The sequence below is a fragment of the Anolis sagrei genome, chromosome 9 (genome assembly GCF_037176765.1).
Source record: "Anolis sagrei isolate rAnoSag1 chromosome 9, rAnoSag1.mat, whole genome shotgun sequence".
NCBI lineage: Eukaryota > Metazoa > Chordata > Lepidosauria > Squamata > Dactyloidae > Anolis > Anolis sagrei.
The window spans coordinates 30,290,568-30,362,656 of NC_090029.1; the positions used below are offsets into that span (position 1 = coordinate 30,290,568).

General features: G+C 43.5%; 1 protein-coding gene and 1 pseudogene across 1 annotated transcript; one reads left to right on the forward strand and one right to left on the reverse strand.

Annotated features, from left to right (window-relative positions):
- Window positions 1-2,070: 2,070 nt before the first annotated feature.
- TBC1D21 (TBC1 domain family member 21) lies at window positions 2,071-26,931 on the reverse strand. Its single transcript, XM_067471407.1, has 11 exons — window positions 26,839-26,931; window positions 22,806-22,913; window positions 15,958-16,065; window positions 14,113-14,203; window positions 9,549-9,659; window positions 7,983-8,083; window positions 7,440-7,536; window positions 5,860-5,957; window positions 2,620-2,736; window positions 2,410-2,499; window positions 2,071-2,132 (listed from the first exon to the last, which is right to left on the reverse strand). Exons 1-11 carry the CDS (start codon window positions 26,929-26,931, stop codon window positions 2,088-2,090), a joined length of 1,059 nt encoding a protein of 352 aa, XP_067327508.1. The 3' UTR covers window positions 2,071-2,087.
- LOC132762669 (large ribosomal subunit protein uL10 pseudogene) lies at window positions 8,224-9,189 on the forward strand (annotated as a pseudogene).
- Window positions 26,932-72,089: the final 45,158 nt, after the last annotated feature.

Below are 72,089 nucleotides of genomic sequence, written 5' to 3' on the forward strand. Positions count from 1 at the left end.
GAAAAGCTGAAACAATATGAGGATTTAAAGATCGAACTCCAAAGACTCTGGCACAAGCCAGTAAAGGTGGTCCCAGTGATGATCGACACACTGGGTGCAGTGCCTAAAGACCTTGGCTTGCACTTAAACACAATTGGCGCTGACAAAATTACCATCTGCCATCTGCAAAAGGCCACCTTACATCACACAGTCCTAGACATTTGGGAAGGGTCCAAAGTGTGATCCAATACAACAATCAGCTTACTTACTTACTTAGGTGATCCCTCGTTGTCCGATAATCCTCCAGGGTGGGTCCATAGGTGACTAAAAAGGTAAAGGTAAAGGTAGTCCCCTGACATTAGGTCCAGTCATGTCTGGCTCTGGGGTGTGGTGCTCATCTCCATTTCAAAGCCGAAGAGGCAGCGTTGTCCATAGACACCTCCAAGGTCATGTGGCCGGCATGACTGCATGGAACACTATTACCTTCCCGCCGGAGCGGTACCTATTGATCTACTCACATTTGCATTTTTTCAAACTGCTAGGTTGGCAGAAGCTAGAGCTGACAGCGGCAGCTCACGCCGCTCACCGGAATCGAACCTGCGACCGTTCGATCAACAAGCTCCACAGCTCAGTGCTTTAACCCACTGCGCCACCGGGTTAGGTGACTATGGAGCCCTATTCTTGATCTGCATCTTCTCCCGCAGTGAGGGCATTGGTTTCCAGGTGGAAGGTGGTCCCGGTCGGGGTTGGCTTGATGCGCCTTCCTCCTGGCACGTTTCTCTCTTTCACCCTCCATTTGTGCCTCTTCAAATTCTACAGTACTGCTGATCACAACAACCAGCATAGTGATCTTGTTTGCTGTGTACTGAACCTATAACCTCCTTCCTTGTGCTGAACTGTGATGAACTGTGACTATGAGTATGACTATGACTATGGCTGGATTGACGACTTGGCTTAGGTAATTGTGATGATGATGTTTTTATTGTATTTTAGTGTACTATTTTAATATGTAATGACTTTGCACTTTGTTGTACTTATATATACTGTACTTTCTTATATGCTGTAAACCGACCTGAGTTCATCGTTGAGGTGAGAAGGCCGGTATAGAAAACTTCTAAATAAATAAATAATAAATACTAATCTTGTTGTGTTTCTAACAACCCTAACAATATTCAGATTTGGGCATATTGGGTATTTGTGCCAAATATAGTCCAGCGATGAAAATACATCCTGCATAACGGGTATTTACATAGCAATTCATAGCAAAATGACAGTTATGAAGTAGCAACAGGGGCGGCTCAACCCATTACGCGAAGTAAGCATTTCCAGTATAGTTGACTTTGCCCAGGGGTGCTCTTGAGGCACTCTTGGGGGAAAATAGACCTTGACATATGCGAGTTGTAGTTACTGGGATGTATAGTTCACCTACAATCAAAGAGCATTCTGAACTCCACCAATGATGGCATTGAATCAAATATGGCACACAGAACTCCCACGACGAACAGAAAATATATATCAATGATTGGTTGGTGATAGTGGGGGGCGCCAAAAATAGTGTTTGCTTACTGTTGAAAATTACCTAGGGCCACCTCTGAGTAGCAACTAACATAATGTGATGATTGGGGGCAGGCATGTAGTGGGGGGGGGGGGGGTCGGGGGACTTCAGCCCCCCCTTCCCGAAATTCTCATGGTGGTTCGCGAAAAGGCCTTACTGGTGCATTATTTAAACTGTTATGTTTATTCATATCATGATCCGATCACCATACTCAATATATCCCATATGCATGGGAGTATTGGGGTAATGATACAAAAAGTTTGCTAGGCTAGACCCTCTTTCACTCAGACTCAGCCCCCCCGAAACTCAGCCCCCCCAACCCCCCCCTCCTGAAAAAAATTCAGCCCCCTGAAACAAAATCCTGGCTACGGGCCTGGTTGGGGGTCACCACAACATGAGGAACTGTATTAAGAGATCGCTGCATTAGGAAGGTTGAGAAACACTGCTTTAAATTGACCGACGGATATGGAACCAAGGAACAGTTTTTTCTCTCTCATGCCTCTGTCACTATTAACACTCTGGACCACACAAATATATTTATTCTGTAACATCTTTATTCTTTCGGTTCGCCAAAGAATTCCTGGATCTCCTTTGGAACCTGAGGACAAATAAAAGAAATCTGGCATGTATCAGTTCGTCTTTGGTCCCTTTCACATTGCACAACTGAAATGTTAGGATTCTACTTTAAATGCCAGGGAAACATCCTACAGAATCATGGGAGAAGAAAGGAGTTCTGTCAGCCCTCCACATCAATGGATTCTACATCCACAGAATCAACCATCAATGTAAATATTCTTAAATTAGTTCAGAAGTTTTGCCCAAGGCCACCCAATGGTTTCTCTCTGGCTATCCTGGAAGAGGAATGAGTTCTTTACCTTATCGTTGTTTTTCAGGAAAAGTTCATAGATGGCACAGGCTTTGGCGATCAAGTCGTCCGCATCCAGATCGATGATGTTGTTGCACAGCTGCCCAGAGAACAAAAATGGCAACATCACTGTCCCCATCTAGGAAGCCACACAATTCCCACCTCTGAATTAGACCAATGTGACACTTAGGTGCTGAGGTTTCCTGCTAGCTGTGCTCACCATCAAGATTTCATCTCCACTCAGGTCTTCTGTCACAACCTGATCTCTCACTATCTGCAGTATGGTGAAGGCAACAATCACTTGGAAGTTCCTGCAGGGCAGTCCGGTCAGAAAGACCTTGGAGAAGACCAAGAGAAGCTGGGATCAGAGGACAGCTTAATAATAATAATACATGAGGCCGAGCCAGAGTACAACAATACAAGCAATAACAACAACAGTACAAGCAGTTAAAATAAAACATAGACAATAAAATATACAACATTATCAATAAGACAACACGCAATTAAAAGCAGTGGGAAGGCCAAATGTAAAGTTAGAATTGGAAATAATGCTGGGACATGGACGAAAAGGTGATAGTGGCATTTGTGGAAGGGCACACAAGCAGACCTAAAAAATGTAAAGTGCTTTGGAGGACAAAGTGCTGTGGGATCATTATTATGGGAAAGCACACTGGAACAACCACGTCTTCAAGCTCCTCCTAAAGACTGCCAGAGTTGGGGCCTGCCTGATGTCCTTAGGGAGTGAGTTCCAGAGTCAAGGGGCCACCACCGAAAAGGCCCTCCCTCTTGTCCCCACCAATCGCGCCTGTGATGCTGGTGGGATCGAGAGCAGGGCCTCTCCAGATGAATGAAGAGATCGCGTGGGTTCGTATACAGAGATGCGGTCACACAGGTAGGCGGGTCCCAAACCGTTCAGGGCTTTGTAGGTAAGAACCTGCACCTTGAATTGGGTCTGGTAGATGAATGGCAGCCAGTGGACCTCCTTGAACAGGAGCCCCAGTTAACCCTGTAAGGAGCCCCAGTTAACAACCTGGCTGCCGCCCGTTGGATCATCTGAAATTTCCGGGCCGTTTTCAAGGGCAGCCCCACGTAGAGTGCATTGCAGTAATCCAGTCTAGAGGTGACTAAGGCGTGGACCACCTTGGTTTCATGCCTTGTCATATCTAGTTTATTCATGACAGGTTGTCTACGTCATGGAGCAGTACTATTCCATGTAAGAGGGAAAGTAGGAAGATTGAACCTGGTGGGCTTACAAAAAGGTTTTGGGGTTATAACTATCTACAGCAGGCATGGGCAAATGTTGACCCTCCAGGTGTTTCAGACTTCAGCTCCCACAATTCCGAACAGCCTACCGGCTGTAACCCACTTCCTGATGACTTGGATGAATGGGACATCTTTTTTGGAAGGCCGTTCTCAAGGGAAAGGCTTACCAACCCCAATTGAGTTTTGTTCTCCAAACAAAACTGGAAAGAATCTACTCGGCAGGAAAAGTAAATATGGAGACACTCAATCTCTGCAAATATCAAGTGAAATCGGAAAGGCTGCCGGGGAAGAGGATGGAGATCAAGGCTGCTAAACAAATGGCTGCGGTTGGGTGGGTCAGCATCTCGCTTTTTCCAGCGATTTTGGCCTCTGTCCAGGGCTCGGCTCAAAAGGCAAAAGGCTGGAAAGGAAATGGAAGGGAGCGGCTAATGTGGAGCAGCTGCGGAGTTGGCACAGGGCACTGGTGCCCCAAGGAGGGCCTGGCACAGCGATGCGCCCAGGCTGCCTTTCCTCTGCTCAGGCTGCCAGGACCTTCTCAACTTTGCCCAGAGAGTTAGCAAAACTGCCAGCTGAACCGAAACAGATTTCAGTTGTTAAAATCCATTTCCAAATCTGTCATATGAATGAGATTGTAGTTTGCTCCCTTGCATGCTTCTAAATCTGGATTGCAAACACAATTTCAAGGAAAAATCCACATCCGTTCATCTATTTGTCCCTCTTTGCCCTGGTTGTGGTGCAGCTGGCTGCATTGAAATCACTACTGACCAAGAGGTCATGAGTTCGAAGCCAGCCCGGGATGGCGTGAGCATCCAGCCATTTGTCTAGCTTGCTGTCAACTTTTGCAGCCCAAAAGACAGTTGCATCAGTCAAGTAGGAAATGTAGGTACCACTTATGCAAGGAAACATTTAGGTACCACTGGGAGCCCACGGTGGTGCAGTGGGTTAAACCCCTGTGCCGGCATGACTGAAGATCAACAGGTTGCAGGTTCGAATTTGGGGAGAGTGCAGATGAGCCTTCTCTATCAGCTGCAGCTGTTCATGCAGGGGCATGAGAGAAGCCTTCCACAAGGATGGTAAAACATCAAAAAAAATCTGGGTGTCCCCTGGGCAACGTTCTTGCAGACGGACAATTCTCTCACACCAGAAGCGACTTGCAGGTTTCTCAAGTCACTCATGACATGACAAAAAAAATGTGGGGATGTAATTTAACTAATTTACAATGCCATAAAAATTATCCAGCAGTATGCAAAAGAATGAGGAAGTACTCCATCAGTGTCACAAGTAGGTTGTGTAGCGACAGCTTCCCCGGTGGCTGGAATTCAAAAAGCATACCCTCATGAAAGCTGGAAGGTTAAATAGCCTCTGTGTCTCTGTGTCTCTATATATGTTGTGTGTCTATGGCATTGAATATTTGCCATGTAAATGTGCATTGTGATCCGCCCTGAGACCCCTGCAGGGTGAGAAAGGTAGAATATAAATACTGTAAATAAATAAATGGATTCAAATTTATTCACCCTCATCCAGACCATCACAGCGGCCAAGCACCAGTTCAGGACCTGGACAACCTCATTAGCATCTGGTGGAAAGGAGTAGTAGAGTTGGACATCATCTGCATACAGATGGCATCAAACTCAAAAACTCCGAATAATCTCACTCACTGGCTTCATGTCGATAGAATCGTAGAGTCATAAAGTTGGAAGAGACCTCATGGGCCATCCAGTCCAACCCCCTGCCAAGAAGCAGGAATATTGCATTCAAGATGATGAACAACATGGGGGACAATGCTGAACCCTGCAGGACACCAGAGGACAATGGCTGCGAGGCCAAGCAGGTGTCCCCCAACAACACCTTCTGGGTACGATCCTCAAGGAAGGACTGGAGCCACAGCAGAAAAGTATCTCCAAGACCCATCCTCACAAGTCAACCCACAAGGATACTGTGATCTATAGTATCGAAGGCCGCTGAGAGGTCCAGGAAAACCAACAGGGACACACTCCCCGTGTCAGGCTCTCTGAAGATCATCCACCAAGGCAACCAAGCCTGTCTCCGTTCCATGATCCGGCCTGAAACCAGACTGCAATGAGTCCAGATAAATGTCATATCCTTCCTGATTTGAATATTAGAATAAAGCGTTCCCACCTTTGCAGAGACCTTCTCAGATGCAGAGATAGCTGAAACTCTCATAGGAAACACTCACCTCCCACAGCCTCCAGACATCATCAAAAGACCTGAAGACTCTTTGAAAGCACAGGCAAAACCATGGGAATAAGGCTGGGATGACTTGCCCTTTTGCTTCTAGAAGACATAAGGAAAGCCCAGTTTAGGTTGCATGAATCTTGGCTGTCTCTCGGCACAGAAGGCATCTGATCTCCAGAAATGTCTTCCTACTCTTTCTATTCAGTGGAATGGTAGGTGAGTTTTTCTTCTGTTGCTTTCCAAGCTGAAGAAAACAAGGTACATCTCTACAATGCAAGTCTATGCTAGAGATGCCAAGGGAAGTTGATCTTTGAACCTTCATAGAATCGTAGAGTTGGAAGAGACCTCATGAGCCATCCAGTCCAACCCCATTCTGCCAAGAAGCAGGAAAATCACATTCAAAGCACCCCCAACAGATGGTCATCCAGCCTCTCTTCAAAAGCCTCCAAAGAAGAAGCCCCACTGCTGAACAGCTCTCACAGTCAGGAAGTTCTTCCTCATGTTCATGTGAAATATCCTTTTCTGTAGTGTGAAGCCATTGTTCTATTGCGTCCTAGTCTCCAGGGCAGCAGAAAACAAGCTTGCCCCCTCCTCCCTAGGACTTCCCTTCACCTCTTTATACATGGTCCTCATCATGTCTGCTCGAGCCACACGTCCCCCATTCCATATCTTTGCATTTCATGTTTCCCTGCCCAAGTGGAGTACCTTGCATTTGTCCCTGTTGAACTTCATTTTCTTAGTTCTGGCCATTTTTCTCTCTATTTATTGTATTAGTAGCGAACCGTGGGTACACTTGTAATGTATTTAAAAAGCACAAAGCTTGAAAACTTGGCATTATGCTAAATGTCCTTTGACCAGTAGCTGACCACTTGGAGTGCCTCTGGTGTTGCTTTAAGAAGGTCCTCCATTGTGCATAATATGGAATGTTGGATAAGCGAAGGTTGGTTATAATAATAATAATAATAATAATAATAATAATAATAATTCTCTAAACACTTGGGAAGTGTCCGATGTGTGATCCAATACAACAGCCAGAAGAGTGTCCGCCGTGGACTCATCTTGTTGTGTTTCAAATAATAATAATAATAATAATAATAATAATAATAATAATAATAATAACTTTATTTATACCCCGCCACCATCTCCCAAAGGGACTCGGGGTGACTTACATGAGGCCAAGCCCAACAACACAGTGATACAATTATACGCATAGGAATGCAACAATAAAATATAACGAAAAAATAAATAAAATACAAGAAAAAATATAAAGAAGCACAACAAACAATATAAAATCGCAATAATTGAACACCAAAAAAAGATTAAACGAGACTCTACTGTATTTCAAAATTTGAAATCCAAAACCCTTTTGGTCTTAAGCATTTTAAACAAGAGATACTCAACTTGCATGATGTAGCCCTCCATACTAGTCTTTGCACCCTAGTCCTGCACAACTTCTAACCCATCAAAGGACGGATGTCCACCATTAGCTCAACGTTGTGGGTGAGAACATCCCCTGTGACTGTATTATCAGGCAACGCTGTGAAGGCCTTTGCTTGACCCTGGCCAAGCAGTGAAGCTCACCCAAATGCTCTGCAAACACCGGATCCAGAAATGCAATCAGAGCTCTGAGCATGAGCAGGTTCTTTTCCACCCCAATGTTTAGAATGCAGCTGTTCTCCTGGAAAACAAAAGAAACCCAGAATGCAAAAGCGTTCAAGGGGGCATGAAGAGGCCAGATGGCTCAGCCTGCCGATCGCCGGCTTTTGCACAGTTCAGTCCACGCAATGGAAATGAATCCTACCCAAGGCACCCAGGGCATCAACAGAGGGGGAAAACACACACATACAGTTTTGTTTTATGGACAGCTTTCTCATTTGCCAAGGCTTGAGCCATTCTCATGAAGAGTTGGCAAAGTGCAGATGTAGGACCTTCTGTTCCCTAGCACAGAAGGCCACATAGGTGCCAGAAGAAAGTTATGCTTGGAAAATCGACCCTTTTCAAGCTGGGCCCTATTCACTAACATAACTTCAGGACCACGGATAGCTTCTTTCAAATCCAGATCCAAATCCAGAATGAATCCAGTGATGTTGAAGCCATTGCATTGGGAGACATGAACACACTTACAGTTTTTTGGAGGAAGAATTGGAACAGCCAATAGATCTCGTGCTCCTTTTCAGCAAGCAAACGGAAGAGCAGAAGCATCTCGTGGAAACCTTGCTGGTATTCTGAAAGGAAGGAGAAGGGAGACGAAACTAACTCCCCAAGAAGTATTTACTACCCACCTCACTTTTGTTCCACAGAGACCTCGTATGGAGACACCACAGTCTTTAAACCACCACTGTTGTGTGATCCTTGGGCGACCACGATGCCCAGGGAAGACCGAGACACATGGAAATCCAACTATTTCCTCAAGATTATCCAACTATTGGATGATTATCCAAAATGCTTCATTGTGGGAGCAGACAATGTGGGATCCAAGCAGATGCAGCAGCTCCGCATGTCCCTGCATAGGAAGGGCGTGGTCCTAATGGGGAAGAACACCATGATGTGCATGGCCATCCAGGGGCATCTGGAGAACAATCTTGCTCTGGAGAAGCTTTGTGGGCTTTGTGTTCATCAAGGAGGATCTGACCGAAATTAGAGACTGGCTGTTGGCTAACAAAGCTTCAACTGCTGCATGTGCCGGTGCCATTGCCCCCTGTGATGTGACCTGGGCCCTGAGAAGACCTCTTTTTCCCAGGCTTTGGGCATTACCACAAAGATCTCCAGAGGCACCATTGAAATCCTGAGCAATGTGCAGTTGATCGAGATTGGAGACAAAGTAGGTGCCAGTGAAGCCACCATGCTGAACATGCTGAATATTTCCCCCTTGGGCTCATCATCCAGCAGGTGTTTGATAACGGTAGCATTTATAATCCTGAAGTTTTGGACATCACCAAGGAGACCCTGCAAAGGGTGTTTCCTGGAGGGTGTCCGCAATGTTGCCAGTGTCTGCTTTCAAATTGGCTACCTAACTGTTGCCTGTGTGCCCCACTACATCATTAATGGGTACAAACAGGTCCCGGCTGTGGCTGTGGAAACTGACTACTCTTTCCCATTGGCTGAAAAGGTGAAGGCCTTCTTGGCTGACCCATCAGCTTTTGTGGCTGCTGCCCCGGTTGCAGTAGAAACAGTTTCCCCAGCCGCAGCAGCCCCAGCCAAGGTGGAAGCCAAGGAAGAATTGGAAGAGTCGGATGAAAATATGGAATTTGGTCTCTTTGACTAAGGGCTGGTGGTTGTTGTTTTTTGTCATCTTCCAGTTTGAATAAGAAAGGAAAGAAACAAAATAAAGTACTACCCACTTCATCCCATTGAAGCAGGGAAGTGTTTGGTAGAGTATGTTTATAGTACAACTGGTCCAGTTTCTCGCGTCTCTCTTACAAACTCAGTTAGCTGTCGCTCTCCATTTGGTAACCTTGGGCTGCTCATTCTCTTTGACAATTACCTGATCTCTGATATTTACTTCTGAGATCTACTTCACAGAGGTGTGATGAGGAACAAGTGAACCTTGACTTCATTGAGGAAAAGGTGGAGCAGAAACATAAAACTAGGAGAGGGTGGACCAAAGAATGACATTTTCAGAGGGCTGATGAACCCAGAGATCCGAGTTTCCCCATTTCCCAGCAACAGACATTTTGCTGCCCTCCTTACCAGCTTCTGTGTTGCACATATAGTTCAAGAGAAGGATCTTTTCCAGCTGGCTCTTATCCACAAGCGCATTGCCTTGTGCATCTTTGACATAAAGCCTTTGAACATCAGATTCTGTGGGAGAAGAAAGGGATACGCAGTCCTCTCCTCACAAAGTAAACCAATTTATTTATTTAGTTATTTACCATATATATTTGAGCATAAGCCGACCCAAAAATAAGCTGAGGCACCTAATTTTACCACAAAAAACTGGGAAAACGCATTGAGAATAATCCGAGGGTGGGAAATGCAGCAGTTACTGATCATTTTCAAAATATAAATAGATACCAATAAAATGACATTCATTGAGACATCAGTAGGTTAAAAGTTTTTGAATATTTACATAAAACTGTAATTTAGGATAAGGCTGTACAGCTCTGATTAAACCATTATTCTGATCTTCTTCAATGTAAATGTGCTTACATATCCTTCCAATAATAATAAAGAGAGTAAAATAGAGTACTTTTGCCAACATTAACTAGCTGCGATGATCCACATTTCAAACTTCAACTTTTCTTTGAACCAGAGTAAGCTTGCACTGGAATGCACTGGATACCTCTTCATCACTAACAACAAGTGGACATGTGCTAAGGTACACCAGCACATGTTGTCAACAGAGTTGCAGGCAAAACCAGAAAAATGTTCACTTTTTGCCATGATCTATATTGATAATAATAATAATAAATGTAGTATAATAATAATGCTGCAAGAAGATCGCACAGACGAACTACAAGCAGAGGCACAACATCGTTGCTTAGATAATCCAGTGAAACTTGTGCCACAAATACCACTGCCTGCGACAAATAACTGGTGGGATCACAAGCCTGAAAAAGTTACACAAAATGAACACGACAAACTACTCTGGGACTTCTGAATTCAGACTTACAGAGTTTTGGTGCACAAAATTCCTGACCTCACAATCATGGGAAAAAACCAATTGTGGATTGTCGATGTTGCAATCCCAGCAGGATTGAAGAGAAACAACTGGAAAAGCTGACACAATATGAGGATTTAAAGATCAAACTGCAAAGACTGTGGAACAAGCCAGTCAAGGTGGTCCCAGTGGTCATCGGCACACTGGGTGCAGTGCCTAAAGACCTTGGCCTGCACTTAAAAACAATTGGCACTGACAAAATTACCACCTGTCAGCTGCAGAAGGCCACCCTACTCAGATCTGCATGAATTATTTGCTGATTTACACAGTCCTAGACCCTTGGAAAGTGTCCGGCGTGTGATCCAATACAACAGCCAGCAGAGTGATCTTGTCTGCTTTGGACTCATCTTGTTGTGTTTCAAATAATAATAATGGAGTAAAATAATAGAAATGTAATAATAACAGTAATAATAGAGTAAAAAATGGAAAGGTAATAATAATAAAGCAACTACAACTCCTAAATGACAAAATCAATCCCCCCCAATCCCACCTATATTCAAATTGGGGGGGGATTGATTTGTGCCAAGTTTGGTCCAGTGAATGAAAATACACCCTGCCTATCAGATATTTACATTACAATTCATAACAGTAGCAACATTACAGTTGTGAATGAGAATAATGTGATGGTTGGGGGTCAGCACAACATGAGGAACTGTATGAAGGGGTCACGGCATCAGGAAGGTTGAGAAACACTGCCCTGAAGAGTCAAAACTGCACATATTGAGGGATGACTGTACTTCAAAATTTGCATAGGAAGATGAGACGTATCATACCCCAGTGCCCTTGAAAAGTGATAAAATACGCTATCTTTTTCTATGAAAGCGGGAAATGGCCTCCGTTTATACTGATCCTTGGGACAAAGAAGGGCCATAAAAGGGGACATTTCCCTCCACGTGTGACCTGTTTAAGCGACTCTTGATCAAAAATTGAATATCTATTCCTTCCGAAGAGCCAGGCTGGGTCCCACCTAAGCCGTTAATCTTTATTTTCCCTGGCCTTACAGGGTTGATTGATGCTCGTTACATTGATTTGTAACGTTAATTTGGCTGCGCCGCTTAATATCCTTTCTGTTCTACAACGGGGAGGAAAGCTTGAATGCAAATCTCAACATAATCAAAATAACTGCTTACGAGCTTTGGCGAGAAAAGAGACTCATCAATGTTTTCCATGTTGGCACTTTCAATATTCCATCCCCCAAGTACCACTCTCTTTCCACACACCCACATTTTTTCCCACTTAGCTCTGTAGGCTATTTTTCATCTTGTAATGCTTTCTCTGGGAACACCTGACCTTGTACTTGAATAAGGTTGGCTCCAGGCAAGGTGTAGGAACTTTTCAGCTCTTGACATTAAATGTGGTATATGGGAGATGATGGGAATTTATGACGTTACCCACTGATGTGACCCCCAGGTCAAGCTTGGTTTCATCCAGTACTGTAATGAATGCTGTCACCCCATGACAGTGTTGGTGATACCCAGTGTGGTAACTCATGGTGTCACCCCCATGACAATGTGGTAACTCGTGATGCCACCCTATGATGGTTTTGGTGTTGCCCAGTGTGGTAACTCATGGTGTCACCCCCATGACAGTGTTGGTGTCACCCAGTGTGGTAACTTGAGATGTCACCCCATGACAATGTTAGTATCACCCAATGTGGTAACTCGTGATGCCACCCCCTGATGGTTTTGGTGTTGCCCAGTGTGGTAACTCATGGTGTCACCCCCATGACAGTGTTGGTGTCACCCAGTGTGGTAACTCCAAATGTCACCCCATGACAGTATTAGTATCACCCAATGTGGTAACTCGTGATGCCACTCTAAGATGGTTTTGGTGTTGCCTAGTGTGGTAATTCATGGTGTCACCTCATTACAGTGTTGGTGTCACCCAGTGTGGTAAGTTGTGGTGTCACCTTTATGACAGTATTGGTGTCACCCAATGTGTTAACTCATGATGTCACCCCACAACAGTGTTGGTGTCACCTAATGTGGTAACTTGTGATGTCACCCCATGAGTGTTGGTGTCACCCAATGACAGTGTTGGTGTCACCCAGTGTGGTAAATCCTGATGTCATCCCATGACAGTGTTGGTGTCATCCAGTGTGGTAACTCATGTTGTTACCACTATGATAGTGTTGGTGTCACCCAAGTGTGGTAAGTCATGGTGTCACCTTCATGATAGTATTGGTGTCACCCAATGTGTTAACTCATGATGTCACCCCACAACAGTGTTGGTGTCACCTAATGTGGTAACTTGTGATGTCATTCCCATGACAGTATTGGTGTCATCTAATGTGGTAACTCCTGATGTCACCCCCATGACAGTGTTGATGTCACCCAGTGTGGTAACTCTTGATGTCACCCCATGACAGTGTTGGCGTCACCCTGTCTGGTAAGTCATGATGTTGCCCCATGACAGTGTTGGTGTCACCCAATGTGGTAACTCCAGGTGTTACCCTCATGATAGTGTTGGTGTCATCTAGTGTGGTAACTCATGGTGTCACCCCCATGACAGTGTTGGCGTCACCCTGTCTGGTAAGTCATGATGTTGCCCCATGACATTGTTGGTGTCACCCAATGTGGTAACTCCAGGTGTCACCCCCATGATAGTGTTGGTGTCATCTAGTGTGGTAACTCTTGATGTCACCCCATGACAGTGTTGGCGTCACCCTGTCTGGTAAGTCATGCTGTTGCCCCATGACAGTGTTGGTGTCACCCAATGTGGTAACTCCAGGTGTCACCCTCATGATAGTGTTGGTGTCATCTAGTGTGGTAACTCATGGTGTCACCCCCATGACAGTGTTGGTGTCACCCTGTCTGGTAAGTCATGATGTCGCCCCATGATATTGTTGGTGTCACCCAATGTGGTAACTCCAGGTGTCACCCCCATGACAGTGTTGGTGTCATCCCCATGACAAGTTGACATCACCCAGTGTGGGAACTTAAGATGTCACCTGTGCATGCTGGGTGTCACCTTCAGCACAGGATTAGTGTCACCCAGTGCAGTAACTCATGGAATCACCCTATGAAACTCCTCCCATCCCAGACAATACTGTAGCTAAATACCAGAAAAAACAGACCAGCAGCAACCAAAACAACTTGTGGTTATAGTACATGAAGACAAAATCATTGCAACTGGGCAATAATGAAATGTCTGATCAGAGCACGTGCACACTAGAAGATTCCAAAAAGAAACCAGTACAGAGTTTTAACACAAAGGTTAATGGATGTTCTTTGTGACTATCAGCCAATGAGGTTAATATTAATACTAATAGTATTACATCTGTATATAATGTGGTGCAAAAATCAATGAATAAAAGTACACTTCCAATCCAATAAAAAGCCCTTGTTTCTAATCTAATAAAAGAAGGCAATTCATAGTCTATGTTAATTTTGGAAATGGAATCATAGAATGACAGCTCAGCCCTTAGCAAAATGCAGGAACTTCTGCAAGACCTTGGGCAAGTTGCACTCTTTTAGTCTCAGAGGAAGGCAAAGGCAACTTCCCACTGAACAAAACTTGTCAAGAAAACCCTGTGGGTCAATGTATGTTGGAAAAACCTCGAAGGCAAACAACAACCACCTCCTGGCTACGTACTGATGAGCGTTTGGACCTCCGCAAAGCCTTGGTGCTCTGTCTCTAGCAATGGCTGGATCTTCTCACACATGACACACAAAGACTCATAGCTCTGCCTACAAAGAGGGAGAGAAATGGCATTGGTTTTTTTAGTGCAATGGGACAGGATTAAACCAAAACACCTCACGCAAGAGATATAGTCCCTCCTCCAGCCAGAGTCTATGGCAAGATTGAGGAGGCTCTCTTACAAAGAACTCTTTTGTTCCTATTTCAGTTTCTCATAAAGCCCAAATCAATGCCTTCCAAGGGCCTTCACATACTCTCCGGAATTTCACAGAAGACAACTGTGAACACATGAACAATATTGAAATGTCAGTGGGATCAACTCAAGGATTCAATTTGGACTTGAAAGAAGCTATTCCCTGAATCCATCCCCAAAATTCTATGCTGACGATCATGCCATCACCACCCAAGCAGGGAGTTTTGAGATGGTTGAACAGAAGCTCTCTGAAGCTTTAGGTGCTCTTACTGCCTATTACAGGAGAAATCAGCTGATATCTAATCCATCTAAAAGCACAAAGGTGTGCTTTTCACCTTAAGAACAGACAAGCACCTCGAGCTCTGAGGATGACCTGGGAAGGAATCCCACTGGAGCATTGCAGCACATCCAAATACCTGGGGATAACTCTGGACCGTGCTCTGACCTACAAGAAGCACTGCCTGAATATCAAGCAAAAAGTAGAACCTAGAAATAACATTTATTTATTCAGAGCATTTGTATCCCATCCTTCTCAACTCCCAAAGGGGGACTCAGGGTGGCTTACCATTGGCAGTCATTAGATGTCGACAAAGAAACTGTTAGAGCACAACAATTAACATGAACAGGTCAACAGCTATAAAAATACATTAAAAAGACAAGAAAAATATATTAAAAATATTGCCACTTAAAAAAATATCATATGACAGCTTACTCGCACAACCTGAGGATCACAACCATACACAGTGAAGACATCAGCCATTGTGCTTGGCTACTCTGCTGCTGAGTATGCATGCCCGGTGTGGAACACATCTCACCATGCTAAAACAGTGGATGTGGCTCTTAATGAGACATGCTGCAGTATCACAGGATATCTGTCTATACCCAACACCACTGGAGAAATTATTCTGTTTAGTCAGTATTGCACCACCTGACATCCTCTGGGAAGTAGCAGCCAATAATGAAAGGACCAAGGCATTGACATCTCCAGCCCATCCCCTGGTCAGATATCAGCCAGAATGCCAGTGCCTTAAATCAAGAAATAGTTTTCTAAGATCTACAGAGATATTCACTGGAATACCTCAGCAAGCGAGAGTCCAAAAGTGGCAGGCTCAAATCCAGAACCTCAACCAATGGCTGATACCAAATGAGAGACTCCCCCCTGGGCACACAGAAAACTGGGCAACTTGGAAGGCGCTGAACAGATTGCGCTCTGGCACCATAAGATGCAGAGCCAACCTCAAGAAATGGGGCTACAAAGTGGAATCCACGATATGCGAGTGGGGAGAAGAGCAAACCACTGACCACCTACTGCAATGCAGCTTGAGCCCTGCCTCATGCACAATGGAGGAAATTCTTATAGCAACACCAGAGGCACTTCAAGTGGTCAGCTACTTGTCAAAGGACGTTTAATAGAATGTCAAGTTTGCAAAATTTGTGTTTTTTAAATACATTACAACTGTACCCTCGGTTCAAATAAAAAATCCCCAAACTTAAAGAGCTCCTGCAAAGTCCAGGCCAAAACCAACAATCAATTCACTGCCCTGCTTTGACCACACATTTCTCCAAAATTTAGCAAAAATCAACAGACATGTTTGGATTCCCCACACATACCGTTTTCTGCTGTTTGCCACGAGTCTTTCGTCGCAAGAACTGCACCAGGAGTAGTAGCCTGTGAGAAACTTCCATGCTTCTGGTCTCACAGTGGGATCCAATCCCTGAAAAAGACATGAAATATGGAGAAGACTGAGCCCCCGAAGGGGATGCCAGGTTGCTTCATCATTCTGACAACTAAATTCAGTTTGTCATCTTAATTAGAACAGAACCACGGAATCTATTGCTCTGAATCATAAGTCAACATTTATGTAAATCTCCCCCAGTTGGCACAAGCGACTGGCTAGAAGCCTGTATTCTCCATCACCAACTTTGCGCATAAAAGAAGAAATCGGAATAATAAAACTAAATTGAATTCATTCACATGTAAATCATTTCATTGGCGTCTACAATGTCTTGCAATTTCCTTCCCAATGAACAGGTTTTGGATAGTTTACATATTGGGTTGCTGTGAATTTTCAGGGCTGTGTGGCCATGTTCCAGAAACATTCTTTCCTGATGTTTCGCCTGCATCTATGGCAGGCATCCTCTGAAGTTGTGAGGTCTGTTGGAAACTAGGACAAAGGGGTTTATATATCTGTGGAATGTCCAGTGTGGGAGAAAGAACTCTTGTCTGCTTGACTGTTGCAATTGGCCACTTTGATAAGCATTGAATGGCCTTGCAGCTTCAAGGACTGGCTGATTCTTGCCCAGGGAATCCTTTGTTGGGAGGTGTTAGTTGGCCATGATTGTTCCCTGTCTAGAATTCCCTGTTTTTGAATGTTGTTCTTTAGTTACTGTTCTGATTTTAGAGTCGTTTTTTAATACTGGTAGCCAGATTTTGTTCATTTTCATGGTTTCTTCCTTTTTGTTGAAATTGTCCACATGCTTGTGGATTTCAACGGCTTCTCTGTGTAGTCTGACATGATGGTTGTGAGAGTGGTCCAGCGTTTCTGTGTTCTCCAATAATATGCTGTGTCCATGTTGGTTCCTCAGGTGTTCTGCTATGGCTGACTTCTCTGGTTGAATCACTCTGCCTTTCATGTTCCTTGAATCCTGCCTGGGCAATGCTGCTGCGTTTGGTGGTCCCTCTGTAGACTTGTCCACAGCTGCACAGTATATGGTAGACTCCTGCAGAGGTGAGAGGATCTCTCTTGTCCTTTGCTGAACTTGGCATTTGTTGGGTTTCCTTAGTGAGTCTGTAGATGGTTTCTATATTGTGTTTCCTCATCAGCTTCCCAATGCCGTCAGTGATTCCCTTGATGTATGGTAAGAACACTTTTCCTCTGGATGGATCTTTGTCTTGACTCACGTGGCTCATCTCTGGCCCTTCCCCATTTTCTAGCCGAGGAGCCTACATTGTCACATCCTAGTTGTGTGACTGGCAAGATTGCTTGGAGCCATTGAAATCCACAAACATGTGGACAATTTCAACAGAAAGGAAGAGACCATGAAAATGAACAAAATCTGGCTACCAGTATTAAAAATCTCTAAAATTACAACAGCAAAACAGCAGAGAGGAAACAACCAGGCACATCTTAACACCTCTCAACAAAAGATTTTCCCAGGCTCAGCCAGGCCCTCAAATGCTAATGAAGGTGGTCAGTTGAAACATTCACACCTAGCTCCAGCAGAGAAGAGCTCCTTGCCCCACCCCTGCCATTCCACAGATATATAAACCCATTTTCCTAATTCCAACAGACCTCGCTACCTCTGAGGATGCTTGCCATAGATGCAGGCAAAACGTCAGGAGAAATGCCTCTAGAACATGGCCATATAGCCCAAAAAAACCCACAAGAACCTATTGCTTGGAGCGTCTCTTCGCCTTTTCCCGCAGAAGCGGTACCTATTTATCTACTCACATTTGCATGTTTTCCAGTTGCTAGATTGGCAATGATGAAGGCATGATGGAACTACATAATACATATATTGGAAAATATTCTGGACATAACCATATTAGAAATAGGAATTCAAAGTCACAAAGGAATATGTATGCATGAACTTCACTTCACTTGGAAAATATGCCCTGCATAAAAGCTGCAAATTAGATGCCACAAAAGGCCAGGGTCTAGGAAAGGAATGTCGAAGGCTTCTGGGAAATATCAAGAGATCCTTTTGTACAACACAGGGCTTATCCTAAGATTAATGATGTAGCCTTGTCATCAAGAGGCTTCTTCATACCAGGAAAGACTTATCTCAAGATGGATGGAAGTTCTTGCTATCAGTAGCCAGTGGTATACACTCTGGCACTATGGGGTACAGGATGGTCCTCTAATAGCAACTCTTTAGATAAAGTTGCTTAATGGAAGATGAAAGGTATTGGAGTTAAAAAATATGCTTTTAGAAACAATAAAGTGGAATTTTGTGAAGCACATTGCGATGCTTGTATGATGTATGCATCTTGACCTGCATCTTTTCCCACAGTGAAGGCATTGGTTTCCGGGTGGAAGGTGGGGTTGGCTTGATGCGCCTTCCTCCTGGCACGTTTCTCTCTTTCACCATCCACTTGTGCCTCCTCGAATTCTGCAGCACTGCTGGTCACAGCTGACCTCCAGCTGGAGCGCTCAAGGGCCAGGGCTTCCCAGTTCTCAGTGTCTATGCCAGAGATTTTAAGGTTGGCTTTGAAGCCATCTTTAAATCTCTTTTCCTGTCCACCAACATTCCATTTTCCGTTCTTAAGTTCAGAATAGAGCAACTGCTTTGGGAGACGGTGGTCAGGCATCCGCACAATGTGGCTGGCCCAATGGAGTTGATGGCAGAGGACCATCGCTTGACCATGCCAAGAATAGGGCTCCACAGCCACCTATGAATCCACAAGGAAACCTATCATGGAAGACCATCTTACTTGTGCAACGAGGGATCGCCTAAGTAAGTAAGTAAGTAAGTATGCATATTATTATAAAGGGTATATAAACCAAGGCAGTTCCTTTGTTCATCACCCTGTTTCCTGGAATACCAGCAGGGGCCATATCTGGCTGGTGCCAACTGAGAATAAACCATACTTTTGCAGACCTCGGGAACTCTCTTTTGTTTCTTTTCTTCAAACCTTCTCCCTGCCATTTCAGCAAGAGCTGTAGCTGACAAGTGGAAGCTCACTCCATCTCACAGATTTGAACTGCTAACCTTTAGGTCAACAGTTCAGCCATCCTTTAGGTCAGCAGTTGAACAGCACAAGGATTTAACCCATTGCACCACCACTGCTACTTGACATGATTCCTTCCATATTAAAAAGGGAGAAAAAGTCTATGCATGCTGTTAATGTCGGCAAGGTTGGGTATCCTCAACAGGCTAATAGTGCTTTGAAACCTAGTTGCATGCTTTTACCCCAAGCTAGAATTAAAAGCACTAGTGGATAATTAAATGACAGAAAGCAATCACAGGCAATCAAAGTGTTTTTCGAGGAAGAGCAGCAACAAGTCCAGAGGTTGGGAAAGAAATGCTCTCTGAGTCCCAGGCACAGATGTTGTGAGGCTTAGGTAGCAGAAGTAACCGATGCAGATGTGGAAGAACCCGGCAATTTTCTGGGAAGTAAAATCCACACCAGGGAGAAGCAAGATCTTCTGAGGTCATGGCGCTGGCTAAATTTATCAAGGCAAAGACTAACGTTTATAACAATCTGTGGAGCTGACGGTAGGGGAGGAGGAGGAGGAGAATATTTTTCACAGTTTTCTCTAAAAGTGCCAAGTTTCTCCAGGTTCATCTGGGCCTTGGTTGCTGTTTTTCTCTCCATGGTGCAAGTAGGGAAGTCGCTTCTTACTGATGGAAGAAAATAAATCCAGAAAAAAAAAAGATTGGTTGTAGGAAAGGGACTTTCCCCTCCGAACACTGAGGCTAATTTACCAAATTTAAAAACAAACAAAGGGACAGAAATCTGTTTCACTCTCTCTCTGTGTTATTCGATTCATTGACAATGTATCATCGAAGGCTTTCATGGCTGGAATCACTGGGTTGTTCTAGGTTTTTCGGGCTGTATGGCCATGTTCTAGAAGCATTCTCTCCTGACTTTTCACCTCTCAACATCCCACTGGAGCATTATAGCGTACCCAAATACCTGGGAATCACTCTGGACCATGCTCTGACCTACAAGAAGCACTGCCTGAACATCAAGCAAAAAGTGGGTGCTAGAAACAATATCATACGAAAGCTGACTGGCACAACCTGGGGATCACAACCAGATACAGTGAAGACATCCACCCTTGCGCTATGCTACTCTGCTGCTGAGTATGCATGCCCAGTGTGGAACACATCTCACCACACTAAAACAGTGGATGTGGCTCTTAATGAGACATGCTGCATTATCACAGGGTGCCTGCGCCCTACACCACTGAAGAAATTACACTGCTTAGCCGGTATTGCACCACCTGACATCCGCCGGGACGTAGCAGCCAATAGTGAAAGGACCAAGGCAGTGACATCTCCAGCTCATCCCCTGTTTGGGTATCAGTCAGCACGTCAACAACTTAAATCTAGAAATAGTTTTCTAAGATCTACAGAGACACTCGCTGGAACACTTCAGGAAGCGAGAGTCCAAAAGTGGCAGGCTCAAACCCAGAACCTCAACCAATGGCTGATACCAAATGAGAGACTCCCCCCTGGGCACACAGAAGACTGGGCGACTTGGAAGGCGCTGAACAGACTGCGCTCTCACACCACGAGATGCAGAGCCAACCTTCAGAAATGGGGCTACAAAGTGGAATCCTGTGAGTGTGGAGAAGAGCAAACCACAGACCACGTGCTGCAATGCACCCTGAGCCCTGCCACATGCACAAGGGAGAACCTTCTTGCAGCAACACCAGAAGCACTCCAAGTGGCCAGATACTGGTCAAAGGACATCTAATCAACTACCAAACTCACAAATTTTGTATTTTGTCTGTTTGTTTGCTTTGTTCTGTTAGAAATGTACTATAATTGACTGGTTGCCCTGACACAACAAATAAATAGTTGTTCGCGGGGTTCTGTGTGAGACGTTTGGCCCAATTCTATCATTGGTGAGGTTCCATGGACCAGAAATCAACTCTATGTCCTTTGGAACACTGAACATACCTCTTGATGCATTTGGTTTTGATCAAAATGCAGGTGATCTTCTCAAAAGTATTAGGGCAGATTTTACACACAGTTTTGTTTATCCCGTCCTAGTTTGGTGTTAACAGTGCATTTGGAACAGTGCATTTGGAACAGTCGTGGAAAGGTCTTTGGTGAGCAAAATGACTTCCGCAGCACTGAAAAGAACACCCCAGGGAGTCATATTTTTCAAAAGTTGCCTGGGCTTTAGATCACCATGGAAACCTCACCTTGGCACTGGAGATGTGCTAAATGAGCTTGGGGAAGGGAAGTCACATGAATCTTTCACATGCTGTTGATGGTCGTGGACACCTTAGTCCCAGCTCAGCCATCAGGACGAGACTGGTTCACCCTTGTTGTCCCCACTGGTGTCAGTGAAGGAGATATATTTTTTTAACTACATAACAAAAATGCCAAAGTGATGACTCCTTTTCACAGCAATTCTCCCAGGTAATAACTTACTTTCTTATCTCTCTTCCATTAGTTTAGTTTCTCTCCTTCCCAGGATTTATTTGGTCTCTTTCAAAAAAATTTTAGCAGGACCATAACAAGGGAGATGTAGGTGAGTGGAGGTGGTGTTTCAGCTTTTTTGGATATTTTCCAGAGCCCTTCACTTATTAGAAAACAATGGAACTTTGCTGTGCCATTTACTACCCCTGGATCTCCTACTACAGTGTTTCTCAACATGGGGATTGGGACCCCTGGGTGGATCACTAGGGGTGTCAGAGGGTTCACCAAAGACCACCAGAAAACACATTATTTTCTGTTGGTCATGGGGTTCTGTGTGGGAAGTTTGGTCCAATTCTATCGTTGGTAAGGTTCAGAATGCTCTTTGTTTGTAGGTGAACTATGAATCCCAGCAACTACAACTCCCAAATGTCAAGGTCTATTTTCCCCAAACTCCACCAGTGTTCACATCTGGGCATGTTGAGTATTTATGCCAAGTTTGGTCCAGATCCATCATTGTTTGAGTCCGTAATGCACTCTAGATGTAGGAGAACTACAACTCCAAAACTCAAAGTCAATGCCCACCAAACCCTTCCAATATTGTCTGTTGGTCATGGGAGTTCTGTGTGGGAGGTTTGGCCCAATTCTATTGGTAGAGTTCAGAATGATCTTTGATTGTAGGGGAACTATAAATCCCAGCAACTACAACTCCCAAATGCCAAGGTCTATTTTCCCCAAACTCCACCAGTGTTCACATTTGGGCATATTGAGTATTTGTGCCAAGTTTGGTCCAGATCCATCATTGTTTGTCCATGGTGCACTCTAGATATAGGTGAACTACAACTCCAAAACTCAAAGTCAATGCCCACCAAACCCTTCCAGTATTGTCTGTTGGTCATGGAATTTCTGTGTGGGAGGTTTGGCCCAGTTGTATTGTTGTTGGAGTTCAGAATACTCTTTGATTGTAGGTTAACTATAAACCCCAGCAACTACAACTCCCAAATGACAAAATTAATCCTTGACCAACTCCAAGAGCATTCAGATTTGGGTGTATTGGGTATTTGTGCCAAATCTGATCCAGTGAACGAAAATACATCTTGCATATCAGAAACTTACATTACAATTTGTAACAGTAGCAAAATTACTATTATGAAATAGCAACAAAAATAATGCTATGGTTGGGGGTCACCACAACATGAGGAACTGTATTAAAGGGTTGTGGCATTAGGAAGGTTGAGTCCTACTCTTTATTCCCAGTGTTTGGAGACCAGCTCCTAGGAATAGCTGATGACTACTGGGAGCTGCAGTCCACAAAGGAATGTCCCCACGCTTGATTTTTTCCATGATGCTCACTCACCCTTTCCAGTATCTGGGCGGTAATGTAGTCTCGGGATTTGCACAAGTGGCCGCTCTCGTCAAAGTAACTTTCCCATTCGGTACTATCAATTGGCAGCTTCTTTACCCCCTAGGAGCAAAGTCAAAAGATTGTAGTCGTGAACTGGAAGGCAACCCACAGAGAGAGGAATTGGAGGCAGAGCTGAATCAATATTGCTTTCTCATTCCAAAGTTTGGATTTCTCTAGAGGCCAGTTTGGATTTTAATTTGGGAACTCTTGGACATTGTATATGTTGGTTTGGGCGTTGAATGAGGCTTTGGTGGTAGGGATGGGAACATTTGGCATGGAAGACATTTCAGACCTCCCACTGATCATATTGGCAAGGGCTTTCTGGCACTACAATACAAAGCTAGAGCTGAGCCAAAGACTCTCCTCTCCTCTTTTCCAACAACATTTCTCCTGCAAGAGTCACAAAACTGAAAGAGTAACCCAATGATGCCTCACCAGATTTCGACTATCATAATTAGGAATCTATATCACTGGATTTTTTTTTCTACTCACAGCAAAGAATAAATAATTAAAGGAGTAAGTGTGGCCCAATTCTATCATTGGTGGGGTTCAGAATGCTCTTTGATGGTAGTTGAACTATAAATCCCAGCAACTACAACACCCAAATGTCAAGGTCTATTTCCCCAAACTCCACCAGTGTTCACATTTGGGCATATTGAGTATCCGTGCCAAGTTTGGTCCAGATCCATCATTGTTTGAGTCCACAGTGCTCTCTGGATGTAGGTGAACTACAACTCCCAAACTCAAGGTCAATGCCCACCAAACCCTTCTAGTGTTTTCTGTTGATCATGGGAGTTCTGTGTGCCAAGTTTGATTCAATTCCATCATTGGTGGAGTTCAGAATGATCTTTGATTGTAGGTGAACTGTAAATCCCAGCAACTATGACTCCCAAATGTCAAGGTCTATTTTCCCAAACTCCACCAGTGTTCACATTTGGGCATATTGAGGATTCATACCAAGTTTAGTCCAGATCCATCATTGTTTGAGTCCACAGCGCTCTCTGGATGGAGGTGAATTACAACGCCAAAACTCAAGGTCTGTTCTCAAGGCACAAAACTCAACTCAAGGCACAAAACTCTCTTTGATTTTAGATTAATATAAATCCCAACAACTACAACTCCCAAATGTCAAGGTCTAGTTTCCCACCAGTATTCACATTTGGGCATGTTGAGTATCCGTTCCAAGTTTGGTCGAGATCCATCATTGTTTGAATCTACAGTGCTCTCTGGATGTAGGTGAACTACAACTCCAAAAATTCAAGGTCCCACCAAACCCTTCCCATATTTTCTGTTGGTCATGGGAGTTCTGTGTGCCAAGTTTGTTTCAATTCCATCATTGGCAGAGTTCAGAATGCTCTTTCATTGTAGAATCATAGAATCCTAGAGTTGGAAGAGACCTCATGGGCCATCCAGTCCAACCCCCTGCCAAGAATCAGGAAAATTGTACAACTACAACTTCCAAATGACAAAATCATTTTTTTTAGTGATGGTCATTCCTTGGGTTAGTAGGTGTCTTGGGGCCAAATTTGGTATCAATTGGTCCAGTGGTTTTTGAGTTATGATGTTGGAGGCTCCTTCTTTGGAAGCTTTTAAGCAGAGGCAGGATGGCCATTTGTCGGGTGATTTGAATGCAATATTCCTGCTTCTTGGCAGAATGGGGTTGGGTTCTATGATTCTATGAAAACAAACAGAGCATAGATAGATAGATAGATAGATAGATAGATAGATAGATAGATAGATAGATAGATAGACGGATAGATAGATTACATTTTCCTACTGGGAAAGTTGAATGCTGAGATATTTCTTTGTACCTTCGATTGAGTTACAAAGCTTTGGCAAGACGGAATGCATAATGAGTTACAAACAACCACAGGAATGGGGCTTGGGGAAATGAAATCAATGCGATCAGGTGGAAGGGCTATTTAAGCAAATCTCATTAGACTCGCAGAAGGTCTCATGGAATTGGAAAAGAAATAATGGGATTTAATTTCAAGGCACAAGAGTTTATTTGGCTGGTGGGGAGTGGGCAAGCAGGTGGGGGGAAGCATGCCAGAATCAGGGGCGGCTCGACCCATTACGCAAAGTAAGCATTTGCAGTATAGTTGATTTTGCCCAGGGACGGTCTTGAGGTGTTCTTGGGGAATATAGACCTTGACATATGCGAGTTGTAGTTACTGGGATGTATAGTTCACCTACAATCAAAGAGCATTCTGAACTCCACCAATGATGGAATTGAACCAAATATGGCACACAGAACTCCCACGACAAACAGAATATATATATATCAGTGATTGGTTGGGGGGGGGGGGGCAAAATATTGTTTACCATTGAAAATTACCTAGGGCCGCCTTTGGCCAGAATGAAAGACAGAGAATGGGCTAAAGCTGTCATTTGCAAACTCTGGTCCTCCAGGTGTTTTGGACTCAGAATCATAAAATTGGAAGAGACCTGGTGGGCCATCCAGTCCAACCCCATTCTGCCCAGACATAGGAAAATCACATTCAAAGCACCCCCGACAACTGCCCATCCAGCCTCTGTTTAAAAGCCTCCAAAGAAGGAGTCTCCACCACACTCCGGGGCAGAGAGTTCCACCGCTGAACAGGTCTCACAGTTAGGAAGTTCTTTCTCATGTTCAGGTGGAATCTCCTTTCCTATAGTTTGAAGCCATGACTCCATTGCGTCCTAGTCTTCAGGGCAGCAGAAAGCAAACGTGCTCCCTCTCCAAGGGAGCTTTCACACAATTAAAACTTGTGTGTCAGCTACACCCGTATCTTGGGAGGTCGAACTTGGCCACGGTAGTCCACACTTTGGTTATATCCTGAAGAGATTACTGCAATGCACTCTATGTAGGGTTGCCTCTGAAGAGTGTTCAGAAGCTTCAGTTAGTCCAACACTCGGCAGCCAGGTTACTCACGGGAGTGAGATACCGAGAGCGCAAAACACCCTTTGTACACCAGCTCCACTGGCTGCCTATCAGCTTCCAAGTGCTGGTGTTGGCCTATAAAGCCCTTAACGGTTCTGGCTGAGTTTACCTGTCTGAACGCATCTCCTGCTATGAACCACCAAAGACTTTAAGATTGTCCGGGGAGGCCCTGCTCACTCTCCTCCCACCATCGCAATCGCGGCTGGTGAGGACGAGAGACAGGGCCTTCTCAATGGTGGCCCCTCGGCTATGGAATTCCCTCCCAAGTGAAAATAGATTCACTCCTTCCCTTCTGACCTTCTGGAAAATGGTGAAATCCTAGCTGTTGGATCAGGCCTTTGCGGACCAGACCAACATGATGGTAGAGCTATGGTTTAATGAACTCAAATGGACTGTGTGTAAGATGATGATTTAATTCTGGTGATTGTTCTAATGTTTTACTGTTTTATGATGTTTTTATAATGTTTTGTACTGTTTTTTTAAATCTAAGATGTATATTTCTGCTATTGTTGTCAGCCACCCTGAGTCCCTCTGCGGAGGTTGAGATAGGATGGGATATAAATGTCCGAAATAAATAAATAAATCTTCCTTATGACTTCCCCTCACATATTTATCCCTGGCCCTCATCAGATCGCCTCTCAGCATTCTCTTCTTCAGGCTAAACATGCCCAGATCTTTAAGCCGCTCCTCATAGGGTTTGTTCTCCAGACCCTTGACCTTTTTAGTCTGGAGAACAAGCCCTAAGAGGTGCAGCTTAAAGAGCTGGGCATATTTAGTTTGCAGAAGAGAAGACCACTTCCAGAGTTCTCAGCTGCCTAGACCAATGACTGGGAATTATGGGAAATGAAGTCCAAATTTTGGAAGTACAATTTCTATCGTCTGACCTCATTCCTGCCCTCTGGAGCCAGAGGACAAAATACACTCCATATTTTGTGTGACCGCCGTTCAGCTATTTGGAAACGGTTATCCTGTCTCCCTTTAATTTTCTCCTCTTGACACGAAATATAGCCATCTCTTTCAAGCATCCCTTGTATTGTTTCCAACCCAGGGACACTCACATACCAATATAGTGGAGACAGATGATCTGAGTTTTGTAAAATGCTCTTCGGAAGACTCAGGGCTTTGGAATCGTTCTCGCACCATCCCTTTCCTCATTGTGTAATTGATGACAACAACCACAAAAGATATTTTGGAATCAATCCAGATGGAATAAAATCCTTTTACATTAGGGTAGTGGAAGTCTCTCTTGACCTCCTTTTTCCTCCTACTTTCTCCATCAAATGAGCAAACCCCATAGAAACAGAAAAGAATCAGAGTCTTGTTTCTTCCAGAACCAAAATTGGTTGCCATAGTATCATGAGGTCACAGAGGTATGTGGTCTCAAGAAGATGAAAGGATGTGTAGAAGAAAGGACATTCTCCCATTTGGAGGGAATGGGTGAGAATACAACTCAGGTACCAAAACATTTACCCTCCAAATGGGTATTATTATTATTATTATTATTATTATTATTATTATTTGAAACACAACAAGATGAGCCCACAGCAAACAAGGTCACTCTGCTGGCTGTTGTATTGGATCACACGTCCGTTAGTTCCCAAGTGCCTAGGACTGTGTGATATATCGGCGAATAATGCATGCAGGAAGCCAGTAAGGTGCCCTTCTGCAGCTGGCAGATGGTAATTTTGTCAGCACCAATTGTGTTTAAGTGCAGGCCAAGGTCTTTAAGCACTGCACCCAGTGTGCCGATCACCACCGGGACCACCTTGAATGGCTTGTGCCAGAATCTTTGCAGTTCGGTCTTTAAATCCTCATATCGTGTTAGGTTTTCCAGTTGTTTCTCTTCAATCCTGCTGCCACCTGGGATTGCAACATCGACAATCCATACTTTATTTTTTAACTCGATTGTGAGGTCAGGAGTCTTGTGCTCCAAAACTCTGTCTGTCTGAATTCGGAAGTCCCAGAGTAGCTTGACGTGTTCATTCTCTATAACTTTTTCCGGCTTGTGATCCCACCTGTTCTTTGTCAAAGGCCGATGGTATTTGTGACACAGGTTTCAATGGATCATCTGAGCAACAGTGTTATGCCTCTGCTTGTAGTCCGTCTGAGTGATCTTCTTGCAGCAGCTGAGGATGTGATCTGTTGTTTCATCTGCTTCCTTGCACTTGGGATCTGTTGTTGACTTTTCAATTCTGGCTTTGATGGTATTGGTTCTAATGGCTTCTTCTTGGGCTGTAGGAATCAGCCCCCCCCCCCCCCTTGTCTCCTTTTCCAGAGTTCCATTTGTGAGCCACAAATGTCAATTTGGCTCTCAATGTTTCCCAGGAATTGTCCACGGAGAGCTTTCTTTGGCCAGTTTTCTCTTTTGCTCTGCATTGTTGTGATTATTGCTTGTATTGTTGTGTTTGGGTTCGACCTCATGTAAGCCGCACTGAGTCCCTTGAGGAGATAGTAGTGGGGGGTACAAATAAAGTATTATTATTATTATTATTATTATTATTATTATTATTGTGTTATTATTGTGTTATTGCATTTTTATGCTATTTACTCTTTGTCTTTTGCACTTGAAGCAATTTTCTACTATTGACTTCCCTCAACGTTGGTTCTTGACTGCCTTTCACATAATCTGCCAGGGCGTGTTTCTCTTCTTCTTCTCCTGTTTGTTTCACTTGCAGAAGCCCTCTCTCTGCCTCCTTATGTTCTGGGCAGGTCAAGTCTGTCAACATCACTACGCGGGTGTCATGAGTAGTGGATTGTAATCAGTTTTCTTGTTTTTCTGTCCAGATCATCCAGCTCTGCTTGTGTCCAGTTCACAAGCCCAGCAGTGTATCTAATGACGGGGATGGCCCAGGTGTTGAGAGCCTTGATCGTATTTCCGCCATTTAATTTGCTCTTCAAAACCTTTCTGACTCTTTGGACATATTCTTTGCTGACCATATTATTATTATTGTTGTTGCTATTATTATTATTATTATTATTATTATTATTATTATTTATACCCCGATTTATCTCCCTTAAAGGGCATTCAAAGTGACCATCCTCTCTATATTCATGGAAATCACACAAGATGGCATGTTAATAGAATGTGAGGTTGCATCAACACCATAGAATTAATGCAGCTTGACATCACTTTAATTTCCGTGGCTAATGCTGTGGATCATATGGAGATCCCCTCTTGGGTAAAGAAACAGAAACAGATTCCAAATTAATTTTAAGGGATTGGAATGTGTGTATTAAAAGGGAGTAGAGGTGGTCAAGGGAGACTTCAGCAACCCTAAGAAGGCAAAGGGATCTTGTTCATTTGAATCCAAAATACCTTCTGTGGTTGTTATTGTTGTCGTGCAATGTGGAAGGGGATGGTGCAAGAGTGATTTGAAAGCCCTGAGCATTTTACGAGGTGGTGTGAATGTGAATGTTTGCATAAAGCAAAGCGGCAGAAGGTGCAATAGCCGAGAACCCATCCAGACTCTAGGGACGGCTAATGGAGGAGGCGACACTGGTTAATTACCTGCTATGAAAATGCATTTTTAATGGGAAAGTAATGCACTTTCCTAGCATGTCAAGAAAGGAAAACAGGAGAGGTTGAGAGACGTAAATGCACAAATATTGTGTCCACTGGGTTATGCAAACGATAACAAAAAGCACATGGGTGTAGTTGCTTGCTGATTTGGTTATGGGAGCGCCAGCTAATACAATGTCATCAATGGAGAGAAATTGATTTTGCTTTCCTCTTTTATCTCTGGGTCCTTTCTAGTGGGTTAGATTACAAATTCTAGATGGTCCTGAAGTGCAACCCCCCACCTCGGGGGTCAAGAAGGGCGGGGTACAAATATCTGAAATAAATAAATAAATACAATAAATATTAGTTCACATGAAGAGCTGTCTTCATAGACCTGTCAGCAGCATATGATACTGTAAATCACCACCTTCTCCTGAGAAAAATGTATAATATCACAAAGGACTACCACCTCATCCACTTCATAGGAAAACTGCTACAAAACAGTAGCTTTTTTGTTGAGTTCCAAGGTCAGAGAAGCAGATGTCGAAAACAGAAGAACGACCTGCCTCAGGGGAACATGATTGATCCATCAATATTTCACATTTACACAAATGACCAGCCATTGACAGAAGGGTCAGAGAGTTTCATCTATGCTGATGATCATGCCATCACCACTCAAGCAGGGAGCTTTGAAATGGTTGAACAGAAGCTATCTGAAGATTTAGATGCTTTTACTGAGTATTACAGGGAAAACTAGCTGATTCCTAATCCATCTAAAACACAGACGTGTGCTTTTCATTTTAAGAACAGAGAAGCATCTTGAGTTCTGAAGATTACCCGGGAAGGAATCCCACTGGAACATTGCAGCACACCCAAATACCTGGGTGTTATTCTGGACTGTGCTCTGACTTACAAGAAGCACTGCTTGAATAGCAAGCAATAAGTGGGTGATAGAAACAATATCATATGAAAGCTGACTGACACAACCTGGGGGTCACAACCAGATACAGTGAAGACATCCGCCCTTGCGCTTTGCTACTCTGCTGCTGAATATGCATGCCCAGTGTGGAACACATCTCACCATGCTAAAACTGTGGATGTGACTCTTAATGAGACATGCCACATTATTACAGGATGTCTACGCCCTACACCACTGGAGAAATTATACTGTTTATCTAGCATTGAATCACCTGGCATCTTCTGGGAAGTAGCAGCCAATAATAAAAGGACCAAGGCAGTGACATCTCTGGCTCATCCTCTGATTCTAACTCCAAGATCTTCCAGAGTCTGACAAAACAACTTTCATAAAATGCATGGGACCTGATGGCCCCTCTTTGTTGTTTCTCTTGTTGGGACAACCTCAATCAGTGGCTGATACCAGATGAGAGACTCCCTCCTGGGCACACAGAAGACTGGGTGACTTGGGAGGCGCTGAAGAGACTGTGCTCTGGCACCACGAGGTGCAGAGCTAATCTTAAGAAATGGGGCTACAAAGTGGGGGCAGTGACATCTCCGGCCCATCCTCTGTTCAGATATCAGCCAGCACGACAATGTCTTAAATCAAGAAATAACTTCCTGAGATCTACAGAAATACTCACAAGAACACCTCACCAAGCAAGAGTCCAAAAGTGGCAGGCCAAAACCTGGATCCTCAATCAGTGGCTGATACTGAATGAGAGACTCCCTTCTGGGCACACAGAAGACTGGGTGACTTGGAAGGTGCTGAAAGGACTGTGCTCTGGCACCATGAAATGCAGAGCCAACCTTAAGAAATGAGGCCACAAAGTGGAATCCACGACATGCAAGTGTGGAGAAGAGCAAACCACTGACCACTTACTACAATGCAGTTTGAACCCTGTCGCATGCACAGTGGAGGACCTTCTCACAGGCACTCCAAGTGGCCAGCTTCTGGTCAAAGGAAATCTAGTGTAATGCCAAGTTTTAAAACTTTGTGTTCATTTAAAAATACATTATAATTGTACCTTCAATTTGCTTCTGACATGAAAAATAAATAAATAGCTCACATGAAATTGCTTGAAATGAGCAGCAATGGAGTGAAGAATAGGGTGAAGAGAGAAAAAGGGATAAAAAGTCTGGGGTGGGAATATCTGTATTCTAGATGAGTATTTTATATAAAGACTTTAAGAGAGCTCTCCAAGGTCCTGAAGCTAGTTAAGGTTAGGATTCAGAACCTTGGATAGGTCCTTTGAAGTCTGATGTAAAACTATTGAAGTGGAACAACAACCGTATTTTCATGCAGTTAGCATATTTCAGAATATCTCCGCTCCTTAAATATATGCAAATGCATAACAATAACTGCAATATAAAAGCAATACATAAAAGATTCTCGACCCAACCCTCACAATTTCCAATGTTGTCTGTATAAACTTTTATTTTTGTTAGCAAACTTAATAAAAGGATACCACACAGAAACTAACCCATTTGCATTTTCCATTCTTCTGATGTGGCAAGTTCGTTTCTCGACCACTATATATTTTCCAAACCCAATGCTTCCCAGCATTTGTCCATTTCAACCTAGCCAGCAACCCAATGCATTGATGGTAACGTCCTAGAGTAATCACTTCAATGCATTCCTGACAAATTGACAAGAGACATAAAGATCCATGTTTCTTTATGAGCTGAAGTAATAGGAAATCAAAGCTCAGATAGCAATCTTTTCTATCTGCAGACATAACTCTCTTGGTAATGAGATTAGGTCTTCCATCACACCTGAAGCTGTCCATAGATTTAGGAAAATGCACAGCATGTTATATTAGATGCACAGCTCTTCCTAGGAGGCTTAAGAAGAGCCACACTGTGGGGAAGTGGTCACCAATGGGATCTGCTCCTGTTAGCAATTAACCACTTCTTCCTATTGACCAGTCCTGGTCTTCAGGAGTGTCTGGTATCAAAGATGGTTGTTGTCTTGTGCATTAAGGATGCTGTGAATTTCTGGATTAAAGAAAGAATAGATTTAGGACCTCTGGAAATTCCTTTAGATCAGTGGTTCCCAACCTTTTTTTTAATGAGGGACCACTTGGCCATGGACCACTTTGACTGGGGACCACTTCACCAGGGACCACTTTGACCAGCGATCACCTTGACCAGGGACCACTTTGACCAGGGACCACACTCCAACATTAGTACCAAAAGGGTTACAAATCAATTTTTGGTCAACTTTAGATTCAATTTGGTTATTTGGTGTGCTGATTCAGAAAATTGCATTGGATAGACCACATCAGCTCTAGTTTCTGATACAGGACACATACCATCCATTAGCTGCCATCTGCTTGCCCACAGAAACCATATTTAATAAGCCTCGGCACTATAAGAGGCTTTCATGAGACCTGTTGCTCTTCTTACAATGGTGCAGTAATGGTGAAGCAACAGACCATATTTTAGTTCTTGTGGACCACTGGTGATCCATGGACCACAGGTTGGGAACCACTGCTTTAGATGAAGAACTAAAAGGTGCTGAAACCAGTTTGAGACTAGAGTTCTGTACTTTGGACAACTTCTCTATAGCCCAGATATGGGCAAATTTAAGCTCTCCAGGTGTTTTGGACTTTTACTCCCACAGTTCCGAACAGCCGGTAGGAGAGCCCAAGCTTGTTTTCTGCTGCCCTGGAGACTAGAACGCAATGGAGCCATGGCTTCAAACTACAAGAAAGGAGATTCCATCTGAACATGAGGAAGAACTTTCTGACTGTGAGAGCTGTTCGGCAGTGGAACTCTCTGCCCCGGAGTGTGGCGGAGGCTCCTTCTTTGGAGGCTTTTAAACAGAGGCTGGGTGGCCATCTGTCGGGGGTGCTTTGGATGCGATTTTCCTGCTTCTTGGTAGAAAGGGGTTGGATTGGATGGCCCAGGAGATCTCTTCCAACTCTAGGATTCTATGATTCTATATTGGCACTCCAAGTGGCCAGCTACTGGTCAAAGGACATTTAATAGAATACCAATTCTGCAAATTTTGAATTTTGTTTTGTTTGTTTGTCTGTTTTTTAATGCAAAACAACTGTTTTGGTTTACTCCTGACACAATAAATAAATGATTCTATATATTCATCACAGCATGAGCCATTGTGGAGATGGAGTTATTTTGCATGTTTTGTATAGAGTTTTGGGTGTTATTTTGTTAAGCCTTTGTCAGACTGATGAGGTGTATCTGAAGCTTCAAACATAAGTTTTCTGGGGTCACATGAGGCCTGCAGTGCATAGCTTCCTCACCCCTGGTCTACATCTAAATTCAATGAAAAGTTTGCAACCCTAATATAGCACCATAATGAGTCTTATTTTTGGTGATGCCTAGGGGGACAAAGGAGAAGGCATCGCTGCATCCATCCTGCCCTGCCTCTGTGTTGAAAAGTAGGTTGCCGACGTCCAAAAGTAGCAAAGGTGCTCTTTTCAAGCTTCCTCTCAAAGCCCTTGCTAGGACCCTTCACATCTTCCGACACATGGCTGATGCTGACACAGCAAAGTTGAGAAGTTCCATGGTTTTGAATCAAAGGCCCCTTTTAAGCAGGCAAATCATTTCCCTTCTTCTAGTGCGCCTTTTCTATCCTGGGCTTTCTTAAGTGTTTAGTCATAAGAAGAAGAAAAAAGAGAAAGAGAACTCTATCAAAGTTAGACTGAGATCAATTCCCCTTTGGAACGTTTATAGATAGGTCAATATGGTGACAGGAACCTGCATGATGTAGTAGTTTTAGCATCAGATGGGTGACCTTGGGCAGGTTACAGTTTCCAACATGGGATTGGATTGGATGCCCCGTGTGGTCTCTTCCAACTCTATGATTCTCTCATTCTCAGCCTCTTCAAGGCCAGCGGTTCTCAACCTTAGAATCATAGAATCAAAGAGTTGGAAGAGACCTCATGGGCCATCCAGTCCAACCCCTTTCTGCCAAGAAGCAGGAATATCGCATTCAAATCACCCCTGACAGATGGCCATCCAGCCTCTGTTTAAAAGCTTCCAAAGCTTTAGATAGAATCTCCTTTCTTGTATTTTTGAAGCCATTGTTCGGCGTCCTAGTCTCCAGGGAAGCAGAAAACAAGCTTGCTCCCTCCTCCCTGTGGCTTCATCTCACATATTTATACATTAGGCCTGGGTAACAACGGAAAAATTTGTTTCTAAAATCGATTTGTATTTGGGGGTTTTTTTTGTTTCGATATTTAAAATAATTACAAAATTTTCCTTTTAAAAAGTTCGATATTTACGAAATTTCGTAAATGGTAAAAAATTAACAAATTGATTTCCGAAACAATAACGAATCGATTCGTTAATGGCGGACGCGACCGCGTAATACGCTAAAAAACCTCCAAAACCTTCTGAAGCTTCCCTCTCCCTCTGTTGTTGATTGTTGGTGTGATATTATAATTTTTTTCACTAATTAAACCATAAAACTGGCCCAGACATGCGGAAATAATAACGAAACGACCTCAAAACAATAACGAAACGAATACAATATCGAAATACGAAGCATTTACAAAACGTTTTTGAAAATTCGTTTTTTTTAATAATTGCTCCAGAATGGTTCGTTATCGTTTTGTAATTGAAAAAATTAACGAATTATTAACGAATTACGAATTAATGAAACGAAACCGCCCAGCCCTATTATACATGGCTAAAGGAGGGCTTTTGGTGGGAGGATTCAGTGTCTGTTTCCAAAAAGGAAGAGGACAGGTGGAGAGATTTTCAGCCTTCTCTGCCAAAGGGGTCCCTTAGACCATCAGAAATAAATGTTTTCTGATGGCCTTTGGCGACCCCTCCGAAACACCCTCGCCCCCCCCCCCAGGGGTCCCAACTCCCAGGTTGAGAAACACTGCTCTAAAACAATCCAGGGTTGGCTAAGAAATAGACTCCCTGATATTCTCCTCCGTGCCTTTGTCCCATCTTTCATTTCAAGACGTTTCTCCACAATGTCTGAACAGGTTGGTGACAAGCTTGAGAAGAGAGTGTGAAAGATTAATGGGGCTTTGTCTCCAAAGACTGGAAATTATCCTGTTCCAGAATTTTAACTTTTCCACCTTCTCCTTTGCTGATTTGGCACATTAAAACCTTTGAGCAACTTGCTTCACTGTGCAGTTTTGATCGGAGGTGGGGGAAGTTTCGCTTCGCTTCTGTTTATAGGGTTTGCGTGAACTTAACCAACGCAGAGAGAATCTCAATTTCATTCCTCCCTTTGCCTGGAGTCAAAGTCTATGGTCACAGATATCATACTTTCAATTTGTCCAAGCTTGATGCCACACCATCTAATGGGAACCTCCTTCCTTCCTTCCTTCCTTCCTTCCTTCCTTCCTTCCTTCCTTCCTTCCTTCCTTCCTTCCTTCCTTCCTTCCTTCCTTTCCTTCCTTTCCTTTATTCTTTTTTCCCCAATATAATTTTAATTGATTTTTTTCATGTTGGAAGCAACTTGAGAAACTGCAAGTCGCTTATGGTCTGAGAGAATTGGCTGTCTGCAAGGACATTGCCCAAGGGACACCCGGATGTTTTGATGTTTTACCATTCTTGGGGAGGCTTCTCTCATGTCCCTGCATAGGGAGCTGGAGCTGACAGATGGAGCTCAACCCACTCTCCCCAGGTTCGAACTGCTGACTGTCAGTCACCAATCCGGCCAGCAGAAAGATTTAACCCATTGCGCTGCTGGGGGATCCATTTTTATTGATAAAATATAGGAAATAGGGAGGGGTACAAGAATCAATATAGAATAGGGACTTTTTTAAACATCTCAGATTATCACCTTAGGGTTAAACATTTGTGCCAAAAGGACCTTTGACTGACAGGTCAGCAGTTCGAATCCAGGGAGAGAAGTTTGAGCTCCCTCTGTCAGCTCCAGCTCCCTATGCGGGGAATGAGAGAAGCAGTGCCACAAGGGTGGTAAAAAACATCAAACATCCGGGCAATGTCCCCTGGGCAACGTCCTTGCAGACGGCCAATTCTCTCACACCAGAAGCAACTTGCAGTTTCTCAAGTTGCTCGTGGCACACACACACACAAAATCTTTATCCTCCATCATCTCATACAAAAAAGGGAAGGAAAAAAGGATTTTTTTAATCTAAACTGAAAAAAAGAAAAGCGAGTATAGAATATATAAAAACATAGAAGATAGGAAAGTTAAGATTTAGCAAACAGAAAGCTTTATCTAATACTTCCTGCTCTAACAGTGCTGCCTTCTTCACAGCCAAAAAATCTATCTCTTTTGTCTTGTGTCATTTTACTCCATGCACTGCCAGTAAGTTTCCGCAAGATGTCATTGCGTTCATCTACCTTGTGCTAGGTGTTCACACAGTGCTTCCTAAATGTTAGTGTTCGATCTAAGGTGACACCAAGTTATTTAGGACTAGCCGTCCCCTGCCACGCATTGCTGTGGCCCACATGGGGGTTCTGTGTGAGAGGTTTGGCCCAATTCTATCATTGGTAGGGTTCAGAATGCTCTGTGATTGTAGGTGAACTATAAATCCCAGCAACTACAATTCCCAAATGTCAAGATTCTATTTTCCCCAAACTCCACCAGTGTTCACATTTGGGCATATTGAGTTTTCCTGTAGAGTCCAGATCCATCATTGTTTGAATCTACAGTGATCTCTGGATGTAGGTGAACTACAACTCCAAAACCAAAGGACACTGCCCACCAAACCCTTCCAGTATTTTCTGTTGTTCGTGGGAGTTCTGTTTGCCAAGTTTGGTTCAGTTACATCATTGGTGGGGTTCAGAATGCTCTTTGATTGTAAGTGAACTATAAATCCCAGCAACTACAACTCCCAAATGACAAAATCAATTTTTTTGAGTGAAGGACATACATTGGGTTGTTAGGTGTCTTGTGTCCAAATTTGGTGTCAATTTGTCTAGTGTTTTTTGAGTTCTGTTAATCCCACAAATGACATTTTTATTTATATAGATGGACACAGTGTTTGAACTCTTAGCCTTCCCAGGTAACTTTCAGTTTCCTGTTGTCTTCACAGTTACGTAGGTGGAAAGCACACACTTGTGTCTTGCCAGGGTTAGGCTTCTGGTGGTTATCTTTGTAGTAGCTGGAGTGATCTTCCAGGGTATTAGGAAGTTGGTTCTCCACTGTTTCAAACCTTTCCTTGTGTTGTTAGACCAAAGTCATCAGTGTATATATGATTGGTGGTTGTGGCTGATTGTTAGTAAAGATGTTAAGCAATGTTAATGCAAGAACGCTGGCTTGGGGTAAATCATTCTTTTTCCTCCTCCACCCACTTTTCAAGCCTTGAAACTCCACATAGAAGCTGTGGTTTTCTTGGAAGGTCTGGACAGCTTTTGTAAAATAATAGTCCCAGGTAATTTGGTAGACTTTATGCAGCATTTTTCCATGTTGCACCGTGTCGTAGGCTCCCGTAAGCCTCACAAAAACTGTTTCTGTAATGCAACTTTTATCACATCCTTCCTCGATATACTCAGTCATAATGAATATCATCATCATCATCATCATCTTTAATTACTTATTAATCGCCCTCCATCCGAGATGCTCTAGGTGATTTACAAGCTAAATTGTAAAAGATAAAAATACATACATACAAAAAAATTAACATAGTGGCTGGCCAACTGTGCAATTAATTAGTGGAGACTTCTTGTGTGTGTCAGGAATGACTTGAGAAACTGCAAGTCGCTTCTGGTGTGAGAGAATTGGCCATCTGCAAGGATGTTGCCTAGGGAATGCCTGGATGTTTGATGTTTGCTCATCCTTGTGGGAGGCTTCTCTCATGTCCCCACATGGGGAGCTGGAGCTGACAAAGGGAGCTCATCCATCTCTCCCCAGATTTGAACCTGCGACCTGTTGGTCTTCAGTCCTGCCAGCATAAGGGCTTACCACATTGCATCACTGGGGTCTGCTAGTGGAGACTGAAGGTTGGCAGAAGTGACATAGATGCAAGAGCCCTGCCATCTTAGGCATTCTGGGACTTATAATCCACAAAAGTAGTTTTCCCAAGATGTGTAGGTTCTATATTTACACCCGGTACATCCCTTAATTCCTTGCAGTCTGTCAGTCTTTCTACTTTAGTAGCCACAGAAGACCAAACAAGGTCAAACAATTCTTGTGTTGCTGGCTACCAGCAACATGAGAAAACAGTAGCTTAAAATTAATTACCTCCCAACAAGAGTTTGCTCCAGGCAGTCAGCACATTGTATGCTAATCAAGGTGGTCAACTGAAACATTCACACCTAGCTCCAGCAGACAAGAGTCCTTTGTCTCACCCTGGTCATTCCACAGATATATAAACCCTTTTTCCTAGTTCCAACAGACCTCACTACCTCTGAGGATGCTTGCCATAAACGCAGGTGAAACGTCAGGAGAGAATGCCTCTAGACCATGGCCATATAGCCCAAAAAAACCTACAGCAACCCAGTGATTCCGGCCATGAAAGCCTTCGACAATACATAGTAGCTGAAAATGTTTCCCCGGAGTAATTATATTGTTTTTTTATGGTGTTTCTTTGATACCGGAAAGATTTCTTGTATTTCCAGTTGAAAAAAGGAAATAAAGTTTCAAGAATTAACATCCATTTGACTTTTACAGCCTGGATATTTTTTTTAAAACAAGTCTCGTTTTACCTCCGCTTCTTTTATAGACAGAATCAAACCAACGGAGCTGCTGATTGAGAAATCACTAAATAAAAAGGCTTTTAAAACAATTTATGGGGCTGTAAAAATGACTACGATGAAAGGAGCGGAGACAGATCAAACGGAGCCAGCCAGCAAAATCCAAAGCCAAGGGCACAGCGGAAGCTCTGGGGCGAATGGCACTCCCCTTTTCCAGTTTTGCATACAATGAGTTTTGAAAGCATAGTGGAAACTGTAACTTCCAGGATCTCCTAGCATTGATTCATGGCAGTTAAAGTGGTATCAAATTGCTTTACTTCTAGAACAGTGGTTCTCGATCATCCTAATGCCGTGATCCCTTAATATAGTTCCTCATGTTGTGGTGACCCCCAAGCATAACATTTTCATTGCTACTTCATAACTGTCATAGAATCATAGAATCAAAGAGTTGGAAGAGACCTCATGGGCCATCCAGTCCAACCTTCTGCCAAGAAGTAGGAATATTGCATTCAAATCACCCCTGACAGATGGCCATCCAGCCTCTGTTTAAAAGCTTCCAAAGATGGAGCCTCCATCGCTGTCATTTTGTTATGTAAATATCTGACATACAGGGTCTATTTTGATTGGCTGGACCAAATTTGGCACAAATACCCAATACACCCAAATTTGAATACTGCTGGGGTTTGGGGAGGATTTATTTTATAATTTGGGAGTTGTAGTTGCTGGGATTTATAGTTCACTTACAATTTAAGAGCATTCCGAACTCCATCAATGATGGAATTGAGCCAAACTTGGCACACAGAACTCCTATGACCAACAGAAAATACTGGAAGGGTTTGGTGGGTATTGACCTTGAGCTTTGGAGTTGTAGTTCACCTACATCCAGAGAGCGCTGTGGACTCAAACAATGATGGATCTGGACCAAAATTGGCGTGCATACTCAATATGCCCAAATGTGAACATTGGTGGAGTTTATGGAAACTAAATCTTGACATTTGGGAGATGTAGTTGCTGGGATGTATTGTTCACCTACAATCAAAGAGCATTCTGAATTCCACCAGTGATGGAAGTGAACCAAACTTGGCAAACAGAACTCCTTTGAACAACAACAAATACTGGAAGGGTTTGGTGGGCATTGATCTTGAGTTTGGGGATTGTAGTTCACCTACATCCAGAGAGCACTGTGGGCAAAAAAAATGATGGATCAGGACCAAACTTGGCACGAATACTCAATATGCTCACATTTGAATACTGGCAGAGTTTGGGGAAAATAGACTTATTTATTTCTTTATTTCTTTATTTCTTTATTTTCAGCATTTCTACCCCACTTTTCTCACCCCCGCAGGGAGACACAGAGCGGCTAACAATGGCAAATATTTGATTCTGCAATAATTACAATTATAAAAGCAAAATAAACTCATACAATACAATACATTAAAACAACATTAGTTATCCAATCATAAAGGCATTTCCATTATAACAACTGTCTGGTCCAATTCACTGTTCAGGTGCTGTCATATCCATTAGCCAAAAGTCTGGTTCCACAACCATGTCTTCAGTATTCTACTGAAAGAAAGGAGGGGGGACGTCGATCTAATTTCACTGGGGAGCAAATTCCAGAGGCGGGGGTCACCAACGAGAAGGCCCTGTCCCTCATCCCCACCAGCTGTGTTTGCGAAGCTGGTGGGACCGAGAAAAAGGCCTCCCTGGCAGATCTTAGACATTTGGGAGTTGTAGTTCCTGGGATTTATAGTTCACCTACAATCAATGAGTATTCTGAACTCCACCAACTGTATGTTTTGCCTATGTCAGGCACCTCGACTTCTTTATATTTATTTATTTATTTATTTATTTCTCGCACTTCTACCCCGATGCCAGCACAACAAGATAAAAATAAAACATATATAAACAGTAATTAAAACAATTAAAACAATCCATTATACATCACAATCCCTAAAACCAATCTAGTGCTCAGCGTTTGCCAGGTCAGAGTCTGTAAATTCAGTTCCACATTGTCAAATCCATCAATTCTTGTCATCGCTTGTCCTTTGTCTATCTGCCAGATTACCCGAGAGCCTGGTCCCAAATCCATGTTTTTAATTTCCTTCTAAAGGAGAGGAGAGATTTTGATGACCTAATTTTCCCGGGGAGTGAATTCCACAGGTGAGGGGCCACCACCGAGAAGGCCCTGCTCCTCGTCCCCACCAACCTCACTTGTGATAGAGGTGGGGCCGAGAGCAGGGCCTCCCCAGAGGATCTTAAACTCCGAGGCGGGACATAGAAGGAGATGTGTTTGGACAGATATGCTGGGCCGGAACCGTATAGGGTTTTGTAGGTCAAAACCAGCACTTTGAATTGTGCTCGGAACTGGATCGGCAGCCAGTGGAACTGACATAACAGAGGGGTGGTATGCTCCCTGTATGATGCTCCGGTGAGTAATCTGGCTGCCGCCCGCTGGACTAATTGAAGTTTCCAAAAAGTCTTCAAAGGCAACCCCACGTAGAGTGTGTTGCAGTAATCTATTCGGGATGTAACAAGAGCGTGGACCACTGTGGCCAGATCAGACTTCCTAAGGTACGGTTTCAATTGTGCAAAAGCTCTCCCAGCTACCACCTCTGCCGTTATTTCTGGCAGAGGTGAATCAAACAAACACCCAATTTACTTTCTGGCTGTTTCAATAGCCCAAAACATAAAACATAAAGATAGCACTCAGCCACAGAATAAACAAAAACTGATAGCAAAAGTTACACCATTGTCAAAAGGTCCATTCTAGTGGTCAAATGCTGAGAGTTCAATAAACAAAGTCCAGGGACCAAGAGTCTAGACCGTAGTCAAAAGTCCAGTCCAGAGATTCAAAGTTTCAGGGTTCTAAGAGTACAGGAGACAGGTCAGGATACTGAAAATCCAACAAGCCCATGGAAAAACCAGCAGCAATTCCCACCAAAATAAGACAAATACTTTCCTCCCAGAGATCATTTCCAAGGCTTGCTCATTATATCCAGAAACACCCAGCTGCAAATATCTCTTGCATGCCTTCACCCTTAATTGCTTTCACCCATGAACTCTTACTTACAGATTACTCAACCCTTTAGAACTAAGACACACATTAACCCTTCCATCATCAACTGCTAGGCCTACCACCACCAACCACCATCAACTGCAGAACATGATACATGACAGGACCAGAGTTCAAAACATCTGTATGGACACAGGTTTCCTCAATCCTTCTTGTACTGGAGCCAATGGCACGCAATTCCACCTTTTGTTCTTGATGCTGTTTTTTTTCCTCCTTCTCCAAGCATGAGTTCCCCCACCTTCCTCCAAGCAAACTTCATAATAAAGCATCGTTTCATTCTTCGAACGCTCGGAATGGGGATATCTGCAATTTCCCATCTGTCCTGTCTCATCTCCTTTGATTACTCTTGTCAATGTTGCTGTCACAGCTGGTGTTTCTTATAGAGTCTTATCTTTGCAGCACCTTCTCTCTCAATTTTCTCTCTTTCTCTCTGTCTCTCTTTGGTCTTTTTCTGTCATTTCCATCCTAAATGAGATGTAAAACATGGGAACATCTCTTCTTAAAGAGTGCGAGCCATCCCTCGACGGCTGTTGCGCGGGCATGCAACGGCTGCCTGGCGATTGAAGGGCTTCCCATTGGATTCTTGTTTTGTGGACAGCAAATGAAAGAGCCAATTAGTTGAGATTTTGCAAGCACCAAACACAGGGAATGAGGGGGGACGTGAGGCAGAACCCACTTGGGAGTATTTCTTGTGGAAAGTCCAGAGAGAATGCACTGGTGTCATACTCCCAAGCTTTGTAACAGTGACAACTTTATTGCAAAAGGGAGGACAAAACAAGGTGTCAGAAGCATCTCTTTGTTCTCCGATTCCTCCAGGAATTCATCTAGGAAATCCACTCATTTGCTTACTGTCATTCTTTCCAACTAAGCAGCTTTTCCATCCGTTACAAAGTCTCCCTGGAATTCTACACTAAGAAAGGTGGTTATCTATGCCTCAGAATAGCCATGGGATCCACCTGGATCATACCTCCTCTATGGCAGGATAATTAATATAATTTGACGCATTAATTACTTCCGGTAGTTGTTTCCTGCACATCACTTGCCATGCTCCAACTAGTAAGTCATCCTACCATTATTCTTCAGCATTTGATAGCCATTTTCCAGAGACAGAGATGTGGAATTAAATATCTTCCAGGGAAAGGGACATTAAGTGTCACATCCAACCCACCCACAGTAGCATCTTGCCCAATGGCCTTCTGTCCGAAAAAAAGCAATTTCTCCAAGTTCTAATGCTAAATAAGTAAGCAAGTGGGAGGAAAATAATTAGGAGAGGAGATTACACTTCCTTAGCTGGAAGGATTAAAGTGAGCTGGGTCAGGGTTTGCACCGCTCCTTCTGCAGAAAGCTGGTGGGCAGAGGCTTCTTCAGCCATTTCCCATTAATGCATCTTACAGAGTGTTGCTGGGTATGTAAACTTTAAATAGATGGCTTGACAGCAAAGAAGTGAGTCTTTCATACATCTCTTTGATGGGGTAGTTTTTTTAAAAAAAAACAATGTGAAAAAAATGGGGGGAGTCATGGAACACTCACAAACCTTCATCTGGAAAAGATGGACGAGGCTGTCAAGGAAGCTAAAAGAGTTATTATGAAGATGCTAGATGCAGGAACGGGTATGCTTGCAATAAGAAGTCAGCCATCATCACCACCCTCTTTCCCATATGACAGGAATCAAATTCTGTCTTGTCTCTGACCAACACAGACAGCAGGCTTCTTCACTTCTGGAGTATAGGAAATTTGCGCTGGGTTTGACACCAGGCTTTCAAGTGTGCTTTCCGTGGTGCTGAACCCTCTGTACCAAGCTAGCTTCAGCACATTGGAGAGTTTGCCTCTGTTTTAGGATAGGAGTTCTGTATTCTACCCTAAAACTAGCTTGTTTGACTTCAGTTAACGAAGTCAAAGAAGGCTCCTTAAGAAGGAAAAGAAATTATCTATTAAGAAGAAAAGTCAACATCTTTCCGGAACTGATGGAGTCAACATGTCTTCACTGGAAAACAATGTCATTCATTTACAACCTCTTGGAGTAACATCAGCAGACATATTGCTATATTAGAAATACTTTACTATTCCAAAAAGTGTGGCAGACTAGGGAAGTCTGGTTCACCCACCATCTTCTCCAAGGAGTAGAGGAAGATTGTGTATGTGCAGGATGGGAAATTTGCTTGGAATGCAATCTGACCTACTTAGTGGTCTCTTTTCCAGGAGAAGGAAGAAGAGATGGTAATGACTGCATGATGATGAATGAATGTTTATGTGTATGTGAATGTGGAGTAAAATTTAATTCTCATTTGTTTGTGCACCCAATGGAGCTATATAATAATAATAATAATAATAATAATAATAATAATAATAATTATTATTATTATTATTATTTATTTATATATCGCTCCATCTCCCCGAGGGGACTCAGAGCGGTTCCCAGGTAACATCACAAAACATACAAAGTAAAAACAACATAACCATAAGACTAACAAAACAAAATATAAGCGTAAACATTGTCACCATAACACACATAAATTAAAAGTAATCCTGCTTGTATATAGTCTGTGTGTGCCTACCTTCTTAGACACCACTCTGATGGCCGAAAGCAAGGAGGAGCTGAGGAGCCTTCTAATCAAGGTGAAAGAAGAAAGCGCAAAAGCTGGGTTGCAGCTAAACATAAAAAAAACCAAGATTATGGCAACAAGAATGATCTCCAGAAATGCCTTCCTACTCTTTCTATTCAGTGGAACGGTAGGGGAGTTTTTCATCTGCTGCTTTCCAAGTTGAAGAACACGAGGTGCATCTCTACAATGCAAGTCTACGCTAGAGATGCCAAGGGAATTTGATCTTTGAACCTTCATAGAATCATAGAATCCTAGAGTTGGAAGAGACTTCATGGACCATCCAGTCCAACCCCATTCTGCCAAGAAGCAGGAAATTGCATTCAAAGCACCCCAAACAGATGGCCATCCGGGCTCTTTTTAAAAGCTTCCAAATAAGGAGCCTCCACCACATTCCTGGGCAGAGAGTTCCACTGCTGAACAGCTCTCACAGTCAGGAAGTTCTACCTAATGTTCAAATGGAATCTCCTTTCTTGCAGTTTGAAGCCATATGATGATTTCTTTCTCAGCATGACAGTGTATCATCATCTGCTCTGGGTGTTGAGGGCAAAATGGAATCATTGCAAGCAATTGAATTAAGCTTAGGTGAAGAGGAGCTAGAAACCAGGACATTTTTAAAAGCTGCTGAAAATTGGAAGTGTCCCTCTTAAATCATCATATTCACAAAGGTAGATGTAAATCAACTATACTCCTCTCTTGCTTTTAAGAAAGGAGTACGAAGTTTGAAAGAAACCGACTTCTTCATCCATTTCTCCATGTCTTTGATCCATAAGCCCAGGAGCCAGTTTCTCCTCCAAAAAAGCAGGGTGCCAAGTATTTCATCCAAGATTAATGAGACAGTAAATAATACTAAATCATTTGCATTTTGACAGCAGCTTTCATCAGCTGGAATATCTCAAAAGAAGTTTCATGCTTACCTTGTAAAGAGAAATGAAAGAACAGAAGAAAGGATGGATTTGCAAAGGGCTCCAAGCTGTGCATTGTTGAGGCAGGTGATGGATAGACCAGAGGTTGGAAGCCCAAGTCCCCACCTGCTCGCCTCACTGTCAATTGATAGTGTTTTCAGGGCCAGGGAAATGGATGTTCTTTCATGCCTTTGCTGGAAGGTTTCTCATTGGAATTCTCTGAGCCAAACATCACAGAGAAGCTACCTCTGTCATGGGATGTTCATGCACACCTGGGAAATCCATATATAGCTCACTGAGATCCTGCAAGGACCTAATGGGCTCACCATTCTATGGCATTTACCTCTCCATTGATTTAGACCAGTGTTTCTCAACCTGCCTAATGCCACAACCCCTTAATATAGTTCCTCATGTTGTGGTGACCCCCCAACCCTAACATTATTTTCATTGCTACTTCATAACTGTCATTTTTCTACTGTTATGAATGGTATTGTAAATTTCGGATACGCAGGATATATTTTCATTCACGGGACCAAATTTGGCACAGCGATAAACTAATTTTGAATACTGGTGTGTGTGTGTGATTTTGTCAATTGGGAGTTGTAGTTGCTTGGATTTATCGTTCACTTACAATAAAAGAGGATTCAGAACTCCACCAATGATGGAATTGAACCAAACTTCCCACACAGAACTCCCATATCCAAGAGAAAATACTGGAAGGGTTTGGTGGTCACTGACCTTGAGTTTTGGAGTTGTAGTTCACCTACATCCAGAGAGCACTGTGGACTCACACAATGATAGAACCGGACCAAACTTGGCACAAACACTCACTATGCCCAAATGTGAACACTGGTCAAAATAGAGCTTGACTTTTGGGAGTTGTAGTTGCTGGGATGTATAGCTCACCTACAATCAAAGAGCATTCTGAACCCCACCAAAGATGGAATTGGACCAAAATCCCCACACAGAACTGATTCAGACAATTGTATGGGAATGACCACATAAGCTCTGGTTTCTGATACAGAACATCTGCCATTCTGATACAGAACATATGCCATGGTCAGCGACAGGGAAGGAGAAGCAGGCGGTGCAAAAGGAGCCAAAATGAAATGAAATGAAATGAGTAAAGAGAAAGGAGGCTCATGGACCAGATTTTTGTCCTCATGGCCCACAGGTGGTCCATGGCCCACAGTTTAAGAACCACTGATGTAAACAGATACCAACAAACATTCAGTGTCTTGTTACAATACAGTGTGACACACAAACACAAACAGAGGCTTCTCCTTTCATTTCTGGCTTTGGAGGTGGTGCCCATCTCTGGCTCTGGGGAAGTGCTGCTCTCCATTTCCAAGCTGAGAAACCTGTGTTGTCACTGCTTGGAGCACCTTATGCCTTTCCCACTGAAGTGGGAGTAGATACCTATTTATCTACTCACATTTGTGTGTTTTCAAACTGCTAGGTTAGCAGGAGCTGGGCTAACAGTGGGAGCTCACATCCCATGGATTAAACTGCTAACCTTCATGTCAGCAGTTTATCACCACAAGAGTTTAACCCATTTTGCCACCGTGACCTAAAGCTACACTGGGTTGTACATTGAGTTGTTCATTCAATTGCGTCATGCTGTGACTCAACACAAGAATCACATACCCCAGTCATGCAGAAATGTATGTGGCATTCCAGCCATTGGGTCTGTAAGAAAAAAGACACTCTCTCAAGTATTTGCTCATGAGTATTTGCTGCATGAGTGAGCTGGCCTTTCGAAGGAAAGCAGAAAGACTGGACACATGGATACAGTTGACTCCCAAAGCGGCATCCTTGATGGGGAACGTCGTTTCTTCCTGTATCAATTCCCATACCTGCATGCATAAAACTATATGTCTCCTTCCTTCTTCCTCTTCAAAAAGCTTGCCAGAGCCAGGAGATGGATCATCTTTTCCCTTTTGGCTGCCTTCTTGAGTGGCATTCTCTCAGTTCTCCCTCCTTTATCGTCATCTCAAACACCGTCTTCCTATCAGGCGCTGATCACAGCCAGGTACTTGGGGACTGATGAGATCTTCCTGCGCTGTCGACATCAAGGCCTCCTGGATTGTCACTCAGGAGGATGTGACAGGGTGCCAGCAACAAAGCAGAGTGCTCCAACTTTTGGAACATCTCAAAGAAATCTCAAAATCTCTCTTTGCTCCATTCTGCTGCGTGGTTGCCAAGACTTCATAGGTACTTTCCCTTTACTTGATAAGGGCTGGAAAGTGTGGCAGACTGGGAGCTCCAAAACCATTGAGTCCCTTGGACCACTCTTTTTGGAAATGTATTTCCTTTCCTGTAAGCCTCCAGATGAGGGGCTTTACGTTAAAACTGGACTCTGCTTACATTCCAGCAAAAATGGGATGGATCACCCACATTTCTTCTGAAATAATGTAAATTATGTGTGTACCAGTGGTTCCCAAATTTTATTTTGACCAGGGACCACTTTGGCCAGGAACCACTTGACCAGGGACCACTCTCCAAAATTAGTACCAAAATGGTTATGAATCTATTTTTGGTCAACTTTAGTTTGGGTTTGGTTATTTGGGGTGCTGATTGAGAAAATTGCCTTGGATAGACCGCATCAGCTCTAGTTTCTGATACAGAACGTATCTCGCCATCTGCTCACTCACAGAAAACCATATTTAATAAGCCTCGGTACTATAAGAGGGTTTCACGAGATCTTGTAAACTGTTGAGTTAATTTAATAAGATGTTCTTCTGTTCAACATCTTTATTAATGACTTAGATCAGTGTTTCTCAACCTTCCTAATGCCGCAACCCCTTAATATAGTTCCTCATGTTGTGGTGACCCCCAACCATAACATTATTTTTGTTGCCACTTCATAACTGTAAATTTGCTACTGTTTTGAATCATAATTTAAATATCTGATTGACAGGATGAATGTATTTCCATTCACTGGACCAAATTTAGCACAAATACCCGATACACCCAATTTTTAGTACTGGGGGAGGGGGGTTATTTTGTCACTTAGGAGTTGTAGTTACTGGGATTTATAGTTCACTTACAATCAAAGAGTATTCTGAACTCCACCAATGATGGAAATGAACCAAATGTGGCATACAAAACCAGCAGAAAATACTGGAAGGATTTGATGGGCATTGACCTTGAGTTTGGGAGTTGTAGTTCACCTACATCCAGAGAGCTCTGTGGACTCAAACAATGATGGATCTGGACCAAACTTAGCACAAAGACTCCATATGCCCAAACGTGAACACTGGTGGAGTTTGAGGGAGAGTAGACCTTGACATTTGGGAGTTGTAATTGCTGGGATGTATAGTTCACCTCCAATGAAAGAGCATTCTGAACCCCACCAACGATAGAATTGGGCCAAACTTCCCATGGAGAACCCCTACAACCAATAGAAAATACTGTGTTTTCTGATGGTCTTTGGTGACCCCTCTGACACCCCCTCGCGACTCTCCCAGGGGTCCCAACCCCCAGGTTGAGAAACGCTGACTTAGATGAAGGGTTAGGAGACATGATCATCAAGTCTGCTGACAACACCAAATGGGGGGGGGGGGGGAGAGAGCCAATACTTTACAAGGTTTCTTTACAAGGCTCTCTATTGTTTATTTAAAACATTTATATTCTGCCCTTGTCACCCCAAATGGGACTCAGGGTGGAGCACAGCATATATATGGCAAACATTCAATGCCGGGAAAAGAATTCATATATGCATACATAATCATTAAAAACATTTATCTCAATATTAAAATACATCATTTTAAACCATCTTGCTCATCTGCGTCAAATCTAATTGGCCTGGTAATCTTTCCTATTGCTGCTTTATTGCCTTGTCCCAAAAGCTTGGAGTGTTGATTGAGAAAATTGCCTTGGATAGACCACGTCATTTCTAGTTTCTGATACAGAACATATACCATCCAGTAATCACCATCTGCTCACCCACAGAAAACAATATTTAATAAGCTTTGGCTCTAAAAGAGGGTTTCACAAGACCAGTTTCTCTCATTGCAACGGTAAAGTAATGGTGATGCTGTGGACCATATTTTAGTTCTTGTGGACCACTGGTGGTTCATGGACCATAGGTTGGGAACCACTCATCTACACTGTCGAGTTAATGTAATTTGATGTCCTTCTGTTCAACATCTTTATTAATGACTTAGATGAAGGGTTAGGAGGCATGATCACCAAGTTTGCAGACAACACCATTTTTTGGGGGGGGGGGGGGTGGGGAGCCAATACTTTACAAGGTTTCTTGTAAACTTGATGAATAGATACCTGGGTTAGATCAACACAGAAGACAGGAGCAGAATTCAAAATGATTCTAATAGATTAGAGAGATGGCCCAAAACATGCTATGGACATGTGAGTTGACATTTTACAAGCCTTCTTTGCCAAAGGGTGCTGGTGCCTCATTAAACTACAAATCCCATGATTCCATAGCACTGAGCCTGAAGTTACACTCCATTTCCCAGATGTAGGATCTTGCCCTAATTTTCCCCAATTGGGCCACCATCAGCCAACAACATTCTAATGAGTTTAACTGTGCCGTCGCGCTTGGGGGCTATTATTCTCAATAAAGGAGGGATGGATGTGGCATCTTTCCCCCAGGGGATTGCTTCTTGCCCTCCTATAGGAAACTGGAACTCCCAAAAACCCAAAACACTGTAAATAGCTCAAAATAAGTTTTATCACAAAGTCATTTCTTCAAAGCAATGAGCTGGAAAACTTTAGAGGGGTGAAGGAAAACATACGTTACAGTCTCAATTAGTCCTGGGTCCAAGGGGTTTGAAGCTGAGAAGCCTCACCAAGATTCCTCTTTCCTCAATGGCTGTGAATGCCGGAGCAAGCCACAACCCCAGTTCAGATGGCCTATGTTTTGAATACTCAGGATCTTCCTCTGGTGCCAAAAGAACCGGCTTGAAGGCGCTTGGGATCTCCTCAATGTTATCCAGGACGATCTGGACATAAAGCATGAGTCCCAAGGGTAAAAAACCCTCAGAACTGGTGCTAAGAGGTAACTTAAATCAGGGTCTTTTAGAAACAAGTCTCTTACTCACATCCATGTTGCAGGAACTCTGATGGCAGAATGAAGAGAAAAAGGAAGCTATTCCCTCTTGCAGGAAGAGGTGGAGCCAAACAGTACTGATTGACAGCTACAAGGAACCAATCCATACAACTGTACATAAGCAGTGTAAAAAGGGGCAGGATTAAGCATGATACAACAGTTTAAGTCTTACAACTAACAGTTCTATACATAGGTGGCGCCACTCACGCCGTCACATTAACATTGGCAAAGGTTATTAATGAAAAACACATAAGGTAGGTGAGGCTGCAGCAGTTTGCTTTAGCCCAAATCTACTGGGAGAGGCAGGTTCCATTTCTCTTCTCCTCTTCTTTCCTCTGAGTCAACGAAGTCTGAACTCCTTTTTCACATTGAATTCAGTTTGCAGCAAGGGAAGTAAGCTGAGGACAAGGGTGGGGTGGGGAAGTGCAAGACTGAAATCCAGATATTTTAAAAGCAGAAAAAGTGGGACCACCGGATTAATGGAGATTTACCCTGCAATTGGGGTTATTTACTTTCTGAAAAGGCATAACTTCAGACTGATCGGAGTCTTCGTTGGGCAGGGAGGTTGGAGTTGGTGGAGAGAGGCGAAATCGCCTTTCCTTGACATCTTTGTTGAAGGCTTTAGATAATTTTGGAGAGCGAGGAAGTGGCAGAAGGGCAATCAATACATTGCAAAGTGAATTAACACTGCCCAAAGACGGGTTTGCAACGTGCCAAGGCAGAGAGCTCTTGGGACTCTCACTCAGTCCTCCAGCAGGCCTGCAAATGTTGAACACAAACCATCATCCCTGTCACTGCTGGATGCATTCCAGCCAACCTGAAAGGCAGCGAGGTTATTAAACAGAGCTCAGCTGCCACTGATCATGAGCGCTGCATGCTAATGGCGTCTCCTGGCATCTTATCTGCCTCCTCAGGCTTTCTTGCTGCATGTAGGAACATCTCCTGCGGAGGCTGGCCCCAAACGCTTGCCTGTGTGTCGTCCGAGGCAGCCGAGTCACGGTGGTTCCCTTCGGGGGTGGAATTAGTTCGAAACCAATTGGTTTAGAATTCCATAAACGTTGAGAGAAGCTTCGCAGAAGGGGATTTCAGAAGCAGTCCTGCTTTTCAACTAGGCATCTCATTGGTGCAATGCAACAGTGAAAGCCAAACATCCAGTTTTGCAACTCACCTGTTCTGGGGTCAATGCAAAGGTTGGGATTTGGTTCTGACTACACAGTGATCAAAATGCACCCCAAAATCAACCACTGCAAGCAGTGCAGCTCCCAACATAGTGTTGCATGAACCCCCCCCCCCCGGGGCAAAATTATTTGTTCCCTTTGTGCCTGCAGCAGAGAGTTCCAAAGGCTACAGACACTTAAAGTGTAATTGTTTGGCTGTGCACATGTTCAGACAATCAGGAAACAACATAGGTACCTCTAATCTCATTTTTGGGGGAAGAGGATCAATATGCAATTAGTGGTAGTGAGTTTGGCTATTTTCCTGATCATCCAGAACTCCTAGATTCATAGAGTTGGAAGAGACTCTAAGGGAGTTTAAGTCCATCCTGCCATGCAGGAAGACACCATCAAAGTCCTCCCAACAGATGGCCATTCAGTCTCTGCTTCAAAATTTTCAGAGAAGAAAACTCCACTGGTCTCCGGGGCAGCATATTTTACCATTGAACAGCTCTTACAATCAAGTTTTTTTTTCTAATGTTTAAGTTAGGAAGAATGTATTTGAATCCATTGCTCCATGTCCTTGCAGCAGAAAACAACATCACTTCCAAATGTACTTTTAAAAGGCTTGTACGCAGATCTGTTTTCCTTCGAAACCTTTGAGGCCCTCCCAATACGAAACCTGCCCAACACGAAAGTAAGCAGGAACCGATCCCGGCTCCTCCTTTGCTTTTTTGGGAGCACGCGGCACTCCTCACTCGGCACTTGGATAACTGCCACGTGCTCTTTGCTCTTAAGCCATTTCTTTAAACCCAGGTCTGCTCTAGGTACAGACCGAGAAGAAAGCATTGCAGGAAGAGTGGTATCTTAAGCTCCTTCTTCAAACCCAGGTCTCCTCTATGGACTGAAGAGAAAGTATCACAGAAAAAGTGGTATCTTGTGCCCTTTCTTTAAACTCAGGTTTCCTCTACAAACCAAGGAGAAAGTACAGGGTTAGTCAAAATGAATAGGCCAATTCGGGTACAATTAATTTTCTTATTGGCCTATTCATTTTGACTAACCCTGTATTACAGGAAGAGTGGTATCTTAAGCCCTTTCTTTAAACCCAGGTCTTCTCTACCGACAGAGGAGAAAGTATCACAGTGAGAGTGGTATCTTAAGCCTTTTCTTTAAACCCAGGTCTCTTCTACAAATCAAGGGGAAAGTATTGCAGGAAGTGTTGTATCTTAAGCCCTTCTTTGAACTCAGGTTTCCTCTACAAACCAAGGAGAAAGTATCACAGGAAGCCTAGTATCTTAAGCCCTTTGAACTCAGGTCTCCTCTATGGACCGAGGGGAAAGTATCACAGAAAGAGCGGTACCTTAAGCTCTTTCTTCAAACCCAGGTTTCCTCTACAGCCCAAGGGGAAAGTATCACAGGAAGCCTAGTATCTTAAGCCCTTTCTTAAACTCAGGTTTCCTCTATGGGCCGAGGGGAAAGTATCACAGAAAAAGTGGTATATTAAGCCTTTCCTTTAAACCCAGGTCTCCTCTACAGACCAAGGAAAAAGTATTATAGGAAGAGTTGTATCTTAAGCCCTTTCTTCAAACCCAGTTCTCCTCTACGGACTGAGGAGAAATTATCACTGGAAAAGTGGTATCTTACGACCTTTCTTTAAACTCAGGTTTCCTCTACAAACCAAGGTGAAAGTATCACAGAAAGAGTGGTATCTTAAGCCCTTTCTTAAACTCAGGTCTCCTCTCTGGACCGAGGGGAAAGTATCACAGAAAGAGTGGTATCAAGCTTTTTCTTTAAACCTAGGTGTCCTCTACAAACCAAGGGGAAAGTAACAAGCAAGAGTGGTATCTTAAGCCCTTCTTTAAACCCAGGCATCCTCTGCAGACCGGGGGGAAAGTATCACAGGAAGAGTGGTATCTTAATTAACTCTGAAAGCTTTTAATCCAGGTCTTAATAAAGGATATAAGGACAAACGATGCCATTACCTAAAATGAGGAGGGGGGGTGTTAGGGTTTTTTCCCACCAATGGGACAAAAAGATCCATTTTTTCATAGATGGAATGAACACACCATTTCAGGAGGGCACTCGTTTTCAGGAGGCACCTGCAAAATGGATACGGGGGCTTCCGATGTCCAGGAAGCAGAAATTGATAAAGATTCTCCCAAAATGCAGAAGCCTACTGTTTTTCCAAGTCAAGTACCACACATCTTATAACTGTGCATCTCATTTTTTTTTGCTTTAAATGTAGTACTGATGCACATTTCTCTCTATTGAACTTCATTGGTGGCCCAGTTCTCTAATCTGTTACAGTCCTTTTGGAGACTGATCTTGTACCAATTAGAAGGGACAAACGCTCTCTTTTTTTGCATCCAAATAATGGCTCCTCCTTTCCATGAATTATCTTGATCCTTTTATTCCTGATTTCTCAATTAATCAGTTCAGGCCAGTTGATCAATGGATGAAAGATGGCCTTGACTGGGAAGGAGTCCCACTTGCTTTGCAGCCTGGAGGAAAGGCAGGAGATAATGACAAGAAAGCAAAGCTCGGAGCCGACTCGGAAAGTGTGCTCTTCTGGAATGAAAGTCTGGAGGGACCCGGAGCATTTTGATTGTTCAAAAAGCCTTCCTGGGGTTCATTTCTCTCTGGAGAGCCCCGCCGAGCTCTCTTTGCAGCAAAAGAACATCAGACGTCTCCCTTGAGGAAGATTGGAAATCAAAGGACGGTGGGCTCCTCGCAGTTCTGATTCCGCCAGAATAAACTTTCCATTTCAGTTGCCAGTCAGAAGTGCGCTTCTCCCCTCCTTTTTCTTTCTTTCTTTCTCTTCCCTTCTTTGCTTTTCTTCCCTCTGGCACTTTTTAAGTGATAGCTGAAGATGCCTCAGCTCTCTTTGGAATTAGCTCCGAAACTCAGCTTTCTCTCCTCTCCTGAATCGCTAAATACTAAGTAGATGGGTTTTATATTTTCCTTGCGTTTTGCTTCCGGCCCCAGGAGAACTTCAAAATACAACAGGGATTCTGCATCTCCGCACCTCCTGTGAGTTTCAAACTCCCTTGTAGGCATGTAAATCTATGCATATTTCAATGTCAGGTGCAGAAATGTAAAAAAAAATAAATCGAAGTCTTGCGGAGGAAGATGATGAGAAAATTTTTAGCACTTTTTTTTTGAAGCTGGGAGGATTTTTTTCAGGCACATTGGGATTTATTTTCTGTATGGAAATAGTGATAAATAGAAGCATACCTTGGTTAACAAAGACCGGTGGGAGTCCTTTGAGGGACGTCGGCACACACGAGGACCCTTTTCTCCTTTCATCCATCAATCCCTTTATTTATACCCCACTTTCTTTGTTTATAAAAAGATGACAAATCCTATAAAACACATATAGTTAAAAATAACATAGCAAAGGAAGGCTGCCATAGTACAGCTGTCTCTCCGCATTTGCAGTTTGGCTTTTGCAGATTTGATTGCTGAGGGAATTGATTATAGAATCATAGAATGAACGAGTTGGGGAATGCCTCGTGGCCCATCCAATCCAACTCGATTCTGCCAAGAAGCAGGAAAATTGCATTCAAAATACCCTCGACAGATGGCCATCCAGCCTCTGTTTAAAAGCTTCCAAAGAAGGAGCCTCCACCACACTCCGGGGCAGAGAGTTCCACTGCTGAACGGCTCTCACACTCAGGAAGGTCTTCCTAATGTTCAGGTCGAATCTACGTTCCTGTAGTTTGAAGCCATTGTTCTGCATCCTAGTCTCCAGGGCAGCAGAAAACAAGCCTGCTCCCTCCTCCCTATGACTTCCTCTCACATATTTATACCTGGCCCTCATCATGGCTCCTCTCAGCCTTCTCTTCTTCAGGCTAAGCATGCCCAGCTCTTTAAGCCGCACCTCATAGGGCTTGTTCCCCAGACCCTTGATCATTTTAGTCACTTTCCTCTGGACATGTTATTTCTTTACACGTAGTTTTTCATCCATTGGAGTTTGTGTCCCAGTGATTCTGGGTGGATGTGTTAAATAATAACAAAATTAAAAACCTATTGATGGCATCGATTTTTGTTCAATGAGAGCATTCCTTAGCTTGGAGAAGACAATGATGCTGGGGAAAATTGAAGGAAAAAGGAAGAGGGGGCAACCAAGGGCAAGATGTATGGATGGCATCACTGAAGGGAATGGCTTGACTTTGAAGGAGCTGAGGGTGGTGACGGCTGACAGGGAGCTCTGGCCTGGGCTGGTCCAGGAGGTCACAAAGAGTCAGTAGCAACTGAACAAATAAACAACAACAACAATTATTATTGTTGATAGTATTATTGTTATTATGTATTACTTTGGCCACATCCTGAGAAGACAAGAAAGCTTGGAGAAGAGAATGATGCTGGGGAAAATGGAAGGGAAAAGGCAGAGGGGCTGACCAAGGGCAAGGTGGATGAATAGTATCCTTGAAGTGACTGGCTTGACCTTGAAGGAGCTGGGGGTGGCCATGGTCGACAGGGAACTCTAGCTTGGGCTGGTCCAGATGGTCACAAAGAGTCGGAAGTGACTGAACAAATAAACAACAACAATTATTGTTGTTGATAGTATTATTGTTATTATGTATTACTTTGGCCACATTCTGAGAAGACAGGAAAGCTTGGAGAAGAGAATGATGCTGGGGAAAATGGAAGGGAAAAGGAAGAGGGGCCGACCAAGGACAAGATGGATGGATGGTATCCTTGAAATGACTGGCTTGACCTTGAAGGAGCTGGGGGTGGCCACGGCTGACAGGGAGCTCTGTCCTGGGATGAGGCTGAGGGGGAAAAGGAAGGGACCTGAGACTGTAAGGAATTGTGGGAGTTGAAGTCTTCCTGGAGGGCTGAAGTTTGCCCAGGGCTGGTGTAGATCCACCCAAATAAAAAGTGAAGGTGAACCAAGTGAATGCAAGAGCTACAGAGAAGAGCAAGTGTCAAGACCTCATTTTCTGCAATGAAAAAATGTGGGGACTGAGAGATAATTTCATGAGAGTGGACTCAAATTCGTATTTGAAGGGGCAATGCTCTCATTTTGCCCACCTTGTATAGACACTTCTGCGGAGCTGTTTCATTTCAAGTTCATTAGAGCTTCTTCAAAGGATGGGGGAAAAAAACACATGTGAGGAAATTGACATCAAAAAGCTACAAGAGAAAGACTCCTCTTGAAACTCTCTGGCAACTCGCAGAGGTTGTTTGATCTCCAGCGTTGACCCCAGACGTTCCTCCAAAGCCCTTTGATGACAAATCTGACTTGTTCCTTCCCAGGTTTTTGATGGGAGACGTACACTTCTCTCCTTCCGGTGATTGCAAAGCCAGTTGTGCTCCGCAATTTCACACAGTGACACTTGAAAGCTCCTCCATGCCGCCTAAATCTCCAACAAGCGAGGAATCAAGGAATCCCTTTCTAATTTCGTCTCATTTGACTCATGGCCCCAACATCTCCCTGTCTGGATTTACAGTTCCCAAAAGAGGAGCATAAAACCCTTTATTCTTGGCCAGCTGTCGGCGTGAGGATAATCTCATCACGGCCGTATCAAAGAATTTGGTTAATTTGCTTAACCCTAACGAAACACACCGCCAGGCCTTGCTAATGTCCACACTTCACTATCTGATCCTTTGCTGCAGAGCCAGAAAGAAGCCGGGCAACACGCCATGGATTCATTCATAATTGGTTCTGCTGAACCTCTCAACAGCCTTCGATACCATCAACCATGGTATCCTTTTGGGACACCTCAGGAATATGGGACTTGGAGGTACTTGGAGGTCCAGAGGAAGGTGACTCAAATGATCAAGGGTCTGGAGAACAAGCCCTATAAGGAGTGGCTTAAAGAGATGAGCATGTTTAGCCTGAAGAAGAGAAGGCTGAGAGGAGACAGGATGAGGGCCATGTATACATATGTGAAGGGAAGTCACAGGGAGGAGGAATCAAGCTTCCTTTCTGCTGCCCCGGAGACCGGGACACAATGGAGCCATGGTTTTAAACTGTGAGAGCTATTCAGCAGTGGAACTCTCTGCCCCGGAGTGTGGTGGAGGCTCCTTCTTTGGAAGCTTTTAAGCAGAGGCTGGATGGCCATCTGTCAGGGGTGATTTGAATGCAATATTCCTGCTTTTTGGAGGGGGTTGGACTGGATGGCCCATGAGGTCTCTTCCAACTCTTTGATTCTATGATTCTATGATTCTACAGGAAAGGAGATTCCATCTGAACATTAGGAAGAACTTTCTGGCTGTCAGAGCTGTTCAACAGTGAAAGTCACTGCCCTGGAGTGTGGTGGAGGTTCCTTCTTTGGAGGCGTTGAAACAGAGGGTGGATGGCCATCTGTCAGGGGTGCTTTGAATGCAATTTTCCTGCTTCTTGGCAGAATGGGGTTGGACTGGATGGCCTACGAGGTCTCTTCCAACTCTAGAATTCTATGATTCTACCGTTTTGCAGTGGCTCCGGTCCTTCCTTGAGGGTCGTTCCCTGAAGGTGTTGCTGGGGCACACCTGCTCGTCCTCACAAACATTGAATTTTGGGGTTCTGCAGGGATTGGTACTGTCCCCATGTTGTTTAACATTTACATGAAACTGTTGGGGGAGATCATACAGAGTTTTGGAGTTAGATGTCATCTGTACACGGATGATGTTCAGCTCTATCACTCCTTCCCACCTCTCACTAAGGAGGCTGTTCAGGTCCTGAACTGGTGCTTGGCTGCTGTGATGGTCTGGATGAGGGCAAACAAATTGAAACTGAATCCAGACAAGACAAATGTCCTCCTGGTCAGTCGAAAGGCCGAACAGGGCATAGGGTTACAGCTTGTGTTGGACGGGGTTCCACTCCCCCTGAAGACATAGGTTTGCAGCTTGGGAGTGATCCCAGATTCATCATTGAGCCTGGAACCCCAGGTCTCAGTGGTGTCCAGGGGAGCTTTTGCACAATTAAAACTTGTGTACCAGTAATGCACTCTACATGGGGCTGCCTTTGAAGACTGCCTGGAAGCTTCAATTAGTCCAACAGTCAGCAGCCAGGTTGCTAACGGGAGTTGAGCTCAGAGTGCACATAACTCTTCTGTTACACCAGCTCCACTGGCTGTTGATCTGCTACTGACCACAATTCAAAGTGCTGGTTTTAACCTTTAAGGCCCTAAACCAGGGGTCCTCAAACTTTTTAAACAGAGGGCCAGGTCACAGTCCCTCAGACTATTGAGGGGAGTCCCCGGTGGCGCAGTGGGTTAAACCCCTGTGCCGGCAGGACTGAAGACCGACAGGTCGCAGGTTCAAATCCGGGTAGAGGTGGATGAACTCCCTCTGTCAGCTCCAGCTCCTCATGCGGGGACATGAGAGAAGCCTCCCACAAGGTTGATAAAAACATCACAATCATCCGGGCATCCCCGGGCAACGTCCTTGCAGACGGCTAATTCTCTCATACCAGAAGTGACTTGTAGTTTCTCAAGTCGCTCCTGACACGATAAAAAAAAAAAAGACTATTGAGGGCCCGATTAAAATTTGGAAAAAAACCCCCCATGAATGAATTCCTGTGCACATTGCACATATCTTATTTGTTGTCCAAAACCCATCTAAAAACAATACAATACTTAAAATTAAGAACAATTTTAACAAATATAAACTTATTAGTATTTCAATGGAAAATGTGGGCCTGTTTTTGGCTGATGAGATAGGATTGTTGTTGTTATGTGCTTTCAAGTAGTTTCAGACTTAGGTTGACCCTGAGTGAGGGCCAGGTAAATGACCTTGGAGGGCCACATCTGACCCCTGGGCCTTAGTTTGAGGATCCCTGCCCTAAACGGTTCTGGCCCAGACTACCTATCCAAACATATCTCCTGCTACAAACCATCACAAAGTTTAAGATTGGATGAAGATCTATGAAGCTTGCACATATTGTGGCCTTTGGAGTGGTCTAGATATTCCAGAAATGTAGACTTCTAGCAGACCACATGTCCTGTGAAAACATTGCATGAGTCAATACAACTGTTCACATGATTGCATATAGAATCATAGAATCCTAGAGTTGGAAGAGACCTCGTGGGCCATCCAGTCCAACCCCATTCTGCCAAGAAGCAGGAAAATCACGTTCAAAGCACACCCGACAGATGGCCATCCAGCCTCTGCTTAAAAGCCTCCAAAGAAGGAGCTTCCACCACACTCCGAGGCAGAGAGTTCCACTGCTGAACATATATGTTATTCTGCATTACAAGGAGTAAACTACTTGTTCCTTCCTGATCATCTGCGTGGCATATTTTCTTTCTCTGGCAAGACAGTGTGTGGACTGGTAAAATGTGAGCTACACATGATTTTATTATTTATTATTTATTTACAGCATTTATATTCCGCCCTTCTCACCCTGCAGGGGATTCAGGGAGGATTACAGTGTACACATATATGGCAAACATTCAATGCCATTTAGACATACAACGTATATAGACATACACAGAGGCTATTTAACTTTTTCTGGCCACCAGGGGAGCTGTCGCTTTCATTGTCCATCTGCGACACTGATGAAGTACTTCCACATTCCCCGCATGCTTTGCTGGAGTGCTTTTTGCTGGAGTCTATTTGTGGCCTCATAAATTAGTTAATTAGCCTCCCCACACATAGGTGGTACCTAATTTTCCTACTTGACAGATGCAACTGTCTTTTGGGTTGCAAAGGTCGACAACAAGCTACACAATTGGCTGGACACTCACTCCGACCCGGGCTGGCTTCGAAGTCATGACCTTCTGGTCGGAGTGATCTTAATGCAGCTGACATGCAGCTACCTGTGCCACAATCCCATTACGCCACAGATAATGTGGCCTTTGGGGTGATCTAGATATTCCAGAAATGTAGGTTTCTAGCAGACCATGTGTCCTGTGAAAATATGACAACATTTTCCCATGTTGATTCGAATCAAGACACCAGGTAGTGTAAACTTTAGAGATCTTCAGAGTCTTTCATCACCTCTGATGAGATTTGATGCTCTCCAAAGCCTGGCCTCAGAAACATATTAGTGCCATATAGATATTTGCACTGTTCACATGGTTACAATGGTCCACATAATATGCTATAAGTTCCAGATCCTATCTGATTTTGGAAGCAAAGTAGGGTCAGCTCTGGCTAGCACTTGGATGGCAAGAAGAGCCTGTTCCATTCTTCAGGTCTCCAAAAAGAAGAATGGGCTTGATTTCCCCCAGAATACAAAGAATGACTGCAGCATCACGGTTGCACTGCAAGGAGGAGGTCCAGAGAGTGATAGAAATTCACAACTCAGTCACAAAAACGAGAAGCAGAGCTAAACGCCAAAGGCAAACGCTGTGACAGAGTTTTCCTCCTGAGGAGCCAAAAGTCCCTTATTAAAGCGGCTAGCTGTGCGCCCCTATAAAAATGTCACATTGTTAGCGCTGTTGGCCACATCTGCTGCTCCAATATGTTCCTGAATGATTGCCAAAGCCCATCCCTTTCCAAATGTGAGCATCCCGCAGCCAAGATTGGCCTTCTCCCCAGAGATTCTGTGCTTGCAGAAACCCAGGCCCTCGGTTTATCCGTCCGGGATGCCTTTGGGGAGAAAAGGAAAGAAAGCAAGAAAGAAAACCACCCTGGTTTGCTGAAGTTCATCATTACCTGATTCAGAGTACAAACGCATCCGGCTTGGAAGGCTGAGATATATAACAAATGGAGTGCCGTGGCGCTCCCAACCTTCTCCCCTGGCTTGGAATGTTAAATGAGCCTTTGGAAGACTTTGCAGAGAGGCCGGACTTTTGTGTTGGTGTGTGTGTATTTATGAGAGTTCATCCCTGAGTAGAATGAAATAATACATCTTAACTGCATTGAACTGCATCATATGAGTCTGCTCTGACCATATAAAGCAGCATTTCTCAACCTGGGGGTTGGGACCCCTGTGGGGAGGGTCGTGAGGGGGTGTAAGAGGGGTCACCAAAGACCATTGGAAAACAATGTATTTTCTGTTGGTCATGGAGATTCTGCATGGGAAGTTTGACCCAATTCTATCATAGGTGGGGTTCAGAATGCTCTTTGATAATAGGTGAACTATAAATCCCAGCAACTACAACTCCCAAATGTCAACCTCTAGTTTCTTCAAACTCCATCAGTGTTCACATTTGGGCATATTGAGTATTTGTGCCAAGTTTGATACACATCCATCATTGTTTGAGTCCATAGTTCTCCCTGGATGTAGGTGAACTACAACTCCCAAACTCAAGGTCAATGTCCATCAAACCCTTTCAGTATTTTCTGTTGATCATGGGAGTTCTGTGTGCCGAGTTTGGTTCAATTCTATTGTTGGTGGAGTTCAGAATGCTCTTTGATTGTAGGTGAACTATAAATCCCAGCAACTACAACTCCCAAATGTCAACCTCTAGTTTCTTCAAACTCCATCAGTGTTCACATTTGGGCATATTGAGTATTTGTTCCAAGTTTGATACAGATCCATCATTGTTTGAGTCCATAGTTCTCCCTGGATGTAGGTGAATTACAACTCCCAAACTCAAGGTCAATGTCCACCAAACCCTTTCAGTATTTTCTGTTGATCATCAGAGTTCTGTGTGCCAAGTTTGGTTCAATTCTATTGTTGGTGGAGTTCAGAATGCTCTTTGATTGCAGGTGAACTGTACATCCCAGCAACTACAACTCCCAAATGACAAAAACAAACCCCCACCCCAATCCAACTAGTATTCAAATTTGGGTGTATTGGGTATTTGTGTCAAATTTGGTCCAGTAAATGAAAATACATCCTGCATATCAGATATTTACGTTACGATTCATAACAGTAGCAAAATTGCAGTTATGAAATAGCAATGAAAACAGTGTTATAGTTGGGGGTCACCACAACATGAGGAACTGTATTGAGGGATCGCGGAATTAGGAAGGTTGAGAAACACTGATCTAAAGCAATCTCAGATTGCACTACATGGCAATGTAGATGGGGGCTCGGAGAAAGTACACTGACAATCACAGCGTTTCTCAACCTGGGGGTTGAGACCCCTAAGGGGGGGGGGGTCGCAAGTGTGTGTCAGACAGGTCACCAAAGACCATCAGAAAATACAGTTTTTTCTGTTGGTCATGGGGATTCTGTGTGGGAAGTTTGGCCCAATTCTATCATTGGTGGGGTTCAGAATGCTCTTTGATTGTAGGTGAACTATACATTCCAGCAACTACAACTCCCAAATGTCAAGGTCTCAAACGAATGTGGACTGCAATGAAGGAAGAGTGAATTGAACAATGCTTGGGATTTCAGTGAATGAATGGTAAAAGCAGAAAATGTAATAAGCAAGGCAAAATAGAATGGCAAAACGGCTGCGAGGAATTTTTTGCAACTTCCCTAAGACTGATCACATACAGGTTCGGGAATTTAATTTCAGATACTGGAAATGATTTTATAAAATTATTAATTTTTTTACACCTTTTTATCTCGTGCCATGGCGCAACCCCATTTCCTTTCCTGTTGGTTTCTGAGCAGCAGCCAATTCTGCATTGATTAACCATTCATTTCGCTGGCCTTTTGTGCATCGTCTCCATTTTACAGAAATGAAACATGCCCTTGAAAGGGCTGTTATGGAACCCTTACAGAGACACGCTGCTCAGAGGAATGACATGATGTGTTGAGCCTTCGGAAGTGATCCCCTTTATAGGTTGGGCTCAGACTTCCAACCCTTTACTTGAGAACGTCTTAACTTCTCATTCAACAAGACAATGCCTTTTCTCTCCTTCTCGCGCATAAGATCTTTCCTCTTAGAGCTGTATCCAGGGCGCTGATCCATAGCTCCACATAGCTATCACCACACTAAAACAGTGGATGTGGCTCTTAATGAGACATACTGCATTATCACGGGGTGTCTGCGCCCTACACCACTGGAGAAATTACACTGCTTAGCCGGTATTGCACCACCTGACATCCGCCGGGAAGTAGCAGCCAATAGTGAAAGGACCAAGGCAGAGACATCTCCAGATCATCCCCTGTTTGGGTATCAACCAGCACGTCAATGACTTAAATCTAGAAATAGTTTTCTAAGATCTACAGAGACACTTGCTGGAACACCTCAGCAAGCAAGAGTCCAAAAGTGGCAGGCTCAAACCCATTTGATTGGTCATTGTGTTACCATGAATACATAGCCTTTGCAGTAGAAATGTATCCATTTTAGAGTGGCTAGCAAGAAAAGGGGCGGAGCTAGATAAGAAAGAGGGAACATTTTAAAAAGTAGAGGAGTCTCTAGCCAGGAGCTAGAGGGAAGAGGATCAGTATTTAAATTTGTAGCTTCCATCATTACACTAAATAAAAGGCTAATATAAGTCGAAATTCTCAGTTAGATAAAACGGAGAGATAAAGATTCCTTTGGGGCTAAGTTTTCAGTCAAACTATTGACAGAAGAGAGTGACTAAAAGTCATAAGCTAGCCAGCCAGGAGGCTGAGGAAAAATATATTTTGAAGGAGAAGAAAGTGGCTTAACAAAGTAGAAGAAAGTTAAACTGTTTCAAAAGTTATATAATAACAATTTTTATGTATTCAAAGGCGTGAAAGTTGCAATAATATCCAAGTGGAACTGAAGTAGTAGTAGAAGAAGAAGTTTATTTTTCTACCCCGTCTCTATCTTCGTGAAGGGACTCGGGGCGGCTCACATGGGGCCATGCCCAAGGCAACATACAATTAAAAACAAAATAGTAAAATATTAAAACAACATAGAATCATAGAATTGGAGGAGACCTCATGGGCCATCCAGTCCAACCCCATTCTGCAGGAAAATTACATTCAAAGCACCCCCGACAGATGGCCATCCAACTTCTGTTTAAAAGCTTCCAAAGAAGGACCTTGAGAATAACATCATCATAAACAATAAAACAACATCAATACTTCCATTCATTTTTTTTTAGGGATGGGGGGATGACCAATATGCAAAATGAGTTAAAGGATAGGCTGGTCAATAAGGTGGATAGAACAAATAGTAGTATAGGAATAGAGCGATATAACATGATCATTTCAGCTTTATTTATTTATTTATTTATTTATTTATTTTATTTGATGCATTTATTAACCGCCATTCTCAGCCCTTTAGGGTGACTCATGGCGGTGTACAACACATATAAAAGGCAATTTACAAAGAGGCAATTTCAACAGCATATTAACAATACAACAATTACAAAGTTACACTAAATAATCCGCTTCGTCTCATAGTGGAATCTTAACTTAAACGTATAGTCATCACATATTGTATAGTAATCAAATACATTGGTGTAACCTGTGAGGAGATGTTGGAAGCTACATTTTCACCTTTGGGCAAGGAAACTAGTCCATTGTGGGCTAGGCAAAACTACGGTGAGGTGGATCTGGAATTGATTAAATGGACGAACCCAAAGGGTGCTCACCAATGCTTCCTCTTCTTCATCCTGGAAAGAAGTGACTAGTGGAGTGCCATCAGCAGGGTTCCGTTCTGGGACCGGTCCTGGTCAACAGCTTTATTAATGACTTAGATGAAGGGTTAGAAGGCATGATCATTAACTTTGCAGACAACACCAAATCAGGAGGGATAGCCAAAGCTCCAGAGGACAGGAGCAGGATTCAAAACAATCTTGACAGATTAGAGAGATGGGCCAAAACTAACAAAATGAAGTTCAACAGGGACAAATACAATAGACTCCACTTAGGCAGGAAAAATGAAATGCAAAGAGACAGAAAGTGGGACGTGTGGCTCGAGAGCAGAATGTGTGAAAAAGATCTTGGGATCCTTGTGGACAACAAGTTAAACATGAGCCAACAATGTGATGCGGCAGCAAAAAAAGCCAATGGGATTTTGGCCTGTATCAATAGGAGTCTAGTGTCTAGATCCAGGAAAGTCATTCTTCCCATGCTCTATTCTGCCTTGGTTACACCACACCTAGAATATTGTGTCCAGTTCTGGGCACCACAATTGAAGAGAGATATTGACAAGCTGGAAAGTGTCCAGAGGAGGGCAACTAAAATGATCAAGGGTCTAGAGAACAAGCCCTATGAGGAGCTGCTTGGAGAGCTGGGCATGTTTAGCCTGAAGAAGAGAAGGCTGAGAGGAGACATGATAGCCATGTATAAATATGTGAGGGGAAGTAAATAAATACTGTAAATAAATGATAGCCATGTATAAATATGTGAGGGGAAGTCATGGGGAGGAGGAAGCACGCTTGTTTCCTGCTGCCCTGGAGACTAGGACGCAGAACAATGGCTTCAAACTACAGGAAAGGAGATTCCATCTGAACATTAGGAAGAACTTTCTGACTGTGAGAGCTGTTCAGCAGTGGAACTCTCTGCCCCAGAGTGTGGTGGAGGCTCCTTCTTTGGAGGCTTTTAAACAGAAGATGGATGGCCATTAGGCCTGGGTAACAACGGAAACATTTGTTTCTAAAATCGATTTGTATTTGGGGTTTTTTTTTTGTTTCGATATTTAAAATAATTACAAAATTTTCCTTTTAAAAAGTTCGATATTTACGAAATTTCGTAAATGGTAAAAAATTAACGAATCAATTTCCGAAACAATAACGAATCGATTCGTTAATGGCGGACGCGACCGCGAAATACGCTAAAAAACCTCCAAAACCTTCTGAAGCTTCCCTCTCCCTCTGTTGTTGACTGTTGGTGTGATATTATATTTTTTTTTTCACTAATTAAGCCATAAAACTGGCCCAGACATGCGGAAATAATAACGAAATGACTTCAAAACAATAACGAAACGAATACAATATCGAAATATGAAGCATTTACAAAACGTTTTTGAAAATTTGTTTTTTTTAATAATTGCTCCAGAATGGTTCGTTATTGTTTTGTAATTGAAAAAATTAACGAATTATTAACGAATTACGAATTAATGAAACGAAACCGCCCAGCCCTAATGGCCATCTGTCGGTGGTGCTTTGGATGTGATTTTCCTGCTTCTTGGCAGAATGGGGTTGGACTGGATGGCCCATGAGGTCTCTTCCAACTCTAGGATTCTATGATTCTATGAAATTTGCATCCTGTAACAAACACATATAAAGAAAGGCGACACAGAGTCAGAGATAGTGTGTTTCAGGCATGAACTACAAGTCACTGAGTTTGTGAGGTTTGATTCCTCACTCTCCTCGTATTGCCTCATCTCCTCACATGTACATACATATATGTTTAATGTAGGCAGAGGTGGGATACATTATTGTTGGTGTACAGCCTCTTGGGAATGCCCGCCCTGTCCCGTTACAGGGAAGAGGCTTGGAGAGAACCCCCCCCCCTTCCTGGCCCACCCACCCCACTCCAGCTCACGATGCGGCCCCCAAGTTAGAAAGTTTGCCCATGTCTGCTTTCAATGCTCTTAGAATAATTGAAGATCCTGTCACTGCCTTTCCAGGATATGTATATCTGGATGCTTAACAGCTGATTCTATCTCACTTCTGTTTTTACTCTCATTTTCTGATGGTTTGATCTGATGGTTTTAATTTTATTTCTGCCCAGAGGCCATCTACAGATAAGGCGTGATATAAATATGATACATAAATCAAGCGAAACATACATCTGTGTGAAGACGGGGGCATCGAATGGCTGGAAATTGCTTTGCACAATGTGAAAAGTGCATGAAAGCGCTTTCCATCGAGTCGGACCACAAGTGCGTCAAGCTCAATATTGTCTGCAATGCTCCACTTACTGAAAGTCAGTGCTTGTTGTCGGAGGAACATTGTACAGTGCTTGTTGTTGGAGGAACATTGAAAAATTGAGCAAACAAAAATTGTTGACAAATAATGAGAAGAATTGGAAATATGCATTCGTCGGGGAAAAACGTGTAGCTGGTTGTGGCAATCTTATTGCATTGTGTGTGATGTGTTGTTTTAATGGGATCACTGCAGGGCCACTATGGACTAGGAAAAATGCGGCGCGAAACAGATATATTATTTGATCAGTAAAGACAAGCCCTCTTCATCCTAGGATCCTTTTGATTGTCATTCTGGATCATTCTGACCCCCAAAGAGTTCCACGCAAATTGGAAAAGTCCCACCGGACAAGCGGCCCCTCGCCATTTTCAACAGTAAATAGTTATTGATCTCTTGAGCTGTTGATGTAAAGAAGGGAATAAAGCATCGATCTCGGGGAAAGCGCAGAGCGTTGTGTATAAATAAGGAGAATTGGCTTTCAAGGCCTCATGGAGACATCACTCCTGATCCAAGGAGGGAGAAGGTGATGAATGAGGTCTAGAGGGAGAAACAGAGAACACACTCGGCAATTTCCATCTCCTTTGATACACAGAGCTTTCCATGGTTTTTGGAGCTATTGACATCCATCCAGAGCTGCGTTTCTCAACCTGGGAGTTGGGACCCCGGGGGAGAAGGGGGGTTCATGAAGGGAGTGTCAGAATGCTCTTTGATTGTAAGTGCACTATAAATCCCAGCAACTACAACTCCCAAATGTCAAGGTCTATTTTCCCCAAACTCCACCAGTGTTCACATTTGGGTATATTTGGGTATGAGCTACTTATCTAACCACATCTCTGCCTATGAACCCACCAGGACTTTGAGATCTTCCGGGGAGGCCCTGCTCTCGATCCCGCCTGCTTCTCAAGCACGGTTGGCGGGGACGAGAGATAGGGCCTTCTCGGTGGTGGCTCCTCGGCTGTGGAACGTCCTTCCCACGGACATTAGGCAAGCACCATCTCTAATGGTATTCCGCAAAAAAGTGAAGACCTGGCTGTTCAAGCAGGCGTTCGAATAACTAGTGCAATGATTGGTAATGAACATAGGAATGGAACAATGGATGACGAATCTGGATTATGTTTTTGATAATGAGACGACTGTGATCGGTTATCGTAGTAAGTGTTTATTGATTGGGTAATGTGTTAAGTTGTTAATTGTTGTTATATTTTGCATTGAATTATTGCTGTTTTATTGGTTGTGAACTGCTGTGAGTCGCCTTCGGGCTGAGAACAGCAGTATATAAGTAAAGTAAAGTAAATAAATAAATAAATAAATAATAATAATAATATATTGAGTATACGTGACAAGTTTGGTCCAGATCCATGATTGTCCACTGTCCACAGTGCTCTCTGGATGCAGGTGAACTACAACTCCAAAACTCAAGGTCAATGCCCACCAAACCCTTCCAGGATTTTCTGTTGGTTGTGGGAGTTCTTTGTGCTAAGTTTGGTTCAATTCCATCTTTGGTGGAGTTCAGAATGCTCTTGGAGTGTAAGTGTGCGAATCCCAGCAACTACAACTCTCAACCTACCTAATGCCATGACAAATTAGTAAAGTTTCTCAGGTTGTGGTGTCCCCCAACCAAAAAATTATTTTCATTGCTACTTCATGACTGTAATTTTGCTACTGTTCTGAATTATAATGTAAATATCTGATATGCAGGATGTATTTTCATTCAAGGGAACAAATTTGGCAAAAATACGCGATATGCCCAAATTCGAACACTGGTTGGGTTGTGAAGGGGCGGGGGTGGGGGATTTAGATTTTGTCATTTGGGAGTTGTAGTTGCTGGGATTTATAGTTCACACTCTCCCTCATCTTCACATGTGCACCACGTTGCCATGCACCAAGCATGCTTGTTCTCTCCTACCTGATTGGAGTCTCAGAAACAGCCCTCCCCGTGGTTGAGAGGCTGGCCAATCACAGCAGAGGAAGGCTTCCAAAAAGGAAGAGAAGGTCAGATGGAGAGATCTTCAGCCTTCTCTGACAACAGGGTTCCTAAGACCATCAGAAATACGTTTTGTGATGGTCTTTGGTGAGCCCTCTGAAACCGCCTTGCCCTAAGGTTCCCAACTCCCAGGTTGAGAAAGCTTGTCTAGGTCTTCCAGGTTATCCTGTGATTTGTTCCTACTGGAAATTACCATAAAGTTGCTTTGGATGGCCTACCAAATTCCTAAAGAGATCCCTCTAGGAACTCTGTAGGTCCTTCAATACAATTCTGTGGCTCAATATGACCTGGATGCCATGAATGCCACCCAAGTTGTAGACAGTTCCTTACAGCAGGCCTAGCTCCTATGGGATATGAATTAGCCCCTGGGGCTTATAAAAGCAGGAGGCATTTCCACTCGGTTGTGTTGTAAGCGTCTTCAGGTTGTGATGCACAGGAAATGCATCTCTGTGTGGCTATTCTTCCTCTGCAAAAATTCACCATGACAACAATTCAAAGACATACCTCCACTCTCAAGTCAGATATAAAAGCAGACGAAAGGCATAAAGCACCCAAATGGAAAGAAAGTACAGAAAGAGGAAGCAAGGGGGAAAAAAGAATGCATATAAGAGATAAAGCTTTTTTGTATTATTGAAAAACAAAATAACAGGCGCCCACCCTGCTCCCCACCAACAAAAGCAGCAGCCAAGACAAAAAGAGGGCAAGTTTTGTAAAAACCAACAAACCCAAAGCTATTATTTCACAGATAAAAAAAAAAACAGGCATTAACTACTGGAGATATAGACTCTCCAAGCACCTTATCCACACTCTCAGCCCTCCTAGGGAGAGATGCTGTCGGTTTAGGGGCGGTGCATTCAATTTAGATAAGCATAATAAGCTTTGCAGAGGTGAATAGGGAATTCGTTGAGATGCAAGCTGCCATCCTATAGATCCCTACCTGGGAGTTAGTCCCCTTGAACTAAAACAAAAGGCTTTTGAACAGGGACCAGGTAGGATAAGAACCATCAGACCAACAAACACAGCGGAACCAAAGCTCTCCTGCTCTTCCTCCATTTCAATAAACAATCGGATGTGTATTCATGTGCAGAGTGAATGCTAAAGCTAGTATGGTCCAATGCATTGTGTTTCCCATTTCTATGTATGGTTGTGAAAGCTGGGCAGTGAACACAATGGAAAGGAAGACAATCAACACCTTTGAAATGTGGCACTGGAGAAGTTCTATGGATACAGTAGACCAGTGTTTCTCAATCAGGTGGATAGGACCCATGGGGGTGGGGGGCTGTGAGGGGTTTCAGAGGAGTTGGAAAAGACCACCAGAAAACATTTCTGATGGTCTTAAGAAGCCCTTTGGCAGAGAAGGCTGAAGAATACATATATATTATATTTATCATGTCAGGAGCAGCCAGACATCTGTATTACATTTTTAACAAAACAAACAAACAGACAAAACACAAAGTTTGCAAACTTGGTAGTTGATTAAATGTCCTTTGACCAGTCTCTGGCCACTTGGAGTGCTTCTGGTGTTACTATAAGAAGGTCCTCCATTGTGCATGTAGCAGGGCTCAGGTTGCATCGCAGCAGGTGGTCAGTGGTTTGCTCTTCTCCACACTTGCATGTCGTGGATTCCACTTTGTAGCCCCATTTCTTAAGGTTGGCTCTGCATCTCGTGGTCCCAAAATGCAGTCTGTTCAGCACCTTCCAAGTCACCCAGTTTACTGTGTGCCCAGGGGGGAATCTCTCATTTGGTATCAGCCATGGATTGAGGTTCTGGGTTTGAGCCTGCCACTTTTGGACTCTCGCTTGCTGAGGTATTCCAGCGAGCGTCTCTGTAGATCTTAGAAAACTATTTCTTGATTTGCGTCATTGACATGCTGGCTGATACCCAAACAAGGGATGGGCTGGCTGCTACTTCCCGGCAGATGTAAGGTGGTGCAATACCACCTAGACAGTGTAGTTTCTCCAGTTGTGTAGGGTGCAGACACCTCGTGATAATGCGGCATGTCTCATTAAGAGCCACATCCACTGCTTTAGCGTGGTGAGATTGCAAGACATCTGGGCGTCCCCTGGGCAACGTCTTCGTAGATCGCTGATTCTCTCACTCCAGAAGCAACCAGAATACACACACACACACACACACACACACACACACACACACACATATACATATACATATATATATATATACTTTAGAAGCACTGAAATTTTAAAAAATGAGGTTCTCTCTGTATTGGAAAGCCAAGCTGACAGGACAAAAGGATGCTGGAGGAGATCTGTGTTGAAAGCGGGAGGAGAAGGGGGTGGTGGTTATCTATACAGTTTAGCACAGGCCATACCTTCTTCCTTCTAAAAGTAAGGAGTTTTCTCTCCCTCCCTCCTAACAGGTCAAAAGTAGGCCCCTGATGGATCTAAGCTGCTTTAGAAAAAATATAGAGACATGCCTCTTGCATGTTGGAAGATAGAACTTGATATTTCGATGACGCTAAAGGTGATGTAGTGATGATGTTACATATGTAGAAGCATGTTTCTTTGTTTGCCTGCATTTGAAGATGTATAAAAGGAAAAGTCAACGCTTTTATCCTGGCTCTGGTTGCTTTTGGACGCAACTCAATGCCAGGTTCTCAGCTGATAATAAAACTGTACTTTTCTGCCTCCAGAAAGGATTGCTCTTGGTATTATCTCTCCTATCTGCTGCTACAGAAACAGATGAGGAATTCTCCCACCAAAAACCTTCCTCCGCTGTGATTGGCTGGCCTTTCAGCTAGCCTCTCAGCCAAGGGGAGGGCTGTTCCTGAGATTCCAAGTGGGGAGGGAAGAGGAGGCATGCTCAGCACATGGCAGAGTG

What these genes read in the sequence shown, in the direction of transcription:
- TBC1D21 (XM_067471407.1), bottom strand. Translation starts at nt 26,931, where the DNA reads ATGAGGAAAGGGATGGTGCGAGAACGATTCCAAAGCCCTGAGTCTTCC. An exon ending in CATCTGTCTCCACTATATTG is followed by an intron (nt 22,914 to 26,838) that starts GTATGTGAGTGT and finishes CTTTGCTCCTAG; the next exon opens with GGGGTAAAGAAGCTGCCAAT. An exon ending in CCGCCCAGATACTGGAAAGG is followed by an intron (nt 16,066 to 22,805) that starts GTGAGTGAGCAT and finishes TGTCTTTTTCAG; the next exon opens with GGATTGGATCCCACTGTGAG.